The following is a 58696-nucleotide window of genomic DNA, read 5'->3' on the forward strand; positions in this document are numbered from 1 at the left end:
ATTATGAGCCCAGACAGCCTTTACTGCTTTTGCTTGAAAATAGTAAACATGTAAGTATCTGGTATGTAGCAACGCTTTAACTTTGAGCTTACTTACCTTCTAAGTACTCCACGTATCCCTTTTTTGACCAGAGGTTTGCAAACGTGGCTCAAGGATGGTTGCAGGGGTAACCGGCTGGCAGCCTGGGACTGTATTTAATTAGCAAGGAATGCACTGGCCCCAGCTGCATTCCCTGTAGGAACTGCAACCCACGTGGCTACAGGTGCTGTCCTGCTCCTCAGGCCCAGGGACTGCCCTTCCTCAGGCAGGAGTGCTGCATGTTGCAGCTTGTGCTGCATTTGGAAAAGAATATGTTTGGATATCACTACTAGGACAAAAGTCTTTCTATTTTCTGGTTTTTTTTCTCTGCCAATGATGGCAGGCAACAGCCTTGTATTTAGGGTCCTGTTGCCCTCCTAGTCTTATTATAGATGAACTCCTGGTTATCAAAGCCTTGGTGGATTCACATTTTTTAATGCTTCTTTGATTGACCATTTTGGGGCAGCTGGGCCTGACTCTGACTAGGCATCAGCTGCTGATATTCCTGAGTTCATCTGGAGTTTCAAGTGATTGATACTTCAGAGAATTAAGCTCAAAGTGCACCAGGCGAGACTGCCTAGAGCTAAAATACCCACGGTCAAAGCCCATTAACTGAAACGTCTGTGTTTCACTGAAACACTCCTTGGAAGGCTGAGGCTAATTTTTCCTTTGTTTCCACCATTGTGAAGTGTGCCTAACGCACTGAGATGTAATACATTGCTGTGATGTTTGGGTTGTTGCTTGTTTGTTTATTTTTTTTAAGTAGTCAGATGGCTAAATACACTCTTTAATGCTAATTTCCAAATTAAAAAAAAAAAAAAGAAAACTAACTTCTATTTCTATGGTCATTTTAGCTTTATCAGGTGACTCTCTTTGCCTGGGACACAGTTCAGCTAGGCTCCTGTTATGTGTATCAAAGAGTAATTTATGATTTTTATTCTTTATTTTGCCTCTATACATACGTTATCCTGCATTTTAATTTCTCTCCTGTCTGTATTCCTTAATTTATGTGAGCGCTGAGGAGACCTGAGCAACTGGAGAAAGGCAAAGGGGAAACTCCAAGGCATTGCACTGAGAAACCCCTGAAGGGCACAGTCCAGTCTCAGTGACCCTGCCCAAGAGACCCACATTAGCTGGGGTGCTGAACAACTCAGGACCCCCCTGCCGCAGCGTAAGTGTACCACTTGCCTCATATTTTTTGTTTTATTGTGCTCCAAAGCTGAGAATACAAGTGCTGTGGAAACCTCGAGTAACCAGTACCTTACCACACATTTTCACTTGCTAGCCTGTCACTGGGCTTTTGTGGTCTTCCCTCTGGAATTTTTAGTTCTGTTTCATTTCTTGTATATACGTAAGGTCTGTGCCCAGCAGCATCTGTACCACCCACCATGTCCTTCTCTCTTCCCCCTTCTTTGCTGCTTTCTCCTCTCTTTCTTTTCTGCCTTTCTGCTGGATGATAAAACAAGGGAGCTGGATGTGTGTGTTGGGATAAAAAGGGAGATTGCACAGGGAGATGCAATGGGGGAGAAAGGGGAACAAGGGACAAACTGCCTGTCCCTGGCTTGGCAGTGCTGTGGAAAGTGTGTTGTGCAAGGCTGGAGAAGTGTTGGGGTGATGAATGAGTGTGTTGTGACACGGGTAACAGCTGGCACAAACTCCCAGTTCAGTTGGATTTTCCTTGCAAACACAATGGGTTTGGCTGAATAGGGAACAGTTGAAGTTTGAAAATGTTTATAAGAGAATTGGCATTATTACAGCCTTTTTTTTAAAAAAAAGGGTGGGCATATTCATAGTTGGAAATTCTTGTCCTTTATATGAACATTGCAAACAAAATCTTTTATTGTCCTTACTGTTTTTTAAAAATTAAATGGAGTGACTTCAGGGTGGAGTTTCTGGGTTTTCTCTTTGTTTGTTTTTCCTTGCTGTCTGAGGTAAATTGTTACTTTTACTTGGCTATGTAAAGCGGTTGTTTGGTTGCCTTGCTTTTTTTGTAGAAAGTACCAAATTATTATTTGGGACTGACAAGCTTTTTGGCCAATAAAGGAGGCAGCTGCATTTTCTCCCCTTTAAATATGAGATAAAAGCTACAATTAAACCCCAAAAGATAAGATTGAAATCTTCCTTGGTTTAACCTGAAATTTGTACTTCACTAGCTAATGCAATATTCTCTCTCTGCACAAATATAAGTGTGGTTGCTTTGGGGAAAAGGAGGGGGAGGGTTGGATTGCAAAGCTCTGCAAGAAGCATCTCTTGCCCTTGCAGGAAGTCTGCTGGAAGATAGAGCCGGGCAGGAGAATGCAGAGAACCGTTTAGTGCTCGTTACTGATGTGCAACACTCCGGCTCATGGCTCAGCACTGAACAGGAACTGCCACCCTGTTTCCAGGAACAGCCAGCAGCAGATGCTCAGTGAGGGAGAAAAAGGCCACGTACAGAATCCTCTTGACTTTGTGCCTCCTCCCAGCTTTGGGATCTGCTGGGTAAGGGTTTGAAAACCCCAGAGTTTCACCAAAGCTATGGTGTTTTTTTGCTGTTGATCACACTGTCCCACGTGAATTTTTTTAATGCCTTTTAAAATCCATTTTCAGTCTCCACAACCTCCTGAGGCACCGACTGCCACAACGCAATTACGGATGGTAGGAAGGAGTACTTCCTTTTGGGTGTGTTTGTTTTAAACCTGCTGCTAAATGCCTTTGTTGGATGCCCCCTCAGCTTTTGTACTGCAAGCAAAAGTGAACAATTATTGTGCATTTACCTTCTCCTTTCAACATTTTACACACTGCCAAGATTTCTCTCTGCAGTCATCTTTTCTTTCCAACTTGAAGAGCCTTTGTCTATTTAAGCTCTTCTTGTAGTGAAACTGTCCTATATCTAAAAAAAAAGAAAAAGGTGGGCTTTTTATTACTCCTCTCTTCTTTCTCAGATGAAAGTGTCAAGAAAACCCTATACAGGAATGCCATAGTTAAAAGTTTCTTTGATGCTTCTTTGTGCCAAAATAATTAGCTTTTGGCTCTTGGAAATTGCCAAAAGCTTCCTGTAACCCCCTCTGGTTTGAGGTTGTGTTCATACCCAAAACTAGGTAAGAGCATGCAGCAAGAAAACAGAAGAAGCATCTGCATTTGAAGTTCTCCTTTGCTGCCAACAAAACTTCAAACTTAATACATAAAAATTGATTCAGTGCAAGGAAGTGACAAAACTGGGACCTGAGAGATCAGGAAGTTCAGTAATTGAGTCTGTACTGAGCAAGGTCTGCAGCATTAACAGGAACACAGAGAGCAGGGTTCTTTTATTCTACTTAGTCCAAAATAAGCACAATACCTTCTATTGTGCCTAAATCTTAAGACACAGAGGAGTAAAAGAGAGAGCACATTTTTATTTTATATTTATACGTTCCTATCTGGCATAAATACCCCAGTGTGAAAGAGGCAAATGCAAATGTCTTCAGAGCCAGGCACAAGCATCTGCAGGGAACACCTTGCTGCCTTTTGTCTGGCGAAGTCACACAGCTCTTCCACCCTGTGCCTTTTTGTCCTACCTCATTGCATTTGAGTTGACTCTTCAAGACTCTGCTCACTTATTCCTTGCTTGCTGTTGTGTCTCAGTTCTTTGGGTTTCCCATCTGCTCTGTGCTGCTGGCAATGCTGCAGCACTGTGCTGTCTGCTCCTGCCATCTCCTCTTTCCATGCCACCACACAGAGAGCTGGTCTCACAAGACGGGGTTGTGTCACTGCCTAAGGTCTTCCTGGAAACTTGTTTCTTCCAAACGTCTCCCAGATACCTCAGGAGATGAGCCTTCACTTCCTCTTCCTCATTATTTATCTAAAACCAACAATAAATATTAAAGAATAAAAAGATCTTTGTTTTATTCTCTTGTGCACTTGCTTTTTGCTGAGTTTCCTGCCAACCTCACCAGTGCTGCTTGGGCCTTTTCCTCCTATCCTGCCTTTCTCTCTTGTTACCACCCACTCATTAGATCATGGCTGAAATTAGCTTGTGAGAACTGCAGGGCAGGACTGATTCCTCTCATCTCTGCAGAGAGGGCTTGGCACAGTTTTAAATGGTTTTGAAAAACTAGTGAAACCAACAAAATAAGCACTTGTGCAGCTGGTAAAACCAAGGTAGGGAGGCCAGGAAGATGCTGGTGAAGGTTTATAACAGATCCAGCAAGTGCTCATATGGCACCAGAGCTAGTGCTCCAAGGAGCTAATTCTGTCTGCTTTTTTGACAGTCTTTGATGGCAAATAGTCTTTAGGATTAAATATGGGATTCCTTTAGGAGGAAAAAAAATATCTTGTTAAAATTGCTTATGGTAAAATATAATGCTTTTATTGCACAGTGTTTTCTGTGGTAGCCAAGGGTGTTTATGATAAATAATGAATAATGAATAGTGAATAATGATAAATATACTCAGGCCATGAAGGTGTTCAGGTTCAGTAAGGTGATGATGATGACCTGTTAAGGACATGTTGGAAATGTTAATATTCATCCTTAAATAATACATTACATTTCTGGTTTGGGACCAGTAAGCTATTTTAGGTGCCCTCAGCACAGAGTTAACATCCCATGGAGTGGTGTCCCTCAATATTTGGGCGACTGTCCCTCATTTTTGTTTTTTTTTTTTTTTGGAACACACAAGGTGCTTTGCCAGTGGGGGACAGTGCTATGCCAGTGTGTGTTCCCAGTGCAGTGCAATAATGCTGAGAAGTGACCTGCAGAGCTGAAATTGGAGGGCTGAGGCTCCCTGAGGCTTCCAGCAGGGTCTGGTCCACTTTGGATCAGGCACAAGCAGGATGTGGAGTGCACAGTCAGGTTAGATAAACTTTCTCTGTGGGAGATACTTTGAACTCTGTAAGGGAGAATTTCTGTTGCAGGCAGGCCACATATATAGTAAAAAAATCATAACTGTGTCCAGAAATGAAACAACCAAATGTGGCTTTTGCTTTATGATGAATCCTGTCAGTTCAGAGCAGGTCCCCAGCCTACATGAGTACTCTTTGTCATAAAATAAATGTTGACAAATACTAGATGAAGCAGTGTGAACTCCTCACACAGTGGCACAAGTCTGTGTAGCCTAGCCCAGGAAAATGACTCTCCTAACCAGTCCATGTTGGCTCCAGTCTATTTAAAAATGTGTATTCTCGGGTTTCAGCTCTGGTAATGATACGCTGCCTTTATGACTCTTCCTCACAGAAACCCAGGCAGAAGGATGTAGTTTTCCTCTGAAGTGACAATTTTTTACCGTCTTTATATTTCACCTTGTAGAATGTAATAAAATCCAAATCCTGCACTTTGCATATCCATTTAATTCATATTGTTGCTTTCCACATGGGTAATACTCTGGATTTTTTTTTTTATTATTTTTTATTTTTAATGCTTTTCATCCAAAGATCCCAAGCTGATTTGGCCTGATTCCCAGGTACAGCTTAGCAACACTTAGCATAAGACCAGTAAAAGGAAGTAACGGGGAATTTCACACAGTTCTTGGCTGGCTGTCAATTCAAATGCACCTTCAGGTTGGAGAATCCCTGGCCTGAGAGCCCCTGCTTCCAGTGGCTGTGACTGCCCTGTGTAAGGCTCCTCTCTCGGCCACAGATCCCTCTCCCTTTCCTTTCTCTTAGCCCCCAGAACAAGCTCTGCTGTCTCCCACCATTTATGAAGACAGATGATAAATCTTTATGTGGGAAGAACTTGGAAGGGCTTATGGGGGCTTGGGGCTGGGGTACCCACCCCGTTAATCTGATATTATTTGCTTTTTCGTCACAAAGATGCACTTATCTGAAGCACACACTTTCAGTTCTGTATCTCCCTGCATAGGTATGTGTACAATTTTAATTTCTTTTTCTTGTCTTCAGGTTTAGAGTAACTCAATTCTTCAGTCTGCTAAATTTACCAAGAGGGTTTCAGTTTCTTTTTCAGTAGCCAGAATGTTTTTCAAACTTTTATTCTGAATGTTGTTTCTTCTTTGGAGAGACTCTTGGACTTTGAAACCTATTCTCATATGGAAAGCCTTGCCTGCCTGGAAATCTGTTCCAGCTTGCTTTGCTGTTTAAAGTGCTGCTTTGTGGATTCATTTTATGTCTCCTCAGAGATGTTTTGTCAGAATTTTGCTTATCTACCATTATTGCAAAACAGTCCCCCATCTTAGGCAACCAATCACTTCCTCAACTCCTTCTCATAGGTCTTTAAAGCAAAATGGAAATGAAAACATGCCTGCTGTTACGTAGGCTGTGGTGATCTGGCTTTCACCTTTGGACCGTGGGCACTGTGAGCTGTGCTTGCATAAAAAACTTTCAGGAAGAGGAAAGGTGCTCTGAACTGTGCACAGCAAGGGGTTAACACTCATCTGGGGGAAAGGGGGGGAAATCAGGGCTGGACTATGCCCCTTTGCTAAGTGGCTGATTTTTCTGAAGTGTGTGGAAGACAGATGAGAAACCTCAGAGTTGCCCCGGATTATTTTCCTGAGCATACAGCTTTCCCTCTGTGGTTAAATATGACAGTTATAGTACAATATTTATGCACAGTCAATAAATCAGCAGAAAATGTGCTGCAGTCAGGGGATGTATCTGAAGTCTGTTCCTTCTACTTTAGCTGAAAATGGTATTCCTGAATTTGCTGAAATCTGTGAAAAGAAATTCAGGTGCACATCTCCACAGAAGACTTCAAGTCTGATGGCCCACAGTAACAAAGGGTTTGCACCTCAGCTTCCATTACTGTCCCTCAAAAAGCAAACCCAGACTCCTGAAAGGTGATGGGGAGGCAAGTTTCGGATCAGGCTCCCAAACTCTTTGAGTTGAATAGTTTCAGAAAGGAGATGGAGCGAGTGACAGGGGCAGAAATCTTCAAGGGTGAGTCATAATTTTGTGGAAGTTTGTAATGTTGTCACAAAAGAGGAGGGAAAAAAAAAAAAAAGAAGGTGATGCTGAGCAATATCCTGGAAAATACTGGCTTGGGGGTTTTGTTTGTTTGTTGGGTTGGGGTTTTTTTCTGTTTTGTTTTTCCAGAAGGGGCTATGTGACACACTGCCAGAAGCAGCCTGGCCTTTTCTAGTGTCTGGCTTAAGAGCAGCTAACTGCTGATGGGTGAGAATATTTAGCTCTGACACAGCACACCATATCAAAGGACTTGAATTTGCTCAGATTCTGCCATCTTGAATATAACTGTGAAGGAGTTGTTATTTAGTACAATTTCTTACCTCTCATACTGGAGTCCAGCTGCACACAAATATTTTAAGTAAACAGGGCATTTCACTTTTATGAAAGGGACAGCATAGATCTGTGGCTGGCTAAGAACTGCAGCCTTCTGAATTCCCACTGTGGCACTGAAAATTGCACCTTGTGTAGTGCCAAACAAGTCCCTTAGCTCTGGCAGCAGCCCCTTTTTTGTGTTACAGGGATCATACCTCCCCAGCTCACAGCACGGATTAATCCGTATTTTTGTAGTGATTTAGCAGTGACCATTTCTGCTCTGGCTTGAAGCCTTTTAAATTAAGCAGGAAAGTCATCAGGGCAGCTGTATTACACGACGAAGATAGGGAGCCACAGCAGCAGAGGGAGGTTTGAAGGGTTTAGCTGTTGATCCAGATTTTAAGTAGATAATTTCTGACTAACATATCAAGTGTGCCCCAAATTCAGGTGGCTGATCAGTGCCAAAGCTGAGCATCTTCAGTGCCTAAAGCAGCATGGCCACCATCTCACAGGTGTATAACTTGTTCAGGGAGCAAGCTATATAAAAGTGTTAAGAAATGAAGACTGTTAGAGCTAAAATCCCATTAGAGGCAACAGCTTAGATGTTAAGCTGTGTGAGGACAAGGCACAGAAAAATAATATTTTTTATCAGCACAACAGGGAAAAATACCATAGATCCAGCCAAAAACTGACCAGAATTATTATCCCAGAACTATGTTCCTTTATGTGGGATAGAATATCTACATAGCAACTATTTCAAAATATTTAATTATAGGAGAGCTTAATCTCCTGTAGCTGTTGTGATTGATTTCCCCATAGAGACAATTTCTGTAACTATTGCAGTTGAAGAAATGTAGATGAGTGTAATTTCAATTAAAACCCAAGAAAAGTTTAAACTTTATAAAGGTGACGAATGTCTGCCACCACATCTGCCAGGTAGTCAGCACTGCAAACACAAACTCTATGAAGGAGCAATAAAGAGCCACTCTAGCTGCATTCATGCACATTAGCAACCACAGTATCTGTTATTTTCAGGAACAAAAAGTGTCTCATTAAATGAAATATATGTCTTGCATTGTGCCCAGAAGATTGCTAGATTTCTTGTGGTGTCCATCAGGAGCAGGATCCAAAAGCCCAAGTCCTCGTCAGAGAAAGAGAGAGTATGTGAACCCTGCCAGCTGCTGCCCTTGGAAAGGTCAACTTCTGAAACAGGAAACAAGAGTTTCATCTTGACCTTTAAATACTGTGTTTGGATGGGAAAGAAGTGGCTTTTAGATATCTGGAAGTCTGGAATGAAAAAAAAAAAAAGAAACGGTGATGGTATGAACCTGGAATTGTTTAGCATTTCATACAGCCTGACTCGAGGAGGCTGCAGGACATGAGGCCTCTGGGTTGCCAGCTGGAATTGGCTGAGGTCAGCTGGAGGCAGAAGGGAGTCTCTGATCTCATCAGGTTGATGTGAGAGCAATGCATAGGTGGCCTCATCGAGTTCCCGGTGCCGGGACCTGGCAGTGGTAGCTGCCATCTTCTACCAATAGTTCAGTTTCCATTCAGGCCTTTGCAAATCCGTTCCTATCCAGGAGTTATCTTTCCAGACTAACATGCAGCGGTACAAAAATACAGTATCTGCATTTTTATCTTATCTATAGAGATTCAAATCGCATTTGTTTCAGTCTGGCTCCATTCATGTGCACTAATCACTCGCATAAAAATATTTATCTGTTTATCCCTCCTGGCATTTCTGCTATGATTGTTAAAATTCAGAAACCTTGATCACCACTGCACTCGCACATATGCAGTTTACGGAGAGGGGCTGCATAACAGAATGCAGTCTCCAAGTTTGGCAGGATTTATTTTCAAAATGAGCTGCTTTTCATCTATTACTTTATCCGCTTTTGGTTCAATTGAATTAACTAATGTGATTATGTTTTTACAAAAAATATTTGCAGAATCTTTTTGAAAAGATGAATTTCTTTCTAAAGCCAATATAGAGACCTCACTGTCCTGTATTCAGGTGTTAGGCTTTTTTTGGTGACAAAAGGAATGGATTAAATGAGTTTAGATCTCTGCTTATTTTGATCAATATGCATAACGGTATCTTTACAAATATTCATATTTCATAATGCTTTGTAATGGGGATGTTAGAATTCACCTGTGGTGGTGTGAAACAACAGTACTGTCCAGTGCTTCACACGCCAGAGTGAGAACTGAAGCTGACCCTGCCCACTGCTTAAATGAATGGCAAAAAAATACGCAGAAAAAGAAATGTTGGAAGGTATTATCTATTTTTAAAATTATTTTAAAGTAAGATTCATCTTTACAGTGCTGCTTTTGTGTGTTTTGGATTCGCTCCTGGAAGCAAACAAGCACTCACGAGCAGACATAGTGCTAAATATTTCCTGAGCCTCCTTCCCCTTATCCAGTTACCGTCGCTGGAGCCGCCAGGGCCATCCAGTGCCACCCGCTCGACGGCTGGGGCTGCCATTTGCTTCCTTAGAGCAGGACACCTTGAGGAAGAGGCTCAGGGGGGACTTTATCGCTCCCTACAACTCCCTGACTGGAGGGTGTAGCCAGCTGGGGGTCAGGCTCTTCTCCCAGGCAGGGGGACACAGTCTTAACCTGACCCAAGGGAGGTTTTGGTTGGACATTAGACAGTATTTCTTCAGAGAAAGGATGATTTGACATTGGGATGGGCTGCCCAGGGAGGTGGTGGAGTCACCGTCCCAGGAGGTGCTTAAGGAAAGACTGGACATGGCACTTGATGCCATGATTTAGTTCATGGGGTGGTCTTGGGTCACAGGTTGGACTCCATGATCTCAGAGGTCTTTTCCAATCTAACTGATTCTGTCATCCCTTATTTCAGAGAGACTTTATTTTTATTTTTCACCTGTTTGGAAATAATGCAGGGTTTACGTATCCTCAGTTTTGCCACAATCAATGTGTTGCCATCCTGCCTCGATCCTGCTATACTGAGGTGCCCTGTTTGACACCCAGTTCCGGGCTGTGACAAGAGACTGCAGTTACCTGACTACGAAGGCATCGCACGTGGAGGGCTGAGGATTTAGTGCTTAAGTGAAACCTGTGTAGACCAGAAACGGCGGAGGCGATTATGTCACCGGGTTTGCAGCTGAGCTGCTTCGCTCGGCTCCCCGGGGGCCAGCGCGCGTCTCCCGCCTGCTCCCCTCGGCCCCGCGGGGCTCCCGCAGCCCCCGAGGGCCGCGCGGGGCGGTGCGAGGCGGCGGTGGGGAGGTGACTGGGCCGCGGTTACCGGCGGGGTAACGCGGGGCACCCGGGGCCGCTCCGTGAGGGTCCCCGCGGGCGGGGCGGCCCGTGGGGCGCGAGGCGGGGGACCCCGCAGAGGGGCGGTGTGGGTGTGCGTGTGCGTGTGTGTGTGTGTGCGCGCGCGTGTGACAGGTGCGGCGCGCGCGCGCGCCCGCCCTCGCGCCCCCGCCCCGGCCTTCGCTCCCCCCCTCCCGCCCCGTCCCCCGCGCGAGCGAGCGCGCGCGCGCGCGCCGCCATGAATATGCAAATGCGGGTATAATTGCCAGCCAATGGCGTGCGCGCTGGTCACATGGTGCTGGTGGAGGCTCAGGGAAGAGAAGTTGAGTCCGGGCGAGCTCGGGCAGCGCCGCCAGAGCCGAGCGAGCGGCGGGCAGCGCCGCGCCTCCTCCGCAGGGAGCCCGCCGGCCGGGGCTCTGCCTGGACCATGCCGATCCTCCTCTTCCTCATAGACACGTCCGCCTCCATGAACCAGCGGGCGTACCTGGGCACCAGCTACCTGGACATCGCCAAGGGCGCCGTGGAGATCTTCATGAAGGTGAGTGCGTGGCGCCGCCCCGGGGGGAGCCGCCGCCCCGCTCGCCTCCCCCCCTCGCTCCCCGCACCTTCGCCGCGCTCACGGCCGCTTCTCTCCGCTCTCTCCGCAGCTGCGGGCCCGCGACCCGGCCAGCCGCGGCGACAGGTACATGCTGGTTACCTTCGACGAGCCGCCCTACTGCATCAAGGTAATGACCCCCCCGGCCGCCCCGGCCCCGCCGCGGGGGCCGCCCTTGGCGCGGCGCGGCCCCGTCCGGCCCGGCGGCGGCAGCAGCAGCCTGTGAAGATGGCGGACATTTTGCTTTTGTATGGAGGAGAGAGGCTGAGGGCGCTGCTGAGATGGAGGAGGGGGGGGGAGGAGACGGGCGGGCCGTGATTCACCGCCCCGGCGCAGCGAGGGGCGGCCGCGCTCCGCCCCCCGCGGGGCGGTGGCTCCGGCGGGGCCGCGCCGGGATCCGGCCCCGCTCGGCCCCGGCACCCCCGGGACACGCGGGTGGGGGAGGGCGGTGGTACTGCCCGACCCCGAAGGGCAGCGCGGGGGCAGCGGCCCCCTCACGGCTGCAGGACCCTGCCGGGCAGCGGGACAGGGGCTGTGGGTGTGGGACGGAGAGCCCACGCCTGTTTTCCACCTCTGCGAGGCAAGAAGCCACGGTGTTGGGGTCCTGAGTCCCCCCCCTTCCTTCTGCTGAGCACGGCGACCCGCACCGGTGCTGTGTTAAGGTGCTCATAATCACCGCTCTGTGTAGGGCTGTACTGAGCTGGACGTGGAGACATAAAATCGTAGAGTCGTCAAGGTTGGAAGAGACCTTTAAGACCATCCAGTCCAACCGTCAGCCCGGACTGCCACTGTAACCCCTAAACCACCCAACCACATCGCCCAGCACCAGATCCAGATGCCTCAAACACCTCCAGGGACGGTGACTCCACCACCTCCCTGGGCAGTCTATTACAATGCCTGACTGCCCAAACAGTGACAAAATTTCTTTCTAGTATCTAATCTGAATCTCCCCTGCCTCGGTTTGAGGTCGTTTTGGCTAATCCTCTCACTGCAGGCACAGTAGAACCCACCTTACTACAAACCCAGGTAGTTGTAGAGAGCGATGAGGTCCCTCTTAGCTTCCTTGAGACCAAGCTCCTCTCATCCCTGTTTTCTCCTTCCTCTAGGTTGAGGCAGGTAGAGCCATGTTGCTACACCACGAGGTTGTGGCAAGAGGGGAAAAAAAAAATTGTGGCACTGTGTGCCTTACACTGTAGGCTGCAACTTGCTGATAGAAATGTCTGACTTAAAATATCTAGATAGAGAATGCCACAGAAAGCATTGCTATGGGAGTTTTAGAATCCTCTTGAGTAGTCCTAGATTAGGACTATGTTTGCCCTGACTAGTACAGTAGTTATCCTGACTGTTGACCCGTAGAGCCATTCTATGAAGGCCAAGGAGGTTCATGTAAAAATACGTTGCTAGTCATCCCAGGGAAGAAAAGAAAACACTCTAGATCCCCCCAGCTAGAACTTCTTGAGAAGTTGTGGAAGTAACTGCTCAGTGATGCAGTCTTATTCGTGTCTCTGATAATGAGGAAATATATTTATCATGAGCTATGAATCTTTCCTCCTTTCATCAGTAATAAATTTACAGAGCTTTCTGAAGTGACAGAAGTGATAGAGTGAGTCAGTATTTATTGTTTGGTACTGCACCTTTCGTTTCCTCAGAAGAAAGTGTGGAAGTAATTTCTGTGAATTGAAACCATCCTTGAGTTACAGAAACCTACTGTCTAAAAACCGTCTGCCTAGAAGAGGCGTTTTTTAGACATAATGCACACGCCCTTTTCCCCGTCCATGTTTGTGGCTGGCTGCAAACCCCAAATCTTTGCTATGCCAGTGGTAACTCTAGATTTCTTGTGTTCAAATTTTTTGTCTCCTAGTTTTGTGTCAAGTATTTTACAAGTATATCTGAGGTTTGACGAATGAACCTTCTCCCTGCAGTGATAGCAAGCATACTGGTGATTTAATAAAAGAAAATGACTTTTCTGCTGGAGGTCTGTGTGGTAATGCTACAGGTTATTACCACATCTATACTCAGATTTGCTGAGGAAGATCCCTGTGTTTAATGAGCATCTGTGTACATTCTAATGTGCTAATGAGCATCTGACTGTGTTCCCAGTTCAAGTAAATAGCAATTGAAATAAATGGGACTGTGTGATACCCATCGTAGCATTCAGTCATGTTTGAGATACAGTAAATAGCCAGGGGAAAAAAAGTATATTGTGGTTCTCGTAACTTGCTAATGTCACTTCTTAGAAATTTATTTTTCTGCCTTTAGCATGCTGTTTTTTGAATTAGACCTGAAATAATCTTAAAATATTTTTTTCAAAAATTAGTGACTTTTGTAGGAGCAGGCTGCAGATCCAATAAATATCTCATTATAGTAATTATGATCACAACTCCGAGTATTGCATGAAGACTTCATGGCATAAATGAGTGTTGTTGAGCTGTCACTGTGTCTGTTCCTCGAGCAAAGAAAGCCTCACAGCAGCAACATGACTATTTCCCTCTTTGAAGAAATGTCCTCAAGACCTTTGCTGGTATTTATGATGCTCCCTCCACTGTGTTTTCTAAAAACCATAGTTATGCCAGGAAAACTTCCTGATCTGAGCCAGATTCTGTATGTCTAACAGAACATGCTTGTAAAAGACATAAAATGAAATTTCTTTGCTCTTGCTGCTGCAGTTAGATACTTTATTGAGAGAAGGTGAAAACAAACTTGGCAAGTGAATGTATTTTGCAAGTTTGCTTTCCAAGTATGCGCAGCAGCGGCTGTTTTTGGTTAGTGGCTGCTTTATCCTCTTGTTTTCTTTATGATTACACTAATTAAATTATATAGTCTCACAGATGCTTTACCAGTGAAGCAATTGAAGGAAATAATCTGGAGGTGGAGTTGAGACCACCTGGGAGGCAGAGGTATTATGAGAAGTTCAGCTTGGAGCATGGCTTGGCTGAGATGAGCTCATTGGGTTTGTTTGTTTCAGAATTTGTTGACCTGTAGCCTTAAAGTATTTTAAACCATCAGCACTTGTTCATTTTTGATGGACAAGAATATCTCAAGAAAATGCCATGCATATGGTGGTATTGTGCTATTGCACAAATGATTTGATAAAATCTCTGGAAGTAAGATGATGTTCTTGGAACTGTCTTTAGTATAGAGCGTTTAAAATAATTTCCAAAGACCTGTTGCTCCTGTTTAATTGACTGCTCATAGCTCTGTGTTTGTTCCAGTTTTTAAAAACGGGATTATTTAGTCTCCAGGTTTGCAGTGTGGCTCTGCAAAGAACTGTGGTGGCTTGAGTCTGAAGAGGAGGCAGGGTGCTGTCCTGGGAAGGTGGGGACAGGGAGGTGGGAATGGCAGGAATATTAGTCCCACTCTGGCAGCAGATGCCTTTGGAATCTCATCAGCTGTTTTGCTTCAGTTTGTTACATAATGTATAAGATGGTGATTTGTGACAGCAATTATGGTGCAGCCATTTACAACTCTTACTTTGATTCCAAAATACTCTACAGTAAGGGACAAATATTTAATATTTTAAAAGCATGTTATGAAATGTACTAACCTTGTAATTGTCAAGCGATGTGATCCTGTATAGGTCAGTGGAAAAATACCTGTAAGTTCTGTTGAGTGTTGGGTCAAACTGTAATTTTATGGAGGAGGAGGGAAAAATAGTATGTTATTTCAGGAAGTAAGAACGTTCAGCCTAATGTTTTTAGTGTGGTTTTTAGATTCAAATTGTAGTAGGATATTGTCAAGTGAGTCTTGTCAGGCTTGGTGGCACGTTACCAACGTGGCAGCGAGCTGGTCCATTCTGGTATTTGGGTATCTGATTTTGGGTTTTTGGCACACTTGAGAGCCCAATGATATCTATAGTAAAGGACCTTTGTAACAGGTGTCTATTAGTATTAAAACACCAGTGCTTAAATTTAGGTGTTGAAGGAGTTTACTCTCCCATGTGTATCCAGTTGGGCAAGAAAAAGGGGTTCAAGAACAGCCTTTGCTGGCACGGTATTTGATGTTCTTGGCCTCTGAGATAAGAGAAGTGCATTATCTGATTCAAGGAATATAGTACCTGATGTTTCCTAAGACTTAATTAATGGATTAATATATTCATGGATTGCTGGAACTCGGAGCTTGCTCCATCCCAGCCGTGCTGTGACCTGGTGTTGCAGCACCATCCAACCTTCTGTGCCAGCCCCACCCTCCTCATCCTTTCCTGCACAACATGGCTGATCCGGAATGCCTGAGGAGGAGGGTGAGAACAGGCCAGACATGTTACTGACAGCTCTGCAGAGCCCTTCCCAGGCTCCCACCCTCTGTGGTTCAGAGACCCATGATGAGCATTGGTATTATGACTGTAAAGGTCTTACGTGGCTTTTTCCATGTATTTGCCCAGTTACTTTTTCTGGAATTGCCTAATTTTTTTTCCTGTATCAAGTATTATGTGCTTCTCTACACCTAAGCACATGCCATGGTATAAATGGACAGAATCTTAAGTGATTTTATTTTTTTTCCTGAAGTAATGGTGCTAGAGTAAAAGTATGGAGAGAAGGGAAGAGTGTTCTCACCTGCCCTTTCCCCCCAAGCTTTTCCTGTTTTCCAGTGATGAGGTTTCAGTAAGATCTACCTAAATTTCTCTGAAAACGGAGTTCATGCCAAAATCTCAGCCTAAAAAGAGTTTTTGAAAAGGAAAGCGAGGTTTTAGCTCTTGATTTATTTTTTTCCATTCTAAATTTTTGTGAAACCTCACATCCTGCAGTTTGTGGTTTTCTTGTGGGTTTGGGCTACAATTGGCTAGTTCAGGCCCAGACCAAAAACACAATGGTGGCCTTATGTGAAGTTATTGATTAACTGGACTGCCCTGTTCCCTTGTGACTGATATCTGGCTGCTGGCAGTGATATGGTCTTTCCTCAGGGCTTGAGGAATATTATTTATGATCAGGTCACAGAAATAAGGCTTTTGCTTTATGTTCTTGTGAGGCTGTAGTATGACCTTCATAAATGATCTGGTCACAAATCAGAGGACTGAGAGAACTTAAGTTGTGTTCTGAAAGATGTATTTTCCTCCTTCTGTTACATGTTATATTGAATTCAAGAGCCAGCTATGACTGCATTGCAAAAATAGGCTTCCTGAATTTTGAGTGAAGAAATATCTACGTAGCTGTCTAAAAAGTAGCTCAAATTGCTTTGTACAGCGTGTGAGAAACACTGCACTGAGATGTGCAAACTGGGACTGATGGATAGGATGCCTTCCAGTTCCGCTGCTGTTCCCCGCTAGCCTGAACATATGTTTCAGTGCTGAAGAGCTCCCTTGTGGAAGCAGCTCTTCATGATGGACTCTGAGAAACCCATTTTTTTTCCCCTGAAATTCTGGTGTTGGATTGGGATATCTTATGAGGCTGGAATAGGAATTGCAGAAGGCTTTTGTAAGAATCTGTCCAAGAGTACTTACTGTATGTGAATAACCTGTTCATGTATGATATTAAAATAGTGCTTCAAAACTGGGAGTTCATAAGGTCGCACTCGAGGAGACTGATTTTGCTGTCTTTTATTTCAGTGGCACAGAGGCTTTTACCAGCATTTTTTAATTTTCCTTTCACATTCTGTTGGTGCAGAATGGAACCCATTACCACTGACTCTGCAGAGGCCAGTGGCAAATGAATAGGCTGTGCTGCAAAAGAGAGATGGGAGATCTGTTTGTCTGTTTCTGGAAGAAATTAGATCAGGGCTCCTGACCCTGAGAAACCTGAGAGAGAGAAACCCAACTGTGAAACCTGTTGGGTTTGAAGCACAGATCTGCAGGAATGCTGCCCAACGTGGTAGGAAATGCATTTGTGTGTTTTTTAATTTTTGTGAGGCAAGAAAACCAGAGGAATACCAAGTAAGCTAGACCCTAACAAATCCACAGAATAAGCCTAAGTTGATTAAGCTTTTACAGGAACCTTGAGGCACTGAAAACATCAGTTTAATGTGTAAAAGTTCTGACTTCTGGCAGACACGTCTTGGCGGTCTGACCTGCTTGGTGGTGTGAGCAGCTGGAAATACAGTTGGAGCTTTACAAGCTGGTAGTGAGTTATGAAGGCAGAATTGTTGGTGCAAGGCAGATAGCAGCTGCAGGGGCAGGAGAGAAGCTGGTATCAGAGAGATGCAAAGGGGAAAGAAAGCTTAGGTCAATGGGAGAGGCCTATCTTTCTCTCCAGATATGCTGTAAATAAAGTACAAACTTAGTGAATCTACTAGCCAGGCGTTGGAAGGAGGTAAAAAAGTGCAGAATATAGTACTGAGGCAGCATACACAGTGTCTGTTCTTGATAACAAATTCAGGAGATTATATTCTGTATTTATTTAGCAGAGAGATCCATTCCTGTTCTACCACCATACACATTTTGGGTCAGTCACAGCAATATTTCTGAGCACCAACATCTTCCATTGCCTGTGCAGTACTATGCACACCTCTACTCCAGTCTTCCACAGTGCTTGATTAGGGTTTTGTTATGGAATTTGTGTATTTTCTGAAGGCTGTCCTTAAGCAGAAGTGACTGGCAGGTTAAAGCCAACAATTGCTCTTCCTCTGCTAAACACAAGGAATTTAAGAAAAGAAACAGAAGTTAGTTGTTTAAGGAGCACTCATGCAAATCCTGGTGGTTTAGTTCTTTTTGAAGACAAAACAAAATCCACTTAATACTATTTGAGAATAACCACCCAACAAATTTTACATCCCCTTTCAATTTAACTGCTTTATCACTTAAGTCTTTGACTGAAGGATGTGTGCTCTCTGAAAAAAAGCCAAACAAAACTGCAGTGCATGTCTCTCAGAACCTAAAAGCATCCAAAAATCTGTTTCACTAAAATCTTAACAATTCTCAATTGGCATCCCTTCAGCAAACAATGTAGCTCCTTTTAGCTTATAAAGATACTTAATTGGTTCCAATAGAGTGTATCCTTTAAAAAGCACATTCCCTTTCTTGAGAACACATTGGGTAGTGTAAAGCATGTTAAATTGCTTTGAAACACACAGAAGCTTGCTAGTTTTACTTGTTCCTGCCCTGTTTGTGAGCTGTAGTGAGCAGCCTTTTTTCAGGAACTGGTGTGACAGGACAGAGCATTATACTGAGGAATTTCGTGCATAGTAATGTACCTTTTGCTTTTAAAGAAACCAAAGCAATAATACTCAGAATGACTCATTCTTCTAAAAGAAACAATTTTGTGCGTTCAGAAATTGAGGTCTCTTGTAAAAAGTGGAGTTCATGCACGAACTTGAAAGTGGTGATTAAGTTTTTGAAAGGAATTGATTTAAATGGAAGGACATTTCAGAAATTAACAACTTCATAGATACGATGGACTGAACTCTGCTTAGCTGTCATTTTTATCATTATAAGTTTGAAGTTAGTTAAGTATTTGAACTTGTGCTTTCACCTGCTGCCTGTCTTCATTGAAAGGAGAGTCCATGTTGCAAGGTTAAATCTTAATGAAAATATTTAACTGGTCCTGTTTCTACAGGAATCTGCAAACTCAGAGCTTGCTTTCTCATCTGTAGTGGGTTGCTGTTTCATACTGTACCATTGATGAGGCCTTGGAGGAAATCAACATCAGTTGTTCATGGCCACTATAGCAGTGTATATTTTCATCTTTTTATTTGGTTCTTTATTTGAGCTTGGATACATTCAAAGATGTAAGCCCTTAAGACTACAGGATAAACTAGACAAAAGTAGATATGTTTGCATTAAGAGGCTTAACTCATCCTCAGTTCAAAGGTCACTTTTATTTTAAAAATAGAAGCTTAAAATGTGGAATCAAACAGTTGAGTTGGATCTCCCTAGTTGTATTTTTGTAGTGAGGTGTTCTGGAAGGAGGAAGGTGCTTTGTGAAGTTGGTGGTTCCTGCCACGTGGAATCTTTATTGTCTATCTCCTCCCCTTTTGTGCAGTTATTACATTTCACATGTGGGGTTTTTTTTATTTTATTTTTGGTATGTATGGAAGAAGGCATAGGCCTTGTAACCTGACTTTGTGGTGTGCCTAAAAATATACACAAAGTACTTCTGTGATATCTTCAGAATGGGCATTTATTCTTTTTAAGCTTCATGCGAACTAATGTAGTGTTATATGCTGAGTGTCTCACACTGTAACAGTGGAAAAAAAGTAATTAAGGTTGCAGACACTTCTACACTGTTCACCCTGCCATATTCTTCAAAACAGCTCGTCAGAAAGAACTGTGACTTAACAGCAGGGGTGCAAGAGTGATGTTCTGAGCTTATTGTGATCTAGAAAAGGCAAACCTTAGTGCTGTCTCCTGCAGTGTTCTTGTACTTCAGGCTGTTGGAATCAAGTGGGAAAAGGCACGTTCTGTACCGTGTGACTTGTGTTCGGGAGATGAGGGATTTTGGAGGGGGGAGCACTGGGACTCCAGGGGCCCTGTGAGAAGGTTCTGGATGGCTCCAGCCTTCAGTGATTCTCTTCTTCACTGTGTTTTGAATGTCTGTTTTATTTAATAACAAAGGCTACCAAAAAAAAAAAAAATTAATGGAAAGAGCGGTTGTTGCTGTTCTGAATTTTAGATGCAGCTTGTTACTTAAGTAATACACTCCTGTAGATTGAATCTTGGATTTGTTTTCTTCATTCTTAAACTTTATTCTTACAGTGTAGCACTTAATAATGTAACTCTTGGGCTTTTGCACCCCCAAAAAAGTAGAGCGGGTAGTAATTTAAAGGAATTTTTTTCCTTTGCGTTTTTCTGGCTAATTTTAGAATAGTTAGAAAACACCCATGTAAGCAATCAATTTCAGCTGTAAGCAGCGTGTTCTAGGGTTGAGGTTTTAGGAAAGTGCAGAGAAAAAAGTACATTCTTGTAATGAGACTCTGTTATTGTGCAGATCAGAATCTGTGGTTGCTCATGGACTTGAATGGATCTGTATATTCGCTCTGCAAAGTACTGGAAAGACAAAAGTTGTCGTGATGTTAGATTTGATAAATTGACAAGGATCTGTAAAACTTGAACTGCTTATTGCCAAACAAGAGCCTTGTTTTATTTTTAAATAGCTGCTATTATTATTATTGTTGTTGTTGTTACTATAAATTTCTAACTCACAATCTCACGGTATACCCTGCTATTATGATTCTTTCCTCGTGTTTCTATGCAAATTTCAGGATAAGCAGCACTAGATTTGTTAAATGGTGTTCTAGGCTCCAAAATCAGCAGTTCAGAACTTCTTAATTTTGCTTTTAAAAGATGAAGGTGATTGTTGATTATGCTGTGTTTTCAGAGATGCTTTAAAAATCTTAAATGTGTAAAAGGGTATTTAAAAAATGTAAAAATCTTGATAAGATGGATGTTGTTGAACAATTAATTGGACAGAAAACAAAGATCTACAGTGTGGTTGAGCTGGTGTTGCCATGCTCTGCTTCTAAGTGAGAATAATGCATTAGCACTGGTCTTCATAGCGTGTTAGCAGCACAGCCAGTGAGTTCTGATTTTAAAAAAAAAGTTAAACTCTGCTTTGTGGGAGAATGTGCATCTGTTGAGGCAGAACACTCGGTGCCTTTAGCTGCTGCCAGGCCTCCTGATGGTGCTCCTGGGCTGGAACGCGGTGGGACCCGTGGGATGGACTGGGATCCATGTGCCCTGCAGCTCGATGGGCAGGCTCAGGCCAGCCAGGCCTGGCTTGGGGGAGCCTCCTCTAATCCAAAGAGCAGAAGCTCAGGTAGTTATTTTTGAACCAGGTGACTCTAGCATTAAAAAACCTGACCCTTGCCATCCTCTAAGATAAAAATCTGACCATAATAGTGCTCCCAATACCACCAATGTATTTTTTGCCGTATCAGAATGTAGGTGCAGTCAACATTATTTGTTAGGCTGGCTAGTTGAGGTTTCTCAATTTGTGATCCCTCAGTGAACATATTAATTTAATTGTGATCTAAAGCCTTTTTTTTTGTCTCAGTGGTGTGTTGGACAGCATTTCAGACATGAATGGAGGACATCTGTTGATTAGATGACCCTTTCTAGATTTAACTTCTTGAGGTTCAGAATAAACTTACAATACCTGTAGCTTTGGTGTGCTGCACTAATTCTGTGATGGGCTTTTGGAAGGAAGAGGGAGGAATGTGACAGTTTTCAAAATGAACATGAATCCTAATTGCGTTGTTTCATCTCCGGGCTGTAAAGGTAGAGTACCATCAGTAATGCTCTTCCACCTGATTTCCAAAAATGTGCCCTGAAGCAACCCTTGTGCTGGTAGCACACACTCTGTGACTTCTCAGCTGTTGCCTTTATTCCTTGCAACTTTTCCAGCCCTACTGGCTGTAGGAACGGACTGGGAGAAGGACAGAGCTGGGGTTGACTGGCATTGAGTGCAGGTTTGACAGTCTGGAAGAGCAACAAGTGCTGTGAGTAGATGGAAATTTTTGATTGAAACCTCCCCATTTCAGTAGTAGCCCTCTTGACAGTGTTTGGATTAGATGCACCTATAATGGTATTTCTGCAATGACTGCTATGCTGCTGAGCAGGAGCACAGAGCCTCTTGTTTTGCTTACTGTGCTAGGCCTGCAAACTGTGATTACTTCTGTGTTCCCTCTCCATTAAGCTGTTGTGTGAAATGTAGCTCAGTCTGGTTCAGCACTGTATTGAAACATCCTGGCTTGTTGAGTGTTTCTCAGAAATAGGTGCTTTTTTAACTGGATAGTGGTCTTTTATTTAAATAAGAACGCTGCTTGGAACAGGGTGATACCGTGATCTCTTTGGTATTTATACTTTCCTTTCTTCGTGTGTTTCCTTTCATCCTTGTGCAGGAGAAAATGCAGTGAGAGTAGCTGTCAAAACACATGAAATACTGTTGACCATAAAGCTAAATCCAGGGATGGATTAAAGCAGGAGCAGCCGGTAATAAATAAAAAGGTAGTGTAGGATTTTTTTTCTTTCTGCTTGGCACTGATTATCATCAGTTGGTTCCAAGCAGTTTCCAGCTTTGAGTTGTTCATACAGCATCTGCATTTGACATTCCTACAGGAGAAAGTACTGCTTCTCTCTAAATGCTAAATTAACAGAGCGCTCCAGGACTCGTTTTGTAATTGGAGCTTAATAACGTCTTTGCTAGTGTTTTGCATGGTTACTGTACTTAAAGATTAATTTGAGTTGTTCTTACATAAACACCTTCAATTATTCTTGAAGGAAAAGCATTTCTGTATCTTGTTTGATGTTGAAGTCATCTTGGAAGGACAGTGTACTACATGGTATGGTGTGACTGCTTGTTTCCTAAGATGTGTGGGGTTTTTTTTAAGGTTTCATGGAGAAACACTTTTTTTCTATACAAGATGAAACCTTTTGTTATGTAGCTGATTGCCTATAACAACAACTAGCACTTACATATTGTGTTAGAATGCAATTTTTTGATCTTGTTCACATTCAGCAATATGTACTTTAGAAAACAAGCAAGTTCAGTCTGCCTTTGTAAGGGATTTAGTCTGATTGGAGCAGCTACAGGAGAGTTCAGGTTAGAAATGTGCAGTTGAAGGGAATCCCCTGGGCACCTCAGTTCACACACTGCAGCTCTGCCTTGGAGTGCAAGAACTGAGCTACTTTCAGGTGAAATGGAGCTGGAAGATGCTCCCAGGCACTGAGAGGTGAGTGTACAGGACTGTGCTGTGACCTCCTGAGGGACATCTGCCCTGTTGGTGTGCACTGCCTGCAGGCCCGAAGGCTCATGATCCCTCCTTGCCTGCACTAAAGCTGTTCCAGCTGTGTAGGGAAAAATAGCGTGGGTGAGGGAAGGATGGATTCTGTGTTTGTTATCACGGTACGTAGTCTGTCCCAGAGAAAAGGGAAGAACTGTAGTGCCTGGAACTACATGGAGATGGAGGGCACACAAAGCGACGACTTTCTGCTGAAAATCTGGTGTCAGGGTATATCAGCTGTGTGGGGTTAAAGGAAACATCTACTCCAGTGTTTTCTTTTTTTTTTAAGCTGTGTTTTTTCTAAAGATGTATTAAAACAGTTTATACTTCTCTATTCTCTTGGAAACATTTTGTGTATATTAAACTTCTATTTGATTAAAACTTAATTACATGTTTTTAAAAAATAAAATTTTCAAAAATTTTGGATTTAAAGAAGCACTTGCCCAATAGGTTTCAATTTGAGTGTCCTACAAAGCCAGCGGAAATAACTTGACAGGAGGAAACACTTAGCTTACTGTTCACAATGCTTTATCCTTACAACATTGACCTGATGCTCACCAGCTCCCATGTAAGGAGGACCAAGTGATGCTTTTGTAGACTCTTCACTGTACTCGACTGCTCTGTGGGCTTCTCAAGGAAGTAGTTTAAACCTGTGAGTTGACTGTGTTAAAATACTCTTGAGATGAGAGCTGGGAATGTGAGGTTTTGTTAGGCAGATCTCATTAAACAGCAGTGTATCCCTACTTGAGTAACCAGGGCTTGTTGCTACTGTGCCTGCAGTGGGGTCATGTCCGTGTTTTACCCTGAAATTGGTCACCAAGCCCTAGAATTTTGCTTTTTTTTACAGTGAATATTAGGGGTAGAAGCTGTAGGTGTTTCAAATCCTTATCTAAGGCACGGGGAGACTGGAATGATGGGGAATAAAACTAACATAAATGATTGACTGTGTGCTGGAGGGCCCAACACAGTGATAGCAGTTGCACACTGCTGTCTTGGTCCCATCAAACCTTTTCTTCCCACAAGCTTTGCATCAGACCAGTAAGATCTGCTGCTGTACCTGCACCAGCACTGGTCCTTAAAGCCCAGAACAGTACAGCCCAGATCCATGCTGGCTCATTATGTTCAGCACTGCCCCAGTGATGAGCTGATTGCAGGCCTGTGTGCCAGTATCATTCTGTGCTGGAGTTATGCTGATCTCATAGCTGAGAGGTGGGTGCTGTGATGCTCTACTGTGCCAAGAACAGAAAAGAATTGATCTTGTGAGGTTCTCTGCTAAGGGCTGTTTGATGTTGTGCTGTGACAGGACTGGTATGTTGCATAAAAGTAATTAGAGAGCATAGGTGCTGAAATGAGAGTTGAGTTCTCCTGCAGTCAAAAGTAGAGGCAGAACCTGAGAGCTGCTTTGCCTCAAAAATGGCATTCCTAAGGATTTGGAGGGGAGTCAAGGTCTATAAGCGTCTCTTAAAGCTGTTCCTTCTGCGCCATTTGCACAGACAAATATTTGTGAGGATGAAATTAGTAGGTGATAGAGGTTGTGTGATACTGAATTATTTTAGGAATTTTCAAATGTTATATAAAGATGTCTGTGGTGTTTTATAGCGTAGTCAGTGCCTTTCTTCTCCTCTGTGCTATTTCTAGCTAGTAAATCTCTGAACATCAAATAAAACAAGGGGGTAGTGTGGGCATTGGCTGTTCTGTACTGACAGGCAGCCTTCCCTGCCCTTCGTGGGGCAGGGGGACACGTGGTACCAGGACCTCTGCTCCTCTCCCTCTTTGCTAAGATTTGTTGTAGCAAAGCTGGGGTGACCAACATAGTCTATATTTGCTAGAATTCCTGTTCCAAAGCTGCTGAAGCTGGGGCAGGGGAGCTCTAGGATGCATAGGAGGTTATTCCCTTTAGTAGATCCCACTGAGCAATGCTGGGGCTGCGTTCAGGAGATTATGAAGATCTGAAGATACTTTGGCATTTGAGAAGCAGCCCCTTGCGTTGTAGGGAGTCCAAAGGAATAATTAGGTACCCTACAAAAGAAATGCCTGCTCGACTGTGGCACTGACATGAGCAGGTTTGAATTATGTTCACAGTCAACAGTGAATAGAAAGGTAACTTAAAAATGAACCCTTGTGATGATTTGGAAGACAAAGTGCTCTGCTGGTTTCACTGTCTTTCCACAGTACTTCGGAATTCCGTAGCAGGAGTGGTTTCAGATTTCAGCAGCTGAATTTTTTTTCTTACCTTATTTTTTTCAAATGGAGGTCACTGACAAGCCAAGATGCCACAGGCATGTTATCCTGAACTGGTCTGCTTTCCTAAGATTGGTGTATTTAATAATAGCTTGAATTATTGAAAAACTTAAATACTTTAAACAAGTTGTAATATCTGAAATCTAGTTTTTCTTTCAAGGGAAACATTAGCAGAACTCTAAAAATCTGTATGTTTAAATAAATATTGTGTACTTACTGTAACACAGGCTGTTGTGATTGCCCTGCAGGATTGTAAATTGTCTTCTTATTTGGAAGATTATTTTTAGTAACACTGCAATTTTTGAATCAGATCTGAAAGCAGTCCAGTGAACAATAAACTAGACAGTTCTGTCTTTTGGCATTGGCTGTAGAAACACTAAAGATGAAGATTTGCAGCCTCAAAAGCACCAGCTCCCTGGACTTCATGGAGCTGGTTAGGAGGGACTGCTTTGGACCTGGAATTCTTGTGCTCTAATGCCCAGCCTTTGGCTCTGCCCCTGTAGGCTGACCAGACTGTGCCAAGAAATAGTTGGAAGGAATAAAATTTAAAAAAAAAAAAAAAAAACACAGAACACGACACCAATCAAAACCAGAACAAACCAACAATGAACCAACCAAAAAAAACTACAGTAAAACCAGCAAACATGACAGTTAAGCCAGTGTAGCTGAGATTACAAGAGCTATTTGTTACACATACTCAAAACTTGGTAATGTTTTATTTTTACTCTGATACTGCTCCTTTTTATGTGATAAAGGTGTGGTGGTGGTTTGGGTTTTTTTTCCCCACTACAGCATTTTAAAAGATTCTCCTTCCTGCCTCTTGTGACTAAAATCTTTTATTTCTCCTAAGTCTTGAATGTCTTTTTAAGCTACTGATTCTGAATGAGATTTTCTTTTACTGCTCAACTTTGTTCCTTTTGGTGTTCAGTTACTCCTTGCTCCGGTTGGTCTAAATAAGACCTCCTTTTCTTCACTAGATTTTTCACCTTGGTGTTTGAATTCTTGTTAATCTGGGCCTATCTACTACTGAAATAAACTGTTTTGACCTTACCTGATTCCTGAGGCAGCTGGAATACTTCCATAGCTGTGTGGTGAAATAGAGCAGGACACGGATTTGTGTGAAAACTAAGTCATCAGAAAAAAATGTTACTTTTTAAGTACGTTACTCTTTTTCAGTGTGATTTTCTTGCAAAGGCCAAAGCCGGAAGCTGGAAGGTGTTGTGTTGCTTCCAGATCTCTGGGTGGTTTTTAGGGTGGTGTCCAGAGCTTGCAGTTGTCAACCCAGAAGGCCAAATGACGCTGCATTTTTGCCTGTTCTTGGCATAAGCAAAGAGGGTGAGATTTCTGCTTTTAGTACTTCTTTTTTTCCCCATCTACCTTTGAAAGTCTTTTAGTATGTGTTCAGAGGCTAAAATTATTTGGCCATGTAAATTAGCAGAGAAGAAGTTAGGAACATACTGGTGAGGCAAAGGTTGCTCAGATTGCTGCTAATAAATCCAGGACATAAAAGTGACTGAAGTAGGAATGTAATATTGAAGATTAGGAGAAACCACCCTCTGTGTTAGAATTGGTTCATAAACAACTAAAATAAACTAATGCTTAGTTCTGACTTGACTTCTGGGTTACTGACCATTAGAGGATATGTAGTTTTGTAGAATATGTTTGTTTGGTCCTTTAAGGTTGTGTAGGGTTTTGGTTGGTGGGTTTTTTGGTCATTAGTATTTCTGTTGGGAAATGGAAGCAGGGCTACATTAGAGCAGTGGTTTGTTTGTTTTTTTTTTCCTAACAGCATTAGTGGCAGTATTTTGAATTTAGGAAGGATTATTATTTAATCACTTTAAAGTGCTTTGTTGAACTCATTATGCATATGCTGTGTGTTAGGTATCTTTCTGTTTTGCAGTATGATCCTTCTGTGTACATGAAAAGGAGAATGTCCAGAGTTTTGGGGGCTTGAGTTTCTGTCTGTGAAATACATGCTGCTTTAGATATACGATCTTGGGTCTTTCTGGAAAAAGAACATTTTACAGAAGTAGAATTTCTAGCCATGAATGTTGGTGGTTTTGATTCCAGAATCTTGTTTTGAGGATAAGGTAGAAAATGTAGTACATCAACTAGTCAGACCTTTATTTAAAGCTGGGTATGGAATTAAAAAATCTTGCATTTGCTGCCCTTGTTCACTTAATGAGAAGTTCTTTAGTTTTACTCTGCTTATTTCAGAGGTGCATCTCTCACTGGCTTCATCTTTAAAGATCCTGTGGGAGCTGTAAGATGAAAAATAGTTTTCTTGGACAGCAAACCAGTGGTGATCAGCTGCTCCTTGTGCCTTCAGCTTCCCTGGTTGTGCCTGGGGAAATGGTACATACTTTATTTTGCAGGCAGTTGACCACACTGCAGTGAGATCAAACACAGTAGGAGCTGGAAGCTGAGCAAACATTTTCACAACGGGAAAACAGCAGAATCTCCAAATATCAGCGAAGACTCTTACTGTTTATTTTACAAAGAATACTCTTAAATTCGTTGGAGTTCAAACCAAGACTTGCAGTCTGGGAATAGTGTTTCCTTTGTAAATGTTTTGTTCCCCCCATGTGCTTTTGCAACAACGTAACTCAAACGGTCTTCGCTGGAAAACACTTATTGGACTCCAGCCTGGCTGTTCCCAAAAGCTGGGCTCGCTGAGGGGTGTTTTTACCAGGCAAAAGGGAGCAGTCTCACCTACATCTATGGGCCCATAGAGTTCATACAAAAATATTTTGGTAATTGTTCACTTAAAGTTTTAAGGCAAGGTTTTTTAGGATAACACAAATCATCTTGTTGAGGTTTGGTGCAATTTTACTCTGAGAAAGGGTCATTAACTAAGTCACTTTTACTCCAAAACAGTGACCCTGTGTTTGCACTTTATTCTTGCCTTGGGCTGGGAGCAGATATGGGAAGTTGCTGATGAGATGATGTATTTGGTGAAGTTGCGGTTGTGTGTGTTTTGATGATGTTTTCTTGACAAATATCCATCTGATAAAACAACGCTGTTCCTTTCCCTGAAAGGAACAGTCCTGCTGAAAGTCTGTTCTTTCCTTTGCCCCATTGCAGTTTTCTCTCTGTCTTCCTTACATTAATCTAAAGCTTGAAGTACTGGTTAAGGAGCTTAACTTGACCAAGAAAAGTTGTTATTGTATCTCCTTGGGATAACTCCTCATTCTGAAAAGAAACCTACCCAGCTTAGGCTGACCAACTTAGAAGAGATGTCTTTCCTTTCTACTCCCTTCTATTCTTTTAGGGCTCCAGTATGTCTATCCTGCACAGCCCACAGTGTTTACTAAAGGTTGGCAATGGGATGTAGCTGCTTAAAAAAGTACAGGAAAACTCTGTCCTCTCAGGTTCTTGCACAGCTTGGCACAGTCAGCAGATGGCTGCTGAGCCCAGTGCACAGGGGAGGAGAACATACTTCACCTGCAGGATGTGCTGCTCAGAGGTTGTCCCAGCAAAAGTCAGGCTGTCTGAAATGATCCTCTCCATGCCTACGTAGCTAGGATTCCTGATGGAGCAGGGGAATGTCTCTGGTGCCAGATGATAGTGAGCCTGGGTAAATAACTGCTTGCTTACTGCGGGAATGGTTTGGAGACTACAGTGTAATTGCAAGGCTGGTAGTTTTGTGACTATCTGGGGCTTTCAAGCTTTGCTTGAGGCACTTTAAATCCTGCACCAATTCCCTCTGAACTGGTCTTTTCTAGAACAGCTTCCCAACTCTGCAGCAAACCACTTTTTAAGGGGAGGGTGTGTGAATCACACCTGATGCTGATGTGTGTTGGCTCTGCTTACCAGAGGGTCCAGAGTGCTCGCTTGGACTGATCCATCCACTTGTTGTTCCTTTGACCTGTAGGCTTGTTCAGCAGTAACTTTAAGACCTCCAAAATTTCAAGCTGTTACACTGAGACAATCTAAACAGTGATTCAGTTCTGTCTTACATGGGGTTTTTGCAGCCACTCCTTTTCTCAATTTATGGAAGAAAGGATGAAAGGGAATGGGGTACATGCCAGAAGAAGCAGTGATATAACCATTGTTACTTTGGCAGCTGCATTTCTGATTTCCAAATTTGACAGTTTCTTCTAATAAAATATTCACATGCTAAATCCAAATACTTCTTTGCCTGCATCACCTGTACAGCAGTTTTCATGGTAAGAGATGGGTATTAGAAAATTTTTTCCAGTGCCTGGCAGTGTGTGTGTTTTGTGAGTCTCCCCTTGTAGTTGTAACTGTGTTTCACATCAGGTTGTGCATACATGGATTAGGTGTGTGTAGCATGTAAATGATGCAGTGCATCCGGTAATCAGGAATCTAATCTAATTTTTGGTGGGAAGAGAGATAAATGGCAACTTGCAGTTGATTGCAGTTTGTTGCTAGAATAACTAATAAGCTTTTTTGTTTTCTGTAATAGGCTGGATGGAAGGAAAACCATGCAACATTTATGAATGAATTGAAAAACCTTCAGGCTTCAGGACTAACAACACTTGGTCAGGCACTCAGGTCCTCGTTTGACTTGTTAAATCTCAATAGATTAGTGTCTGGAATAGACAATTATGGACAGGTAACAAATCTGTTTATAGTCTTCTGTCTTTCATTTTTCTGTTTTTTGAAATTATAGTGGGGGAGGGATTCTGGTGGTTCAAGTTTGGGTTTGCATTTTACTATTTTTTAAATGTTGGATAGCTGTGTGTTAAAACTTCAACTGGGAATTTTTTTTCTTTTTTTTATGACTACTGAAAACACCCAGGAAAATACTGGCTTTTTTTATTTTTCCTTTTTGAAGAACAAAGCAGCAGAGTAGACACAAGAGTAGCCCATCTTGCGCAGTTCCGTGTGGCTCAACACCTACTAAAAGAAATCACAGGGTTATTTTGAGAGATTGCTTATCTCACTGTTTATTTTATAGTGACAAAAATACCAGCCCGTAACTGAGTGTTAAGGTTACTCTTCACATTCCTGTGCTTTTGTCTTTAGGGAAGGAATCCGTTCTTTTTGGAGCCATCTATTTTGATTACCATCACAGACGGAAACAAACTGACAAATACAGCTGGAGTTCAAGAGGAGGTAAACTTGCATTAAGCTCTTTTAAGTTATGATCTTGCAGCTGGTGCTATTCTGAGATGAATATTGTTTTTTTCCTGCTAACAGTACTTCTGCATCACTGACCTGTTCTATAGAGAACAGAAACAATCCTGTCACTGCCCAGCCCCTAAATTCATAGTCCCATAAGGGGTTTGAGACTAGAACATCAGATAAATTAGTGATATCAGAGAGAAATGGGGTGTTTTACAGAGAAATGAATGAATTTGGGTGTGATGTTTTTTGATGGTTTGTCAAATACTGAAAAATATTCTTCAATCTTTTTTGCCAGCTTCATCTTCCATTGAATTCTCCTTTGCCTGGAAGTGAACTAACCAAAGAACCATTCCGTTGGGATCAAAGGCTGTTTGCTCTGGTGCTGCGTTTGCCAGGAGCTGCATCTGCTGAACCGGAGCAGCTTGGGAGTGTGCCTACTGATGAATCTGCTATCACACAGATGTGTGAAGTTACAGGAGGTAACTGCATGCTGTTTTGCTTTGGTTCCTATTTGGCGTTTGACTTGAAATATTTCTTTTCCTTTAATTCAGCTTCATCTCTTCCTGTTTCTCCATCTGATTTACTCGGTGCCCATATGAATCTGTGTGGTTCTTTCTTGGTTTCCAAGTAGCACAGGAGAACTTTAAAGCAATATTCCTATTTCAGATCTGGATGTGAAAGCATTTTCGTAACGCAGTAGCAGGGATAGGAAAATCTCTTAGATTGTCCTTCCAGTGGATGTCTTTGCTGCATCATGAGATTTTGATTTTTTTCTTATTTAAGAGTTGAATTGAGTGGGATGAATATTAATGAGATGTTAATTCTGCAGCAGGGCTAGTCAGCTAATTTAATCTTAAAAGAATTATATCTGGAACCTGTTGCTTGATGTGTTGATCACAATTTATTTTTTTTAATTGGCGTTTGAAAAAGATATTGGGGGAGGGGTTTGGGTGTGCATAGGAACTGGTAAAGCTTGGGTAGAGTAAAGCAGATAGATTGCACAGACTTGGTGAAATTAGGCCTTCTTAAGAGCTTTTGTAAAGTTGGCCTTGATCCAGCCTTATATAGCCCTAGGGGCCTCTTTTACTAATGAGTTAAATCCCAGTAGGTTGTAGGTTTTCGGTGTTTTTTTTCTTGGTTGTATCACATTTGAAAAGTATTTTGCCTTTTACATAAGCTTGTATAGTTTGTTGCTATTATTTTGGAATAAATTGCAAGCTTTGGCAGTGTGACTTAGGTAATAGAACAGCTTCCTAAATAAGATCACTGAAAACCTGCTTTTATATTTCCCCATCTAATTTCTGTCTTGCAGGTCGTTCGTACTGTGTTCGGACACAAAGAATGTTGAACCAATGTTTAGAATCTTTAGTTCAAAAAGTCCAAAGTGGAGTTGTTATTAACTTTGAAAAGTCAGGACCAGATCCAGCTCCCATTGGAGAAGGTACAGTGACTGCGTTTTTCTTTTTTTTTCCTTTAATGTTTCAGAAGAAATGCTTTGTTTGTATGTAAATGTCCTTCAGTGTCTTTGGTGTCCTTCCTGCCAGCTTTTCCCTGTAGTGAACAGGATCATCAGATGCCTGATACTCTCTGAAAAAAGAGCTTAAGGTATAAAGCTTTTATGCTTCAGTGATAGTGCTCTGGTACCTCTTTAAATAGCCCAAATCATAATGGATGTCCTGATTACAGCTTTTGGGTAGTTTTATGTTTATTTATGTTTAGTTTAGTTTTAGTTAAATTTTTACAAATGTTAGTTTGATCTTTGCTAAGTTAAATGGTGCCACATGTCTGCACGTGTTTTTATGGATTATCTGCCCGCTGGCTGGCTCTCCTGTCATTCTCTCCTTACCTTTTTTTGGGGTCTAAGGAAAGTGAGTGTTTGCAGGAAGTGGTTAAGTTTGAATTACAGTGTTGTCAAAACTGTATTTAAAATAATTAAATCTAGCACTAGTGTATTTAAACACTTAAACATCTCTAAAGCAATCTTAATGCTCAATTTTCTCTACATTTTCATTCTGCTGATTGATCACAGCACAGTAACTTCCAGTTGAATGTTCTTAGCTGCAAGTGAAAAACTGTGTGCAAAGAACAAGGAATTATTTTGCTATTGGAAACAGGGAGGAGGAAAGTGCACTCTTAAAGTGGAGAGTTCCTCAGATTTGCAGAAATTCATGGCTGAAAGCATGGGGAGAGAGCTGACCAGTTCATATTTAGGAAATGAGGATGGTCCTGGAATATCAAAAATGCAATAGCTTTTAGCATCACCTGGGCATTCTAGCACAGCCAGTTTATTTCTGCTTTCATTTTGGAATCGCCTTTCTCTATATTTGTTCTCTTCTTTTGCTTATTTAAATGTCATTTTACTGGGAGGCTTTCCTGTAATGCTGTGCAGGACAACACGGCAGCAGATTCCTGTGTCTCTGTTGGCCCAAATGCTCTCTTCATGCGGCAATAAAACTCGTGAAATTTGGGATTTTTTTTATTCCCTTTATTTTTGCCCCATTTGAGGGGTGATGCACTGTGGGGTAGGAATGTATAAGAACGTCAGGACTTTTCATCTCTATGAGAATTGGGAAAGTCCTAAACTGTGGAGGAATACAATAGGATTTACCAAAGCTATAAAAATCGTTGTGTTTCTAATGCAGAGAAACCAAACTGATGTGTCCCTGTCCCTGAAACATGGTTTCATTTCCCAGGTCTCTAAAGCAAGGAGAACTAGTACTGTAAAATCTTTTTAAAATGAAGAATATTGTTTAAGTGGGTGATCTCTGCTGTGCTGTTTGCTTTGACGAGCAGTCTTTGAAAACTAATAATAGCATTCTGTGCTGCTACAAAATTCCTTGTCCTCAGCATGAAGTGCACTGCAGTGGACTGGCAGGGAACACTGGTCTTTCCAGTAGGGTGTGGAGTTTAAATGATCTGTGAATTGTTATTAATTAAAACCATGGCAAAAGCTGGTCCTGCAAGATGGCATCCAGCTTCTCCGTGAAACTTTCCTCCTCTATCAGCTTCCACTAATGGCAGCACCAGTCAGTGAGCTTTGCAGCCCATGTAGAAAGACTAAATGCAAATTCTCAGCCCTTTTGGGTGCAGCAGAACTAAAGACAGTAACTTGCTGCTGCCTGTCAGATCTGTGTGAGGCACCGGGCTTAAGCAAATGCATTTTCCATAATGTGTGAGTGTGCCTTGCTGCACTCACTGTCTAAGGCTGGGCCTTGGGAGCAGAAGGGTAGTTCTGGGCAAATGTTACCATTGTTTCTCAGATGATTCTGTGATCCCCCTGGACGTGTAGGTTATTTTAGCCCCTGATGTAAAGATCTGTGTGTCTTTGAAAGAGTAACGAAATGCCTTATTGGCTGCTAATACAGAAATTTTGATAGGAGACAAATGTATGCATGTAGCTTTTAATTTTCCTTTTGTTTGTCGTTTTGCTTTCTTTGAATTTTAGATGGACTTGTTGATTCATCCAGGCCCATCAATTCATTTGCTTCTCAGCCGTGGCATAGTTGTCATAAACTCATTTATGTAAGGCCTAACCCTAAAACGGGGGTTCCTGTGGGGCATTGGCCAATCCCAGAATCTTTTTGGCCTGATCAGAATTCACCAACACTGGTAAGTAAAACAAGAACTGAAAAAAGGGTTCTACACTAGTAATTGAACAGGCTGGAAATGGATACTGCAGTAGTTTGTACTTTCTCTGTTTACTCATATGATGTGACTTCGCTTCAAAAGGTTAAAACTGGTTTTAGCACAACATGGTGTAATCTAATGAGGGTACTATAACCTGTGATGCTTCTTGCACCTGAAATGTATGTGATGAGTTAATTTGGTGAATGGTTTTTAAAGGTTATAAAATTTAACTGTAAGTTACTTCACGTACCACAAACCATAGTGAGCCAATTAAATTTTAATCAGAGCTTTATAACATTCACTTACGTGGAAAGAGGAGTGTTTGTTTTTGAAATAAGATCAACCATATTTTCTCTGCTTAGTATTAGTTCATGTGTGGAGACTCTTCTTTCACTAGCAGGAAGAATTAAAACTGAAACAGAAGAGCTACTCCAGAAAATGAGGAGAAAACAGTATTCATTTCTCCTTTTCTTAATGTAATGATCATACATTTGGCACATCTTGCTAGTCTTTCTAAGCACCTTTCTTTCGTTAGGCATGTTCTGTTCCTGTACTTTGTAAGTGCTCAGTTCATTCCCCCTCCCCTTGCCTCCTGATTCAAGAGGAAAAAAAAAATCAGATTTATAGGGAGTATCTTGAGATATCTCTTGTGAATCGAGTGCAGTTTCACGTCTGTAATTCTATGAACATCAAACTGAGAAGCAGAGTTGAAATTTTCTTTAAACCTGTGTTATTATCACTTAGTTGACACAAAGGCTTTTAAATATCAAGATAAATAGTGGAATATTAAACATGTTTTTCTTTAAGTGGGAAGAATGTTTGTATCAGTGTGTGAGCTTTTTTTTTCAGTTAGAGAAATACTTAGTTATTCTATTGTGGAAACTTGTGTTCTATTCTCTTTTAAAGAAAATAGTGGAAACTTGAGAGTTTTAGCCATACAGGATGATAAAATGATAGCTGATACACTTCTCTCTCTTCTTTTCAGCCTCCACGCACAGCTCACCCCGTGGTGAGGTTCTCCTGTGTGGATTGTGAGCCCATGGTAATAGACAAACTTCCTTTTGACAAGTATGAGCTCGAGCCTTCTCCCCTCACACAGTACATCTTGGAACGAAAGTCTCCCCATACCTGCTGGCAGGTACTTGTCCTTTATTTGATTCTAGAAATGTAATGGGTGATCTGAGGTACTTCAGTCATTGTAGGCCTGGAGAATTGGGGTCTGGTTGCAAACTCTGCAGCTGATGAGAAGAAACATGTCAAGGTTTCACTTACCTCCTTTCTAAGAGAATTATCAGGAGTCAGAATGAATGTTCCCTCCTCAGGCTTTGTAATCTCATTTAATTCACTTTCTAGGTCCATCTCATTTTGCTAAGAAATGTGTCCCCCAGGTTCCATTTTTGGCTAAATTGAAATTCTCTGTAGGCTTTCATTTTCTTACAGGGAAAACCAAGCACTGGTTTCCATCATGTTACCTCATCAACAGCTGCAAATAATTTTCACTAGATGGTTGAAGCTGCTATTGGGAATTAAATGGAAGTTGTTGATCCTGTTGACTGGTTTGGCCTTGGAGAGGTCAAAGTTCTGTTGCTAAAATCCTTTGTTACAGGCTACTTTTGTAATTTTTTTCTGAGTTCCTGCATCCTCTGTAAAATAAGGCTTGGTAGTCCCTTCTCAGTGGTGGTCTTGTAAATTATAGCTTAATGTGTACATCAGAAGTTTCACTATGATATTTTAGCTGGGAAAATGGGTTTGGAGATGTCTCTGGTTTTGTTTCCCTAATACTACAGTTTAACTGAAAATATAACACGCATATTCAGAGCAAAAATTCAACTTACCTTTACTAAACTAATTTAAAAAATTTCCTTTAAGCATTCCTAAGTACCTTGTTTGCCTGAGTTTCTAAAATTATTCTCCTGGTTTTCAAAAATTGCTTTTCTTCTCCAAGCTACGCATCAGACCCCTGCAGATTAGAGAAATAGGCTCATTGTCATAGAAACCGTGTAACAAACCCAGTTCCTTATGTCTTGAAATAACAGGAAAAATACTTGCTATTTACTGCAAGGGTAATTTTTTTCTAGGGAAACTATTTATGCATTAGATGTGGGTTATTTTGCCTGTCTCAGTTAAAAATATGTGCCATCTTTATCCTGTTCAAAGACTTATTTACATGTATTGCTTTTCAAGGCTAATACCCTCATATATGTGCACTTAAAAAAATAAAGTCAATCTTAGAATTGTTGGCACTGGGCATATTCAAGACATTTCTCTGATGTTTGCTTGTTTTGCTTAATTTCTGTGCTTAGATTTCTTTTGTCAGTGTTGTTAGTTTTAGTTACGCTATTTTGTGAGTCAGAAGACTAATTTCAAATAGCTTGTTCTTTTAACATACCTTCAACAGATGTCCCCTAATCTATTTTAAATAATATCAAAAACTCTTCAGGGAATCATTTCACAGTAGTTTCACTAAAGCAGTAAAGATGACTCTGTGAAGAGCATTTCCACACTGACTGGGGATGCACTAAACCTTGCATGCCTCAGTTTTGTGACTGGGGAATAAGTGCACCCTCACCTTGATGTGTGCAACCTCAGATTTGGCTGTTCTTGGTAATTTACTGTCTTAATATACTTGGATTTGGATTGATTTGAATTTTTAAATGCCCTGTGCTTAATATTCTTCATGTTCTTCTAATACTGTGATCTCTCTTGTTCTTTGTCAGGTATTTGTGAGTAGCAGTGGAAAATACAGCGAACTTGGCCACCCGTTTGGGTATTTAAAAGCAAGCACTACTTTAACCTGTGTAAACCTCTTTGTGATGCCTTACAACTACCCTGTGTTACTTCCATTGTTGGGTAGGTAACAAATTTGCCTTGGACTGCCAATGCAGCTACTTCAGAGTAAAAAACAAAACATTAATGGTTGGTGTTCTGCCTTAGTTTGAGACGTTATAAAATAATGGAGATCAGAGAGTAGAGAATGTTGCAAACTCTTTTAACGTAATTTGGGAGGAGAGGATTTTCATACCCCCTCTCCCTTTTTTTCTCTCCAGCAGAGGAGGAGAGCTACCTGCTTCCAGTGCATGTTTGATGCTGTTCACCTCCTAGACACGTAGCCTCTTCCTTAACCTGGAGTAAGCTTCAACCTCCATTCTTTTCCCTCATTTAGGGTGTGGTGTATCCAGGTTTTACAGTTGCTCTTGTAGCAGCTTATTTTTTACTGGAAGATCAGATGCAGTGTTTGCCACGGGTGTTGGGAAGAGGGAATTCCCTAATGCAGTTTAGAGCACTAAGAAGGAATTGAGCAGTGAAACAGTCTGCATTTCTTCCCTGCCCTGAGGACCAGGTTGTTTTTTTTTTTCCACTCCCACAATGAAATTACGTTCTGAGGAAAGATGATATGAAAAGGTGCTGTGTGAGTAACTGCCACAGTAATTGTGGCTGTTAGGGATGTGGCATAAAGGTGTGGCAGAGAGGAGTTTCCAGGTGCCACCAGCCCTTTTAGTTGCAGATGCTCTAAGGCTTTTTTGTTACAATTTTTGTGCTTTTATTGAGTGACGCAGAAAAAGTCATCAAGAGAATTAACATTGAGTCTTATTGTCTTACACAGGATTTTTCCCATTCATTTCTAGGAAAAAAACACCCCAGAACATAATTCAGGAATGTTTTTTCATAATCCTGGTCATAACAAAAAAAGAAGAAATTTGTGCCTGCCGATAATGTGTTTTTTATAATTATCTGTGTAGCCTGATAATTGTCCCAATGTGTGCAATGATACTTCTAGACTAAATTGGAGTTTCTGCAAGTTTGTGGCTCCTGAAATACTGCAGCAGATCCACTAGCTGAAAAGCCATCACTGATCCTAAATTAATTTCTCTGCTCATTTTGATGTTGACATTTGCAGTTCTGCTGTGTCTTCCCTGCCAGCTCTTGTCTTCCCCCTGCCTTTTTTGTAGGGGTGTAAAGCTCTTCCTACTCTTTAGAGAAAAGCACTTTTCAGTGTATGCAGAGCTATTCTGCAGTCTACTCACCTGGTAATCCCATATTTTAAATTTCTGAAGGTTTTTTAAAGGAAGATGCAGAGCCTCTGCACTGCCTGAGTTGTAAAGCGGATGTTTTCTTCAGAGCACAAATCCTGTGCGTTCCATATTGTTAACACAAACACATACACACAGTGTTACCTTCAGATCTCCTTCTAGGACTTTGTTTATCCTTGGTCTCTAAGGCATGGTGGAATTAAATTCTGTGGAATATACATACAACACGAAAGCAGGTCTGGGCCCTTTTCTACTTAGCAGTACAGAAAATGACTGAGATGATAAGAGCATAACTGGTAAATTATTTGTAGATGTTTTTAACAGTACTGACTCTGGGTTTGTCTCTGTAGATAGGTGGGAGCTGTTTCTGTTGTTTCAGACACACTCCCCCTGATCTGTCTCAATACATACCGATAGTGGATACGTGATGGTTCAGCAGAGGACTGATTTGAGTGTGTAAAACCAGTTTTTCATTACTCTCACCCAGATTAAAAAGGACATGAGAACTCCCAAGACCAGGAGAAGTCTGCTCCATTCAGCCACTACCACCCATACTGACACATCAGTGTGTTTCTAGTGGCTCCTGTCCTACCGGCAGGATGTTGTGCTGGAGAACTGGGACTTAGTTTGGGACAGTACTGTGGATAATTTCTCTCTGTTCCTTCTCTGACTCTGTCAAAGACAGAACCACTTTACAACTGTATATTTGTACTGTCAAGTGACTCATGTGTGTTCAGCCTTATAAACAGAGATAGATAGTAAGATGCTTAAGAATTTTTTTTTCCTTGCATTTTTCCTCCTGTATTCTTGAGCAGGGGAAGTTTTAGTTCTGCTTTAGGAAAAATAACATAAGAGAGGGCCCTAAAAGACAGGTAAGGTAGATGGGGATGAGGAAGGTTACAGGTGATACTTGAGCAAACTGAAGCAAGCTTTGATGATTTTAAGTCTTGGTTTCTGCAAGAGTGGATTTGGGAATGCTGTTGCCTCTCCTGGCTTTTAACTTACAGGGACTCCTTTTAGAATCTGAAGCTTTGTAAGGAAAGGATCCAATTAATAGGACTCGATAAAAAAGTGAAACCACACAGTCATGTGTTAACCTGACTCATGCGCTGCACGTAATTGGTTGTCTCACAGAAACGCTGGTCTCTGGTCCATTCCCAGCAGTGACAGACCATGTGGGATGTGCTGTCGCAGCTGAGCAGCTCCCTTGTGCTGTCCTAAGGCTGGAGTCTCGAGTAGCTTGGTGGTGGTTTGCTCCCAGGCCTGAGGAGGTGGGCTGCGGTTCTTTTTGCAGTGTAAGGCAGCTGCTGAAGGCAGAATTCTTCACAGAGAGATGCTGATGAGCTTTGATGCTGAGTGCTTGGCCCGCAGATTATAGAAATTCCTCTTGGAGGATTGTTGCCTCTAATTGATATGAGCAAAGCTGTTGTACTTCAGGCATTGTTCTGCTTAACTGTACAGCCAAGTTCATAAAGTAGAAAGTTCAGGGAGGGGTTTGAGGGAGAGCTAAGCAAAGATGAGGTATAATTCTAAATGCTTCTGCCTTGCTTAAGATGTTTCCTTGGCAGCTTTTATCTGCATTGGTGGGAGGGCGGGCACTGCTGGGCAATAGGAGTGACTGTTCTTTGGGAGTGCCAGCAGAAGCAGCAGTGAAACAGCCATTGTGAAATAACCATCAGGAGATGGTTAATACCCTTTCTCTGGAGGTCTAAATATGCAGGAGGATGAGCTTTTGGAAAATGTCTGCCTGTGAAGGGCTGCAGTGTGGACAGTTTCCTTTGATGCTTTCAGAGGCTCTGTGAGAGAACCTGCAAGTGATGATTTTGTATTTTGGAAGCACAGGGCTGTGTTTCTCACCAGTGTGAACACAGCACGCTGTGATGCTGGGAGGGAGAGCTGAACATTTTGTATCAGTGGAGAAAGTGTCACAGTACCTTCCTTGATGCTGAAGGCTGTTTTCCGTTGCAGTGCCTTTTTTTTGGCTGGATGGATTGCAGGGAAGGATCCTGCATTCTGTGAATGTAGAATCCTGAGTCTCTACTGCTTAGAGCAGAGGAGTGTATTTATTAGTGCCTAATCAGGAGAATTACAGGAGTCCACAGGTTATGGTGGTGTACTTGTTCAGGTGGAATTCAATGTGAGTGGTGATTTAAAAAAAAAAAAAAGTGTCAAGTTTCACTTTGAGTTATATGGTGCATGAACTGTTCTTGTAATTTAGGCTCCAGCTGAACTACTGAAATTACCTGCTGACTCTTCTCCCTCTCATGCTATTTTTTTTTTTAACTGTTCACTGATCTTAAAGGTGCATCCAGTCCCCTTCTGTAGTGCTGGGTGTTAAAGGTCTGTATTGCTGTCCTGTTTGTCACAATTCAGTTGTTTTGTACATTAATCTGAAGTGGATAAAGACTTTGCAACACAGTTTTCAGTTTACTGGGCTGTCTGTGATTTTACCTGATCTCTTGAGTTGTTGCAGCTTGTGGCCCTTCCCTAGGGGTTTTTAATACCGTGTTCCTGATTATCCAGAGCTTTTAGCTCCCTCTGAGTTCAGAAGTAAAAAATTCTTCATTAAGTGGATTATACAGAAAGTAGTATCTGAAAATTATTAGATTGGAATAAAACGAAGTTATGTAAGATTTTTTCAATACTTTATACTTTTTTTCTGCAAAAGATGTAGTTCATTGGGTTATTGTTAGTTTGCTTATTTATATAAAAGAAACCTGTGGCTGTGTTTACCACCTTGAGTGTCACCCTTTGCAGGGTAGGAGTTCCTGCTGTGGGGAGACTAATTTTAAATAGACAAATCTTTAGTGAAGCACTACATAGATTGGAGAACTTCCTCCTTGGGTAGCAGAGATCAGACATCTTTGATGTCTGGGAGTACAGCTGAGCATGAAGATGGTGCCTGTGCAGTTACTGGTACAACCTCACAGAGCAGGAAGTGTGACAGTAATAAAGTGCTGATAAAGAGGTTAAGGTTCAAGCTGTACTCACAATCAACTCATAGACTATAAAATATTGAGACCTACCATAATACTGATCATTTTACATTTTAATTTTTCTTTCAGTTTGAACTTTAGGAGAGGGGTGTCATTTAATTTGCGTTTTGCTGCAAAAATGTAATAGGCCTGTAAGATAAGAATGGATGTTTATTTTATATTTGCCATATGTCATGATATCGTCACAGGTTCTTTTGGATAATAGTGCTAAGCTTGTGGTATATTGAGATCTTAAATGGAATTCTGAGTTGTCATCTCAAACTCCACCCCACTTCCTTTAGGTCAGGGAAGTACAAGTAGCATCTGTAGTGGGGTTTTTATATGTGATCCAGATTTCCTTTAGATTGGAAAATACCTGTAATGCAGTGTGGTTTGACTGTGAGAACCTGGGAAATAGTACTGCAATATCTGTTTGATTTGTGCAGAATACTGTGCCAGTCAAATTGTCTTCTACAAAGATATCTTCTCAAAAGCTCAATCTGGAGAAAGCAATTCCCTTGCTGCATCTGTCTTTTGCACACTCTGTCTGTGCATCTCTGTCTCCTGCAGCTCTCCCCAGTTATTTTTTAGAAATCCTTTTCTCCAGTCCTGGTCCTGCATATCCTTCCATTAGCCTCACTTTGCCAGCATACTACCCTTCTAAAAAGCCCTTTATTTCAATTGATAAATCATAATTTCAAATAATAAATTGCAGGATTCTGTGTTTGGTTTTAATTTTTAGAGATCACTGTTTCACTTCATAGTGTGCACAGCAAATAGGTGGTCAGTGATTCCTGAATGGCAATATGCACACCTCGAGTGTGAGCAAGGCGTTTCTGAAACAGTATCCAGAGGAAATAAGTGTCTGGTTGCCCCTCTTGTAAAGGGCAGCAGTTTCTGTAGGTAATTACTGCCTCTTGTCTGTACTGTGGGAGACTTTGCTGCCCTGGCATGAGGCAGGTGGTGTGGCTGGAGGAGACCCCTTCTCTGCCAGGGCACAGCTGCTCCTGCTGGCAGCAGAGTCCAGCAAAGCTGGCCAGAGGGATTCCCTGATTTGATTTTTTTCCCCTCCCCTTTCCCTTTAATGCCAAACAATACCTTTACCGGAGACCAAGATTCATCATACAGGTTGAACAGAAGAAAGCTGGTCTGACAATGAAAATTGAACCAAACTAATGTTGTTTGGTTTAATCAGATACAGGGATTCCTTTGATGCAAGAGAGAGGCAGGGAAGGTGAAAATCTTACCAGGTGGATCTGTTGCACCTTCTGTACTGGTGGTTGTGTGCAGTGTTTAATTCTGATGTGCCTTATAAGTTTGCTTGTAATGGGGACTTGCTTTGGACTGCCTGCTGCAGCTAGGATGGGGATTCCCAATCCTTCACACCTGTGGTTAAGAGCAGTTTTTGTGGGAAAGCCCCATTGGGAGATGGGTGGAGGGAAGAAAAAAAAGGCGGGGAAGCGTGGCAATTTTGGAGAAAGCTTATGGTCTGGGACTGTATAAATGACACCTTCTTTTGTTGTTTTCCTTGTTGCAGATGACTTGTTTAAGGTTCACAAACTTAAGCCAAATCTGAAGTGGCGACAGGCTTTTGACAACTACTTAAAAACAATGCCTCCTTACTACTTACTGGTATGTTCCTCTTCTCATTTCATCCTCCTGGGTATAATGGCTGGTGTGACCAGAGTCCTGTGCATCATACCTCTTCCTAGTAATTTTCTTTACATAATTACGATGACATTTTAGCTAGTAAACATTTTGCTTTGCAGAGGTATGTAGAATAGGTCAAACATTTTTAAGAAATAAATAAATTTGTAGAAATACTGAGTAATAGTAATTATGTTAAGATATTAAATGTGTTTCCTGTTCATTAAATATTAAATGAGCTCTGATCAAAAGTACTTTACATTGTTCAGAGAAACCAAATTTGGCATTATTTTTGTAACTTGATGAGGAAAATGCAGATTAGTTTGTTTATTAATGTGGGTGAAGTGCTAGAACTTGGGAAGCTGGGCCAAATAAGGGGTGGGGGGAGGCACTGTGTCACCTTTTACATGTAGCTTGGACAATGCACCTCAATATGGACTTGCATCATCCCGGCTATTCTGGACCTGAGCCTTTGAGTGGAAATTGCCAGCGGCACCACGGTGTGTGGTGTCGTGGTGATGTGGCATAACGTCCATTGTGAGCTAGTTAGACACCAAACTCATGTCACATGTTACCTGAATAGACTTGAATTTTAGTGGCCAAAAGTGGAAAAGCTAGAGCACTAATCTATGTGCCTTAGCTTCCTATAATTGAGCTTATAAATTTCTTTTTTAAATACTTATTCTCTTACTATTGTGTATTTTGTTTTCCTTATAGCCATTAAAGAAAGCCCTAAGGATGATGGGAGCTCCAAATCTGATATCAGATAATTTAGATTGTGGACTTAGTTACAGTGTTATCTCTTACCTTAAAAAACTCAGCCAACAGGTAGTATTGATAAAACCTTTGCAATTAGAAGTGCGTTGATTATTTAGTTTGTGGTAATCTCATTATAAAGCAGCTGATCCCTGTGGGAGTTCATATGGGTGTGCAGCATATATTATAATTGAAGATTGGCGAGCGTTTCCACTGAAAATGCAGATGAACCCAGTGATTGTGCCTTCTGTAAGCAGTGGAGGGGAGTGCAAAGGAGACCTCCTCAGCTATACTTCAAGTATCTGCTAGACTTTAAACTTCAAAGAAAATCACTAATTGGATTTGTGGCTGCTCTTGCTGTTGTTCTTCACAGCTGAAGTCAGAGGCTTGCTCTCAGCCTCGTGTTTATTTCCATGTGTTACTTGGCAGTGTGTGTTTTCCAAATAAAATAATGCCTTCTTGTCCATGGAGAGTAAAATCATGGTTAAGGCTGTATATCTGAGCTTCCTGTTTCCATCAGGTCAAATCCATTCTATGATTAAAGTGTGACCTGGTGGGATATAGTCTTTTTATCTTTGTCAAGACTGCCATTCCAGATGTAACTGCCTGGAAGCCCTTCTTCCTTAACGTGAGGGGCTCTTCGAACACTATTCTAATATCTAGAGGTCAGTGGGGAACCAGTGCAGCCTTTAAAATTACAAATCAAAAATCCTCCGCCTTAAAGAATGCACAAAATATATCCCAAAGCCTCTGAATGACTGAGCACCTACTAGACATAAAACTTCCTGTGGTATTTTGGTAACCTAATGATATGCAAATTCATATTATTTATCTGTACTGTGGAGTTGGAATGACTCGAGATGGCTGCTGTGGCTTTCACAGGCATTCTCAGCACATGGAACAGTTTGAATGTGTTGAATGCATTATAAGCTCCTGTGTAGGGACAGGCAATTCCAGACTTCTGCTGTGCTCCTGCTGTCCTTAAATGCAGAGTTTCCCACAGATAATGAAGCAAACGGTGCAGAGGAGGAGATCTGGGGGAAGTGGGTTGCAATCACTGTGGGTTTGGGGGTTTTGGTTGGTTGGGGTTTTTTTTCTGGAGGTATTACAAGTGGGTGAAAAAAATAATCTTACTTTGAATAAAGCTAGAGCTTAATACAGTAAAATTCTCTGTAGCTATAATGAGAAGTCTGTGCCCATTGGAGAAGTGGTATGTTTTTAGAAGCTTACCCATAAAGTAAAGTTCTTTTACAACTTTTCTCCCTTATGTTGTTGCAAACATACAGGGCAACCCTTAGTACATAGTTTGTTTAAAAAATAAACTGAAATTCTGTTACTGAACCTTAACAATACTGTTATTTTAGATGCAACTTTACTGTAACTTAAGGCATCCTACATTCCATTATGTTTTTTCTTTCCCTGTAAAGATGATTCTTCAGAGACAAAAAAGAGTCACAGTCTTGCAGCAAAAGCAGGGATTTTCACAGACCTCCTACTGGCATATAAATTTAGATACACTGGCTAAATATTTTTCCAAATGCTAGCACATTAGGATTTCTTTATGCTTGAGATCTAATCTATGTAATCCAATATATCCCTGGGTAGGTAGTTGGGAACCAAATTTATAGTTTTATTCTGCTAATGTACTGTGTGTTTTGTACTGGAAATGTGCAGTGCCTGCTGATTCTTTAACTCATGGTGTGATTCCATTTTAGACAAAAATAGAATCGGAACGGATAATAGGTTCAGTGGGTAAGAAAGTTCCACAAGAAATTGGAATAAAAGTGAAAAATCACTCCAGTGGCCTCTCCTTGGTACACAGTAGGGACTTTAAGCAACTGCTGCAAGGGATCACTGGGGAATCTCCACTGAGACTGGCGGAAATGAATGTTAAAGAATTTGCTGGCTTCCACATAGGACTTTTAAACAAGGTAAACAGCACGGTGATCTTGCATGACTAAGCAGTTAATCTTATCTGTTTTAAATGGGTAACTTCTGTGGACTTGGTGTAGAAGGAAGTACTTTACTGAACTGTGAAAAGTGCAGCGTAGATATAAAGAGGGAGACGAGTAAATGCAATTTTTGCACTTGGTTTTGCGACACTTTGAAAATCTCATGATAGTAAACAAAGATTACTGTGTTCTAAGTGCCAATCTTTGCAAAAGACAGCTAGTGTTGTTCATCCAGGAACTTAGTCCAGTTCTTAGTCTTAATGGAGCTGAAATTTTGAACTAATACTGAATAAGGTCTTGTTGAAAAGGCAGCCATTGAACTTGCTGTATCCAGTTATGCAGCCCTGAAGTTAAACTTAAGGATATTTTTCAGTAGTTCACATTATTACAGTTCCTAATGGAATTTCTCCATGCATGAGAACTAATGGATTAACTGAAAGTTGTTTTGTTACAAAACTAGGATTTGAAGCCACAGGCATTCAGAAATGCATATGATATTCCTCGTCGCAGTCTTCTAGACCAGCTAACCAGAATGAGAACCAATCTTCTGAAAACACACAGGCTTATCTTGGGGCAGGATGAAGGTAAGGGGTTACTGTTCTTCATTTATAGGTTGGAGAGAGTATATATTTTCTTTCTAATTTCCTTAAGCAGTGTTTTTTGTCTTTGGTGTGGGAGCAGAGGTGGCCATTGCATCTCTTGCTGAGTCAGACAGTGTCCTTCGCCTGACTCTGAAGGGGAAGGAAGGAAATTTTTGCCTTCTGTCATGCAAGATGTCATGCTTGCTCTTTCCCATTCTCTAAGGTTCAGTGAACACGTTCTATGTAGCGATGGGGGCTTAAAGCAGAGAGGGTCTCAGTTTCCTGGTGGTCTAAAGATGCACTTGTCAGCATAGAGATCAAACTTGCTTATTTTTTCATTTTTCTTCTGCCAATTGAGGTCAGCTCTTGCCAGCCTCATTTTCATAACTGTAGTCTTCAGCTCTTCCTCTGTAGTGAAAAGAAATAGTAATTTCTAGTTCTTAAATGCTAACACTTGCAGTTGAAGGGTGTGAGGTTTGTATTGCCTTATTTTTAAGGTAGACTAAATTAAGACCTCTTGTTCTGTTGCAGACTGCCTTCATAGTGTTCCTGTTGCTCAGATGGGAAATTACCAGGAATACCTGAAAATGATGCCTTCACCTCTTCGGGAAATTGACCCGGATCAACCAAAAAGACTTCACACATTTGGCAATCCATTTAAACAGGATAAGAAGGTAGGAGGGGCCATGCTGTCTGCACTATCTTTATATTTGACATGGCTTGAAATAATTGGTGGGTAGAATTTCTCCCCCACAGCGACAATATATTGCTGGCCTATTCAGCCTTTTGCCATGTGTGGAAAGGAGGGATGTCTTCCACACTGTCCTGGGAAACATCTACTGAGTCGTGCTGCTTTACAGAGTGGCACTGGGCTGTCTGTGGTTACACTGGGTATCTCTGTTCTGAGAGCTGTCAAGTGTTTTGAAAGCCGCTTGAGTTTGAGCACAGAGGGACTCAATTCACCAGTGAATTGATGAAACAGATCCTTTCCTGTACTGTTACTGAAATTATTAATTTTTTTCAGGGTATGATGATCGACGAAGCCGATGAATTTGTTGCTGGGCCTCAGAACAAGATCAAGCGTCCTGGAGAGCCCAACACCCCGGCGTCACTGAAGAGGAGGAGGAGCATGTCCCCACTGCTGAGACGGCCACAGTCACCACCCGTGGTCGCCAACCACGTGGGTGGGAAGGGGCCACCAGCTGCTCCTGGATCCCCCTCGTACCTAAATCTCAAAGGTGTGCCAGGAAATAAAGGTATATTAGTTGTAGTGCAGCAGCTTGTGTGGTGGAGTACTTGAAGAGGAAGGGAAAGGGATCTTTCAGCCTGTGCTTCAGTGTTACATAGGACTGAATTTCTTATGTGGGCCCAGATAAGCAGGCTGCTGCTAGAGTTAATGAAATCTGAAATTAAAAAAAACAATCTGGAGGTAGAGAGTAGCTTAGCTTTTAGTTCTTGTTTGTGTGATTCTGTGGAGAAGGAAAGTTAGAATATGCTTGTGTTCATTTCCCAAAAATACTAATTTTCATACCCACCTGCTGCAGCAAATGAAGTCAGAAGAAAACTTGGTGGCTAGCTGGATTTGGGGGACAGAAGAAAAATATTGGTTTACTTAGGAATCATAACACTGAAATAGGAATACAGAAAATGGTGACTCGGTGATAGTGATATGAGATGGTAACAACCCAAAGGGACGTATTCCCTTAATCACATCCAAAATTGAATAACAGTGCTGGAACATTGTCCAGCATTGTCAAATTGCTGCACATCACTCCAAACAAAAAGGATACCAAATTATTTCTTTTTGAGTTTTTTGATACTTCAGTTATACATTAGTAAGATATGTGTTCTTCATTTGTAGATACCAATAACACTGTTGTCCAAGATGGCAACGGAGAGAAGAAAACAGAAAATTGTCAGTCACTGGAAAAACAAATTGATGGCTTATCTGTGCAAATGGCTCCTGCTGTTCCAGCTGCTGTGGGAGAGGATGAAATGCTACCCAATGACTTAGACTCTCTACCTGTTGAATTCAATTGTTTGAGTGAAGATGGGTTGGATCATAAACCTGGTACCAACGCACTTGTTCGAGGGCCTGTAAATTACAGCGTGAGTGGAGATGACCAAAAACGGGCCATGGAATCAACATCTGAATCTGTGCCAAATTCCTTTAAAATAACACCTACCATGTTGGAGGGAAACAATGCTGACATCAAAATTAAAGTGATGAAAGAGGTTCGCAAACCTGGAAGAAGTAAGTTGTTGGGGTTTATTTATTTTACATGTGGTGTGAGAGAGAAGACTTATTCCTTGAAGTGAGGAACTATTTTCAAAATACACTTAGCTCTAGATTTTGAGTAACTTCTGGTTGCTCTCATGTAAGCAATGGAGGGGCAAAGAAAAGGAAGAAATGCTGGGCAGGTGAGTTGAAGTTTAGATTTGTGCTTGAGAGGCTGAGTGCCAAGTGACTCTGATTGCCCTCATCTAAGACAGGTTAACTGGTGTGCCCTGTGAAAGCACCTTTAGAGGTTTTGTGTTTGTTATCAGGGATCTAAAGACTGCCTTACACTTCTTTGCTCCTTCTGTATCTGTAGTGTACTTGCTGCTCTGTGTCCATTAAAACTTCCTTTGCAGGGCAAAAGCATATCTCTTGTAAGGATGCATCTTGGAATGTGTTTGAAAAGGAATATTAACAGTTAATAGCAAAGTGAGGGGTTTTTATTTTGTAATGAGTGATGGAACCCTTGTGCAAACTCTTCAAGACTTACCAAGACTAAAAATTACTTTTTTCTGTTTTCCTGTAAGATTGAGTAACCCCCCAAAATCTAAAATACTGTGGGGAAAAGTATCTTGCCACCTCAGCTTTTATTACATGTTTTGGCTATACTTTTATACTGGATCAAAACCAAAACACTAGCCTGAAAGTTAATGTCTGTGCTGTAGGATTTGCCATAGTAACTTATTTTTTCAATTTTTATTAAGTGGCAGCTGTCCCTAATGTCATCTGTGAGTGACTCATTTCTACAAACTAAACTACTGGATATTTTTCTAATACATTCTCAAGTGCCAGTAATTGGTATAATGTAGTGTTCTTAACTCTTCTGTTTTTCTCATCCCGTGTTGCTTGTGGCACACTGAAGCTGTTGAGAGATGAAGCCTCTTTTATGCTGCATCTGTAATTTATTTTTTAGCAGTTTTAAAACTTCCTACTTGTGGATGTCTTTGCTTTCTGTTTTGCTAAGTGGGCTCATCTAATTTTATGCCAAATACATGCTTGGTAAATGGTGTTGTAGAGTAAAACAGTGCTGTGTTCAGGGTGAGTCACCTGTCTTGCTGCAGAGTTCCGGCAGTTCATCGAAGAAAGAAGCTACATAGTAGTGGTTGTGGGTTAACTATGTACATCTGCTCACGGTTCTGACCATTTATCCTCTCTGTGCCTGCTGCATCGCTCTAGATGTCCTTCTAGAGAACTGACCTCGTCTTGCAGAAACAGTGGCTCTGGGTCAGATCAGGGCTTGGTTGCCCTGTGCATGCTAACTGCTGCTGCTGGCACTGTGGTCATGGAGGTGGGAGGCTTCTCTATCTAGCCTCCATTTTCTGAGGGTAAATGTTCCTAGCTGCTGCTCTCAAAGAAAACCTTATTCTTTGGTGCCACGTTTGAATTACCTGATCATCAGTATCACTTCAGATCACTCTGTCACCTGTGTTCTGTGCATAAAGCTTACGTGGGAGAATTTCTGCCTTACGTATTTTATCATACACAGACATGAAACTGGGCTTCGGTTTTCCTTTTGGCTGTTAAGCTTTAGTGAAATCACATTTGCAAGATTGATTTTTAATACATGGTTTGGATTTTTATCTCTTCTTAGATTATGAAAAAATATTCTCTCTTCTTGAGGAGGTGCAAGGACCTGTGGAAATTCAGAAGTATTTCATTGAATTTGCTATCAAGGAAGCAGCAAGGTTTGTATAGATATAAGTGACTCAGAGTCATGAATTAAATATTAATTTAGGTCATGGTAGTAAATCATAAACTTTTCCAGTACTATTATTTTCTATTTTCTGTTCTGACATATTTCAGTTATTATAGTTAGTTTTCAAGATATGGTTAGGTTCTTGTGGAGTAAATAGTCTTTACTTAAAATTTAAATATGAATTACAGAGATGGGTTGATACTGAAGACCAGCCTAAAATTTGGTGGGTTGGGGAGGGGTGAGTGTATTAAATTAAATTTTCTAGCCGTTCTAATATCAGAAATAAAAGCAAGCTCCTCCATACTGGAAACAGAGAGCCTTTGGTATTATGATCTGTCATGGCTGAAAAGTCTTTTTGTTCAACTGTATTTTTGGTAGAAAAAAATTTAAATTACTCTCCCTCTCTTCTGTAGGTTTAAAAAACGAGTCTTAATACAACACTTAGAGAGAATACTAGAGGAACTAGATTTCACCAGCCCACCCAACAGAGTTAATCATGTCAACAGTAGATAATAATGTACCAGCCAGACGAATGCGGACCAGGAATGAGTTTGCTGTGCCACAGAAGAGTGGAAGAGGATGTAGCTGCTGCCCTCACCATCTTGGCAGTCAAGTGATTTTACTGTCACAGTCTGAGAAGAAGCAGTGGAGCTTTAACTTTAAGAACCTGATTCGGCAGAAGCTGGGCTATAACCTTAAGGATTTGCTATGAAAGGTGTGGCTTTTTCCTGTGGAGGGTGCTGTTTGCTCAACAGGCGGAAGAAAATAACCATTGCTGCCCCTCCTGCAGGTGATGAGAATTTACTCATTTGAACGCTGTCGTTAGACATTGATGTGCTGTAGGCAGCAGGTTGCACTAAAATGGGGCACTGTCAAATGCACACACTGTCTGCATCGTGGAGAGAGCCCGTGTGTTCCCAAAAAAACCCTCCCAGAAACACCTGCACTGGTAAAAATTGCATGTTGCCACCACAGAGACAAGGGTCTTGTTCCCAAGAACTGCTAGCCATGCCTTTAAACTTGAGATTCAGTGTAGATTGAGAGTAAAGAAACTGCTATTGTGTTAATGAAAGCTAAAGACAGCCCTGTGACTGTTACCACCCGATGGTCACTAAACAATCTACCTCAGACTCTCTTCTGTTTTGTCTGCAGACATTATGAAAGTGCACCTGAGGCTTCCCAGGTCCCCGACTTCAGTTCTCTTTCATCCTGTGAGGAGGACGGAGATTCTTCAGGTGGCCTTGGCACACGCTGTGCTTTGGAAGCACTAAAAGGAAACGCTTTTAAAAACGTGTATTTTAATGTTCATACAAAAGAGATTATTTTGAACAGTATTGTTACCAGATCACTAATTTGATATTTTAACTGTATAAATTTTTTGGAACATATGTATATATAAAATAAACCATTTTATTAATTTTTAAGAAGTGCTGATCTGAGGAGTCTGTAGTGGGCAGCACTGAGTTCCTGCAGTTGTCTGTTACCAACAGACTGATGATATTTTTGTAAAACCAGCTTAACCTGGTCTTGCACACCCCCACACAAAGCTTGTGGTGATAGTTGCCGAATGTGGTTGTACCCTGGAGCACCTACCCCAGTGTCACTCAGCTCGACCTCTTTGGGGTGCACATTTTTATTCAGTTTTAAGGGCACTAAGTTCCTGTTTACCAAACCCTCAGTTACCTGAGCTGATGTCCTCTCCTCCGTTCCTCTTACTGTTTTTTTCCAGAGGTGATTTATATATCACAAAACATACAAAGAAGACTGAAGCACCTGCATGTAATTATTCCTTTTTTCTTTAAAGCAGTACCAATAATATGCCAGTAGTAAGTGGCTCTTTGGATAAGCGTGTGTTTTCAGTTGTTCGCTTGTAACATCCTCTGATCCTCTAACAGCTTCCTTTAGAAGACAGGTTGAAGTTGTGCTTGTGTTAACTTGTGCTCTTGACCTCGTATGGCAAATATTCCATGGATTCCGGTTGACTTGCCAGGCAGGGAAACAGATTTTCATGGTGAGCCTGTACTTCTCTTTTCCTGCTGGTATTTTTAGTACTAGCCAGCCTGTGAGGCATCTTTTCCATCCACCCTGAAGCAGTAGCATTGACTCCTTTGAAGATGAAGTTTGACCGTTGGAATTACACCAGTGAAATTCAAGAAGGAAATGAAATTCAAGAAGGAAACAAAATCCAGCGACAGCAAATCTGTCACAGTGTACATGAATGAAGTGACATAGGGAAAGGCATTACTATAAATGTGCCCTGATTCTTCTCTTAGAAGTAACTTCTATTCATCCCTACAAGTTGAATGTTTAAAAAAAAAAAAAAAACACAGAAATACCTTGGAATGACACAAAAAGGGATCTACTCCTTCAAAATTTTACATGGAAGCTGTTTGTCTGCACGATGGACCTCCCATTCCTCATGTCGGACTCTAAAGGGATTTTATTTGCAGAGGGTCAGATATACTGTGCATACCTCCTCATAAAATGCCCTGGTTACATGCATCAAGTTGCATGTAATATGCTATTTTTGAAATAGTAGGTGGTGAGAGGAGACAGCTTTCTTCCATACAGTTAATGGCTGTTTAATTTTCATTCCTGATTCCAGAGGCACTCACTTGATCATAGCGTGTCTGAGCAGGGGCTGAATTTTTAACTAGTGACCTCGTTAGTATGTAAACCTGCTCTTCTGGTGTGATGCAGTTGGCTGCCAAATCAGCTACAGGAAGCTGGTGTATTTCATTCACATGTTTGGAATCTTATGTCTCAGAAGCTACAAAATATCCCATTCAAGTGCAAACAGTGAGAATTTTTCTTTACGTCGCTGTCATTTTATCTGAATAAATTGAATTTGGATCAGAATATTAGAAGAGAAGAAACCATACCTGTGTATATATAGTGAACTGGACAAGAGTCTTTCATGAGGAGGAAGGAAGGTGTACCGTCCTTACGGGTTGTGTCAGTGCAGAGATGAAGAAAAAGGAGCAACAGTCAGTGATCCAAGAGCGTAGCCCTGAATTCCACATGGAGCTCAACATTAACATAGCTCACTTGGGAAGCAGACGGTGCTCCACAGTGGGGTTAAGGAGGATCTTAACAGAGAGAATTCATTGTAAGACAGACCAAAGTGCTGGATGTGGATGGAACATGCCTTGTGGACAAACACAGCCCCAGGCTGTGCTGGCACTGCAGGGACAGCCAGGAGGGGTCATGCTGGTGTCAGGCCTTGCCTTTCCTGGCACAGACCCTGACCCAGCAGCCACAGCTGCCTTACAGGGTCTGTCTAGTCTGTGCACAGCAGGAATGTTCCTCATGGAGGGCTCAGGAGAAGGGACAGGTCCATGATAAATACAGGAATTGGAAGCTGTTTGTGCTCTCCTCAAATGTACATTTTTGGGCTCTTATCTAAGGTTGAAATAATGTAGCACATTTAAACTGGAATGTTGGGAAGTAGGGGAAAAATTACGGCTCTGTGTCTCCCATAAGGAGCATTGTTTAACAATCAAAATTAACAAATTCAGTGCTTACTTTCCTGTTGAGGGTAGAGAGGTTGTGTGGTGCTTTGGAGTTCTGGATACCTGGATATATTCTGCTGCTTCCATTTTCTGACCCTCTCTTAACTAAGCCTCATTGCATGTTATCTTTATTTTTTCCCACATAAACATCAAGGAGTTTTCCTCCTAAGCTAAGTGCATTTATCAAGTGTATTCTTGCCTGGGTTTAACCAGCATCAGAAAGTGATTGTCATCTTCCAAAATAATAGCTGTGGAGGCTCTTACTGTGCTGTGCTTGACTTTGCTGTGGTCAAGCAATTGTATGTCTCCCTTTGTAGGAAAGTAAAAATACCCCCCAAACCCTACTTCTGTTCTTTTTTTTCTTCTAATAGTTTTCTCCAGGTTCTGCCTCTAAACTGGCTGGCTGAAGTGGCAGCAGTGTGTAGAGTTTGTTTCAGTTTGTTCTGTTCCTTGAAATCTACTAAGGAACTTCTGATGGAAAAATACAAGAGGAAATGCATTGCCTAAGAGAAACAAATTGTTAAAAATAACTACAAAGCTCAGCTACAGTGCTTCATACCAGGAACATGGCAGCATCACACCTTTAGCAAATGGACTCAAGAGCACTTGTCTTGAAGAATGTGCAACCTATTTAAGCTGAAAACAGGGCCAAAGACACTTCAAGTCTGGCAGAAAGGAGGTTTGGCAGAGATCTGAAGGAAGGATGTTAAGTCACTGGATTTAAATGGAGCTGCTGCTTTCAGGTCTGCAAAAACAAGTTGAAGTCTGTCTTAAGTGGAAAGGGAAGAAACTGGAGAAGAATAATGCCTTGGGATTTAGCAAAAATCTTGTGGCCTGCAGGAATTGTTAAGCTGTATTCTAAATCTGAATCCTGTGATCATTTCAAGGAGGGCAGACTAAACAAAAAATTCTGGACTTGCCTGAACTTCTCCATTCCACTTCAGCTGCGACCCAGCGTGTTGTTTCATCCCTGAAAGTAGACTGCTGGCTTGACTTTAGCATTGGTGTTTTTCTTCTCTCATTCTCTGTTGTGTTTGTTGCTGCTGTTGTCTCTTGGTAGTGTCTAAACCAGTGTGGCAGGGGAATCCTGAGCAGGGAGTGCAGGCAGAGGTTGTGGGAAGAGTCAGTGGGAAAAGCAGCCACTGCCTGTGTGCTGTGAAGGTGGTTCAGTGAGATGATTCTCAGGGCTCGTAGCACCAGTCTGGTACCTTGAACAGCTGATGGCTCAGTTCAGAAGAAGAATGTGCTAGGGAAGGAGTTAAACTGTTGTACAGCCTCATGTAAATGCACTGGAGGATATTTCCATAGGCAGTGGAAGCCGCGTTGGCTTTGCCAGGAATGGGGACTTCTGGTACCATGTAAGGAAAGCAATATTGCCCCAAAGCAGGAGTTGGGAAGCTCTCAAAGCAGCTGCATATTTAAGATTTTGAGCTTGGGCTGAAACTCTCAATTTGTAGAGAAGTCCAAAAGAATAGTTTGGCTTGGGAAAGGCAGTGAAATGGAAACCTCTGATCAGAGTTTTGCTGGAGATCTGCTGGTTTTTTTTGAGAGCTTAGGGAAGTTTTATCTTCACATCTGCAATGGGAATTTCACAGCTAATTCCTAGTCCTGGATCAGCTCCAACTGCAGTGGAAGTATCTGCATCCTTGGCATTTATATATGCTTGCTGTCATCTCAGTCACTGTCAGTCCTCTAATGCAAACAGTCTTGCATAATGTCCCTTAAAATATTTGACACCTCTGGCAATTTGTTGTATCCCAGTGCTCCACTCACCACTGCTGAGCAACCTGGTAGGAGGGACAGAGCTATTTGGGAATCATCCTCATGGTGTGTGCCTGTTAAAAAATACAGCCCTGCAGGATGGTGAACAGGAGGAGAGGGTTATAAAGCACTCTGGTATTTAGAAGGGCAAAGCATTTTTTGCGTGGTCAGCCTGTTTCCTGTCACTTTCTCCAAACTTTATTTGTAAATGTTTAATATGTAGAATGTATCAAAGAGGTTCAGCCTTTTGTGAAGGATGGGTTTGAGAGACTTCCCCTCTTGCTTCATCTTGCAGCTGTGACCCATGTGCTTGTGCAGAGGTAGAGAAGGATGCTGGGCTGTGCTCAGGTTTTCCACAGGGAGGGACTCTGCTCTGGAACCATCCCAGGTCTTGAATGTGTGACAACAGGCAGCTGGAGCTGGATTTTTGCTGGATTTGTGGAAATGCACTTACTGTTTCTTGAGGTGGTGGTGTCAGTGTGAGCAGTTACTGTCTGGGCAGGAGCCTGTCAGGGTGTTTGGGGCTCCATCATGGGCAGCCAAAGGTCTCTGATCAGCACACGCTGCTGTAGTAGCTGCCTGATCCCTTGGCAGTGGGTGCCTCAGGGCTTGAGGGTGCTTTCCTAAGTAGGACAGAAATAAAAATGAGCCCTCTTCCCCAAGACTAAAAAGTGATTTAAAAAAAAAAAAAAAAAAAAAAAAAAGGCATTTTGCTGATTGCAGATGATTATAATGCAGCTGCTCAACAGTGACATCCCAGCCGTGGAAAAATAGCATCGGTTCTTTGAGCTGTTTTCCAGTCTGTGCAGCATATTAAAACCCTTCATGCACAGCTGGCACATTTAACTTTGATTATGTTGTTGAAGTGACTGATCTGAGAGCAGCCTGGATCCCAGTTGCTTGCAGAATTTGAAAATAAGGTTGTTCCAATTCATATACAGTTGGTTATTTTGGAAGAGAGACAAACTATCTCGAGCACTTTTAGGGCTGCTAATTAAAGTCCTGTGGCTCTCCTCTGAGAGAGTCTTTAAAGATGGATGGAGGGACTTACCCAAGGTCATATAGTGTGTCACTAGCAAAGATTATTATAAAACCTGTGCCCTAATTTGGTCTTGTAAACTTGAATTACTTCCCTGGTTTGGACAATCCCACCACAAACCAGCACATTGGCTGCTGGGCTCTTGTGTGTGTCAGTGGGCTCCTTCCTCCCTGAGCTCTTCCACCTGCCAGCCTGGGTCTGGCATGGGAGCAGCGTGGGATGGGGACAGGACAGGCTTCCTGTGGCTTCCCTATGGCTTCCCCACAGAGGTATCTGAAGGAGGTGCCTTTTGCTGGAAGTGAGCTTGTGGAGCTGGAAAAAAGCCGGAGCTTGGAAAGAGGGAGATAGGAGTGATGCAGAGAAGCTGCCTAAGCCGGTGGGCACTGGTGATGGTGCTGCCTCTTTATAATAGAGTTCTGGCTTCTGACCCAGGCTGCTCCAGTGCCTTGCCTTTCCCAGTGTATTTTGAAATTGCACTGGCATCCCTGGATTCAGGGCTCCTCCCTCTGCACAGAAAGAACAGACAGAGAAAGCCGCTCTCCAAAGAAGCCGCTCTCCAAAATGAGTGTTAGTGGAAAAGGGAGACAGGTGGGAGACTCGGGAGCTCTGGAAGAGGCTGTTTTAGGTGAATCACATCCAGCAAATCCTCCCGTGGGAGTATTGTCAGAGAACAGGAACACCAGTGTGCAGCAGCAGCATCTGGCTTGCTGGGAGCTGGATGTGGGCAGGACGTGCTGGGGCTCGGTGCTGGTGAGGGATTAGGGAAGGATCTCACCGAGCTGCTGCTGCGGAGCCCCTGCAGCTCCAGCAGGTGAAACCGGGTCAGACCCACTCCTGGGAACAGGCTGTGAATTCCCTGCAGGAAAGGCAGTTGCTGGTGAGTCACGGCCCAGGCTGTGATGGGAAATGGATAATAGGGTGAGTGATGTTTTTTTTCACACAGCAGGACCCCAAGGAGGTTCTGACCTCATGGGGCAGCCGAAAGCTGGCTTTTGTCTGGGTTCTGGGTGGCCAAACCCTGCATTCCTGCAGATGTGAGCACAGCAGGCTCTCCTTCCCAGGGTCTGCCTTGCACCCCTGGACTCGGTGTGCCCACTCTGCTGAGGCGAGTGGGGGCTGTGAAAGCAAGGAGAGGAAAAGAGACAGCTCTTGTCACGATGGGAAAGGTTGAAAACACCAGTGAAAGCAGGGCAAGCCTGTTCATCCTTGGGCATGGACACGTGGGCGGGGAGCTCCTCTGAAGGGTGGAAGCTTGCAGTGAGGCTGGTTGTGAGCTCAGCACGAGGCTGGTGGTGGTGTGTTGCGAGAGGTGTTGTGATGCTGGTGGACTCTGCTCTGTCTGGAGCTGATCTGATGTGACTCACCCCTTACCTCCTGTTTTAACTTGCATGCTGGCTGATCTCTGCAGTGTCCCATTGGCTCCCCAGAATGTGCTGGGGTTGAGCTCTCGCTGCTGCCCCTTTCAAGCTCTGCAGTTGCTGCCGGAGCTCAAGAAGGCAAGGCAGAGAGGAGAGTGCCTTGCAGGCCTCCCCTGCCCACTGCCCACATTGTGCTGTGTTGGGAGACATCTCAGCCTGTCTATTTCCGAGGTTTCCTTCCTGGCCAACCCAAGGCATCAGCGTGGCCGTACTTGCAGCAGACCTGGGCTTGTTAACCATTCCTGTTGCACCCTGTAGGATATGTGGGTCCCTCCCGTGGGAGATGAACATGGTCCTCATTCTGCTGTGGCTTTTCCTTTGTGATCTGAAGCTGCCGTATTCACACAGGTGTGGAAGGAGCAGACAGCTCCTGCTTCAGAGTGATGGTGGTGACTTTTACATTGAAATGGCACTGCATTCTCCAGGGTTCCTCAGCAGAGATCTGTGTGTGACTGCAAATCAGAGCAGGGGGGTGGCCTTGGGGAAGGAGTCATTATTTGGCCCCCTCTTTCCCCTTCACGTGCTTTGTGTTGTGCTGGGGAGGTGGTACCTTACTGTGGGGTTGAGGGCTCAGCCCAGGCCTATGGGTGCCTCGGGGGCTCAGAAATAATCCAAGGAATGACAGCTTGGTGTGGATGTGGGGAAGAGAAGCCTCTCTTTGGGGCACCTGCCAAACTAGCTGCTCCGAGACTGCTTTGGGATGCAAGTGTCTTCTGTGCGCTTCTGTGTCCGGAATGGGGGAATAAATCACTGCACAGGACATTCCTCCTGCACCCTGCGCTGCAGCAGAGACCTCCTGGGGCAGGGACAGGGGATGATGGAGCCAGCCTGGGGCTCCGAGGACGTCAACACTGGCCTTCCATGGCTGGCCCTGAACAGCTCTAAAATAAGAGCACAAATACCTTGGGGGAGGAGAGGGAATTTTTTATTTTGCCTGCTTTTCTTTTTTTGCCCCTTTTTTTTTTTTTCTTAAATCCAAAGTGAGGTGCCCCTGCAGCACCACGTGCCTCTGGCAGATCCCGGGGAAACTGGTTCAGCCAGCACCAGTCTGGGCAGGGAGGGTACTGCCAGCGCCGGGTGCTCTGCCTGGCAGCGAGGGTTCCACTGGGATATGAACTGGGAATGAAGAGCCACATCTGTCGGGGAGGGGGAGGGGGGGGCCTATGGGTTCCCCAGGACCATTGTCATAGGATGAGCCACTGGTTTCATAATCAAAATGCCACCTTTTAATTTTATTCCCCCCCCCCCCCTTCCTATTAAAATGGCCTGGGAAGCCGTGACACTGCACAGCCTGGGCTCCTGCCAAAG

General features: G+C 42.5%; 1 protein-coding gene across 8 annotated transcripts; it reads left to right on the top strand.

Moving 5' to 3' along the window:
* Nucleotides 1–10780: 10780 nt before the first annotated feature.
* Nucleotides 10781–51082, top strand: LOC114065530 (integrator complex subunit 6-like). 8 transcript variants are annotated; one of them, XR_003572993.1, is made up of 19 exons: nt 10786–11077; nt 11187–11264; nt 29451–29600; nt 30014–30103; nt 30411–30594; nt 31428–31556; nt 33561–33724; nt 34728–34880; nt 36460–36592; nt 42286–42380; nt 43113–43223; nt 44867–45082; nt 45564–45687; nt 46216–46358; nt 46709–46940; nt 47546–47938; nt 49554–49647; nt 50072–50448; nt 50811–51082. XR_003572993.1 is itself a non-coding variant. In XM_027899574.1 (18 exons), the coding sequence occupies exons 1-18, from the start codon at nt 10832–10834 to the stop codon at nt 51013–51015; spliced, it is 2940 nt and encodes a 979-aa protein (XP_027755375.1). In that variant the 5' UTR covers nt 10784–10831; the 3' UTR covers nt 51016–51082. The 8 variants fall into 8 exon arrangements, 6 of the variants coding, with proteins under 6 accessions (XP_027755359.1, XP_027755368.1, XP_027755375.1 ...); XR_003572995.1 differs by having other exon boundaries at nt 50072–50373; XM_027899574.1 differs by lacking the exon at nt 50072–50448 and having other exon boundaries at nt 10784–11077.
* The last annotated feature ends 7614 nt before the right edge of the window (nt 51083–58696 follow it).

This window comes from Empidonax traillii, unplaced genomic scaffold (assembly GCF_003031625.1).
Source record: "Empidonax traillii isolate 1590-97213 ecotype Southwest subspecies unplaced genomic scaffold, ASM303162v1 scaffold20:size5563877, whole genome shotgun sequence".
In the NCBI taxonomy this organism is placed as follows: domain Eukaryota; kingdom Metazoa; phylum Chordata; class Aves; order Passeriformes; family Tyrannidae; genus Empidonax; species Empidonax traillii.

Bases quoted from the DNA above. Each gene is read 5' to 3' on its own strand.
- LOC114065530 (XM_027899574.1), top strand. From the start codon at position 10,832: ATGGTGCTGGTGGAGGCTCAGGGAAGAGAAGTTGAGTCCGGGCGAGCT. The intron at 33,725-34,727 runs GTAAGTAAAACA...TCTTCTTTTCAG, and splicing joins ATCAGAATTCACCAACACTG to CCTCCACGCACAGCTCACCC. The intron at 43,224-44,866 runs GTAGTATTGATA...ATTCCATTTTAG, and splicing joins TTAAAAAACTCAGCCAACAG to ACAAAAATAGAATCGGAACG.